Source organism: Acinonyx jubatus, chromosome A1 (assembly GCF_027475565.1).
Source record: "Acinonyx jubatus isolate Ajub_Pintada_27869175 chromosome A1, VMU_Ajub_asm_v1.0, whole genome shotgun sequence".
Lineage (NCBI taxonomy): Eukaryota > Metazoa > Chordata > Mammalia > Carnivora > Felidae > Acinonyx > Acinonyx jubatus.
Window position 1 is genome coordinate 203,776,045 of NC_069380.1, and position 72,089 is coordinate 203,848,133.

At 39.3% G+C, this 72,089-nt stretch overlaps 1 long non-coding RNA gene and 1 pseudogene across 1 annotated transcript; both read left to right on the forward strand.

The window, feature by feature from the left end:
• Positions 1 to 39,076: 39,076 nt before the first annotated feature.
• LOC128311314 (uncharacterized) lies at positions 39,077 to 41,514 on the forward strand. Its single transcript, XR_008289683.1, has 2 exons — positions 39,077 to 39,712; positions 39,940 to 41,514. It is a non-coding gene; the product is annotated as an uncharacterized LOC128311314 (long non-coding RNA).
• A 6,624-nt stretch (positions 41,515 to 48,138) lies between these two features.
• LOC128315801 (52 kDa repressor of the inhibitor of the protein kinase-like) lies at positions 48,139 to 50,696 on the forward strand (annotated as a pseudogene).
• The last annotated feature ends 21,393 nt before the right edge of the window (positions 50,697 to 72,089 follow it).

Sequence of the window (72,089 nt, forward strand, 5' to 3'; positions counted from 1 at the left end):
ACACCCTAACTCGTTTGCTCTCTTATAGCACTGGGACCGTACCTCTTTTGTAGCAGTAACACTGAATTAGAGTTATTTGTTTACATGACTATTCCCCTCTACCCAATTATGGTCTTGTAGAAGGCAAAGATAATGTTTTACATATTGTATCCCTAAAACATTATAGACCCATGTAGTACCTCATAGGGTCTGACATATGGGTCTGACATATGATCATTGGTTAGTGGATGATGGAAACATGGAGATATAGGAAGAAATGCAAACTATTCTTAAATGGATGTATCCTAAACAGCATGTATCTTAAATTAGCTTCTTTCAGTCAAAACAGACAATATGGAAATGTGCTCTTCAGTTTATAGATGAGGAAGTGGGTCATGGGAGAGGTGAAGTGACTTCCTCAAGTGGCACAGCTGACTGAGACACAAAGCCAGGTTCAACATGCACATGTTCCAGTTCTCAGTTCCATGTTCTTTTCAGTCTATCTCAGTGTAATTCACTTTCAAACAGTGGATGAATAGAAGTTATTTTCTGATTATGTGGAGGAAAACATCCAGCAAAATAAGCTTCCTTCATTATGGTGCAAGTTGATTCCTTCTGGCGTATTTGAGACTAATGCAAATGGAGGAACACTCTTAGTCAACATAAGGTTCATGGTATTTTTGGACTTCATAAAGAAGATTAAAGAACTGAATCTTCTCAGTGGAAGAATTTATAAAAATTGTAGGGGTGCCTCAGTGGCTCAGTTGGTTGAGCGTCTGACTTTGGCTCAGGTCATGATCTCAGGGCTCATGAGTTTGAGCCCTGCATTGGGCTCTCTGCTGACAGCTCAGAGCCTGGAGCCTGCTTCGGATTCTGTGTGTGTGTGTCTCTCTCTCTGGCCCTCCCTGCTCATGCTCTGTCTCTCTCTGTCTCTCAAAAGAAATAAACATTAAAACATTTTTAAAAAATTTTCATGTTTTAGTGTTAGTCACATACTGATGACTTCTAACTAAGCTTTATATTTGAGTAATTGTCATACCTGTATTTATACTTCATAACTTTTTGTGAGTTGAATAGTTGAGTAAACTTACATAATATAAATAAAACTGTGTTTGGCCCCTAGTGCAGCAAGTGCTCAATATTTTTGTTCTTCTTTTGCTTTATTTTTGAGAGAGAGAGAATGAGGGAGAGAGCGTGCATAAGTTGGGGAGGGGCAGAGAGAGGGAGACAGAGGATCTGAAGCAGGCTCTTCGCTGACAGCAGAGAGCCCGATTCGGGGCTTGACCTCACGAACTGTGAGGTCATGAACATAGCCGAAGTTGGACACTTACCCAACTGAGCCACCCAGGTGCCCTTCTTCTTTTTCTTAATATAACGTTTTTTTTTAAACATATTTCCAAGCTTATCTGTAGTTCTTTCTTTTTTTAATTTAATTTAATTTAATTTAATTTAATTTAATTTTATTTTATTTTATTTTATTTTATTTGTAAATTTACATCCAAGTTAGTTAGCATATAGTGCAACAATGATTTTAGGAGTAGATTCCTTAATGCCCCTACCCATTTAGCCCATCCCCCCCTTCCATAATCCCTCCAGTAACCCTTTGTTTGTTCTCCATATTTAAGTCTCTTATGTTTTGTCCCCCTCCCTGTTTTTATATTATTTTTGCTTCCCTTCCCTTGTGTTCATTTGTTCTGTATCTTTAATGTAATATTCTTTAACCAGATTTTTTTTTCTGTCCTGAGACATTCAGAAGAAGCTCTGAGAAGCTTTTTTTTTATGGTAGCTAGAAGAAGCAGTTGACAATTTAAAAGAGGTTATTTTGGGCAAAGGGAGGTTCCAGAAGAGACAGTTGACCTAATATACACCAGTCAGTTCATACTCTTGACAGGTTGCCATGTCAGTCTTTGATAATTAGGATTCTACTGGACCTTAGAGGGGGCCAATCCATGAAGTAAATCATTCTCTTTCTTTCTCTCTTTTCCTTTCAAAAGTGGACACTGGAGGAAGCCGGTGGAGGAGGGTCATATGAGAACCAGGCAGTGTCCTGGTTTTCTAAGAACACAAAGGCATTGGGTAGACACCATGAAAGCAAAAAAGACAAAATCAAAACAACAAAAGTAAACTTTGTATCTTCTGAAAACTGGAAAGTGACATCTGAGAATGGTAGAGAAGAGGGACAAAGGGACAGAGCATGGGGGTTTTGAGGGAGCACAGGCCCATAAGTAAAGTCAGTGTTCCACATGGGTTTCTGTCTGGTCTTTCTGCCATGCTTTCCAGCCAGGTGGCCTCCATGTCCTTCGATTTCTCCATTAGTAAAAACAAGATGGATGACAAAAGGTTTTTTGCTGGGTCTTTTGGAATAAAATAAGGGAATGTACCATTAGCTAGGATGTCCATTTAATCTAACCATCACCATAGTCTAGCTTACGGTTTTAATTAGCACTATTTTCTTTGATTATATTTAATTACCCTTATAAGCCCTAAGCATTTTGGCAGGGATGTGGTAGAGAAAGTTATTATAAACCAAATTATGAATTTTATTGCTATAATTGCAGTTGAAACCCATGGCATCAATTAAATCCTCATTTCTTATTTACTTGGTTCATGCGATCATCATTCTAGGTATGTATAAAATCTCCATGTGACATAATTATGTAATTCCTTAAGCAAAGGAGCTCCAGCACATTAGTAATACCCTGCTTAGGAGAGGCAGGAGTCTAAAACCTTGCTGGTAATAAAACTGGGAGCGTTGTGAGAGCCTAAACCATGTCTTTTTCTTTCTTTTCACTCCACATCATGTAGCTCAGATCAAGGAACATAGAAGAAGTTTAATAAGTGGTTCCTATGGAGACACTGATGCTTCATCTCCCCAGTTACCTCCATGTTCAATTGCTTATGGTCTGTCGCAACTTGACAGGTAGGTTTAAGTCTATGTTCAAGTTTCAAATAGCATTGAAGTCCCCAAATCTTCTGCAGAATCAGAGTTCCAAGATATATTATGGTAACTACTCTTAGTTGCCACAACAAATAAAACCTTGAAATCTCCCGGGCTTACCAAATAAATGCTTAGTTCTTACTTATTTCCTATTTTGCTGGTATGGAATTTGGAACGTGTGGTTTTCTGGGGTGGTTGTGGGTGGGAAAATGGAGACAGTTGAGGTGCATTGGCTCTCGCCTGCCTTGGCCTGGATGTGACATGCATCCGCTCAGAGTCCTTGGGCTAGAATTAGTTACATGATCCCAAATGTACTGTGAAATATAGGGGAGTTCATGGAATATTCATTCGATGAGCACTGTCTATGACACATCAGGATTTCTCTAGAGCCCTGGGGATTCTACCTGTAGCTTTAGATATTGACCTCTGAATGCCAAATAATGTAAACATACAGATGAGTTCACCTGTCAGTTCTATGGGAAATTCTTTTTTTTTTTAACTTAAAAAAGTAATTTATTTTTTATCAAAGTGTAATTGACATGTAACAGTATATTAGTTTCAGATGTACACATGATTTGATATTTGTATATGTAGTGAAATGACCACCACAGTAAGTCTAATTAGTATCTGTCATCATAGTTATATTTATTTCCAATGAGAACTTTTAAGATTGCTCGATATGCAATACTGTAATTCTTACTGTAGTCACCATGTTGTACATTATATCCCCATGACTTATTTATTTATAACTGGAAGTTTGTACCTTTTGATGCCTTTCACCCGTTTTGTCTACCCACACCCTCAGCCTCTGGCAACCACCAATTTGTTGTCTGTATCTATAAGTTCAATTTTTTTTTTTTTAGATTCTACATGTAAGTGAGATCATCTAGTATTTGTCTTTCTCTGTTTGACTAGTTTCACTAACATAATGCCCTCAGTGCCTGTCCATGTTGTGGTAAATGGCAAGATTTCATTTTTTAGTGGCTGACTAGTCCTCTGTCTCGTGTGTGTATGTGTATGTGTGTGTGCATGTATATACATTTTCATCATCCATTCATTCATCAGTGGACACTTAGGCTACTTCCATATCTTGGCTATTGTAAATAATGCTACAATGTAATGAAGCTGTATATCCATTTGAGTTATTGTTTTCATTTTCTTTGAGTAATATGCAGAAGTGTAATTGCTAGATCATGTGGTAGTTCTATTTTTAATTTTTTGAGGAACCTCCATACTGTTTTCCACAGTAGCTGCACCTATTTACATTCCCACCAGTAGTGCACAAGGGTTCTCTGCACATCCTTGAACACTTGTTATTTTTGTCTTTTTTTAAATATTTATTTTTGAGAGAGAGAGAGAGAGAGAGAGAGCAAGAGAGAGAGAGAGAGCATGTGCACCCATGTACATGGGGAAGGAGCTGACTGAGGGAGACAGAAAAATCTAAAGTAGGCTCCGCATGGGCAGTACAAAGCCCAACATGGGGCTTGAACCCTGAACCATGACATCATGACCTGAGCCGAAGTTGGACACTCAACACACTGAGCCACCCACGTACCCCCTTGTCTTTTTGATGATAGCCATTCTGACTGGTGTGAGGTGATATTCTCATTGTGGTTTTTTGTTTTTGTTTTGAGAGAGAGAGAGAGAGAGAGAGAGAGAGAAAGAAAGTGCCGGCAAGGGAGGGGCAGAGGGGGAGGGAGAGAATCTTTTTTTTTTTTTTTTTAGGGAATTTCTTTTTTTTATTTTTAAAATTTATTTATTTATTTTGAGAGAGACAGCTAGCATGAGTGGGGGAGGGACAGAGAGAGAGGGACAGAGAGAGAATCCCAAGCAGGCTCTGTGCTGCCTGCTGTGGAGCCCAACTCAGGGCTCAAACCCATGAACCGTGAGATCATGACCTGAGCTGAAATCAAGAGTCAGTCGCTTAACCAACTGAGGCACCCAGGCACCCCTTATTGTGGTTTTGATTTGCATTTTCCTCATGATTAGTGATGTTGAGCATCTTTTCATGCACCTGTTGGCCATTTGTATGTCTTCAATTTTTAAATGGATTTTTTGTTGTTGTTGTTATTGACTTTTTGCTTTTGAGGTCTTTGACCTCTTTGCTTAAATTTATTTCTAGGTATTTTATTCTCGTTGTTGCAGAAATTCTTTTATTAAAATAAGTTAAACATGCAAGATAATTAAAGTCAGGTTATCCTTCTGCCATGCCCTGGTTCTGCAAGATGTTTAACTGGACTCTTCCATGGAAGCCCAACTGAAAAAAATTATACAAGCAAGTTCCATTATAGATTTTCAGTTGCAAATATTCTTTTGTTATATAGTTCTCATCCAACCTGTAGAATATTTTCTTTTTAATTGGTATCTGTATTAGTCTGCTAGGGCTGTCATAACAAAATACTGTAAACCGGGGGCTTAAGTAACAGAGATTTATTATGTCCACAATTTTGGAGGCTGGGAACTCCAAAATCGAGGTGCTGGCCAATTTGGTTCCTATGAAAGCAGACAGCCACCTTCTCACTGTGTCTGCACATGAGAGAGAGAATGAGCTGAACTCTGTTGTTTCTTCTTATAAGGACTCTATTGCTATCAGATCAAGGCCCTACATTTATGATCTCATTTAATCTTCATTACTTCCATAAAGGCCCTTTCTCCAAATATAGTCACATTGAGGGTTAGGCATTCAGCATGTGCATTTTGAGAGGACATAAACATTAAGCCTATAATAGTGTTTAAGGATTTCTTATAAGAGATGAGTTCCTCTTGCCTAAGGGAACAAAAAGAATGCAGGAAACTTTGCCAAAATACCAAGCATCCTCCTTAAACCAAAAGAGAACCAAGGTTTCATATTAAAGATTAATCTGGATTTTTTTGGTTGTTGTTCAGGATATTGAAATAAGCCTTAAGGAAGCTGGTTTAGGTTGTTGTTTTTGCAATTTTTTAAAGCCCATCTGTCAAGAATTTTGTCTCTTTTTTCCTTACTGACCCCAAGAGCTGGTTTCTTGAATGTTGCATGTGGTCACATTTCTGTACAGAATAGTTTGAATTACAGTTGTGTATCTTGCAGCTCTAGGAACCCAAGAAGGGTCCCATGTATTTCTCTAGATTTAGTTTTGAAGTTGTGCTCCTGAGAGACCCATGTTTCCATGTAAATAATTGTTATTTGGGAATCCTTAAAGAAAGTCTTTAAATAATATAAAAAATTAATAGAAAAGTGTTATGTTATTTAACTATTACAACAAATTACAATAAAATAGTAGATGAAACTGGCCACAGTTCTATAGAACAACTCCAGTGTCCATATATAGATGAATGGATAAAGGTGTGGCACACACACACACACACACACACACACACACACACACACACACTGGAATAGTACTCAACCATAAAAAGAATGAAATCTTGCCATTTGCAACAACATGAATGGATGTAGAGGATATAATCGTAAATGAAATAAGTCAGAGAAAGGCAAATACCACATGATTTCATTCATATGTGGAATTTAAGAAACACAACAGGGATGCCTGTGTGGCTCAGTCCGTTAGTCTTCCAACTTTGGCTCTGATCATGATCTCACCACTTGTGGGTTTGAGCCCTGTGTCGGGCTCTGTGCTGACAGCTCAGAGCCTGGAGCCTGCTTCAGATTCTGTGTCACCCTCTCTCCCTGCCCCTCCCCCACTCATGCTCTGTCTCTCTGTCTCTCTCTCTCTCTCAAAAATGAATAAACATTAAAAAAAAGAAAGAAAGAAACAGAACAAAGAAAAAAAAGAGATGTGCAAAAAAACCCCAGACTCTTAAATACAGGGAACTGGTTGTTGCCAGAAGAAATGTGGGTGAAGGGATGAAGAACACATTGTAGAGTCATTATATTGGACACCTGAAACTTTTATAACATTGTATGTTAATTATACTTGAGTAAAAATATATAAAAATAAATTAAAACTAAGAAAGCAATAAACTGTATATTAATATTTTTAAAAGCCAGTACAGAACCAGGGAAGTATTATTTGATCTTCTGAATAATATTCTGAGGTGGCAAAGGGTTGTTTGACAGCAACCTCATGTGTGTTCATTCTTAACTCAGTCTTAGCCAGTGTGAGGTCAGCTATTGTATAATATAGTTCACTGGGATTTCAACTTTTTCCTTACATCATATACCACATTATCATAATTGATGGAAGCCACCTTTTAAAATACTAAATTATATGGCTGAAGGAACATCTTATCTAAACAAGTGCCTTGTGAGCTGCGTGGCTAATAGATGGGAAGATTTCCATTAATTTCCAGCCTTTGTTCTCACTACTTTCTGCTCTGTCCTCCTCATGTTCAGGAGGCTGTACTCCCCAAAATGAGAGTCAGAACCCCCTGTGCTGTCAGGCAAGAGTCAGAATTGCTTTACCCTAAGACACTTTTGCTTCCGTGGGTTAAAAGATATTTAGTATTATATTAAAGCACCAATTAGTTGATAGTTGTAAAGTTCTTTGAAAAGAAAGAGCACCCATTGTATGAATTTAAGGAGATACTATCTTTTTATTATTTATAAAACACCTTGAAGAGTAATTATCCTTGTTTTTAGAAAAACATTTTGTTTGAACTCAACAGGATGTTGTGATTATTGTCTGAATTAGCAAATCTTCTAAGAGCTATAATTAGACTAGAGAAACCACAGGGGGATGGGACAGATTGGAGGCTTGGCTAAGGACTAGAACTTGAGAAGAGGCCCACACGGAAGGACTGGATTGTGAGTGATTGCAATGGCTTTCTTTCTGCCACTGGCTCTGGATGGCAACAATATGGCAGAGAAAAGGAATTTTTCATCACAAATAGCTAACTCTAAAAATTTGTCATAGCTATAGCATTCTCTTGCCTTCAAGTATTATAAAGCACAGTATATAGAAGGAACATGGGCTTTGGCATCAGACAGTTCTGGTTGGAATCTTGACTTTGTTTCTTTTTTAAAAAATATTAAATATTTAATGGGCACATGAGTGGCTCAGTTGGTTAAGCATCCGACTTTAGCTCAAGTCATGATCTCACAGCTTGTGAGTTCAAGCTCCTTGTTGGGCTCTGTGCTGACAGCTCAGAGCCTGGAAACTTCTTCGAATTCTGTGTCTTCTTCTTTCTCTGACTCTTCCTCTGCTCACGCTGTGTCTCTCTCTCCTTCAAAAATAAATAAATATTAAAAAAATATTTTAAATATTTAATATATAAATATTAAACAACACACTACTGCACAAGCAGTGGGCCAAATAAAAAATCAAATGGCAAATCAAAATATGTCTCAAAACAAACAGAAAAAAGAAACCACAATATTCCAAAACGTATGGGATGCAGCAAAACCAAATGTTAGAATGAAGTTTATGCTATAAATGCTTGTATTAAGAAAAAAATTTCAAGTAAACAACTTAACATTACACCACAAGGAACTAGAAAAAGAGAAACTTAGCTGAAATTTATTAGAGGAAAAACATAACAAAGAAATTTCAAAAATAAAAGAGACTAGAAGAAACAATAACATAACATTGAAAGTAATGACCAGGTTTTCCAAAAAATAAACAAAATTGGTAATGTTTTAAACTACATTAACTAAGGAAAAAAAGAGAGAAAACTCAAAAATCAAAATGAGAAATGGAAGAGAAAACAATACAATAGATAACCACAGTAATAGTGTGATAACAGATAACAATAAACAATTATATACTAACAAATCAGATAACTTAGAAAAAAACACAGATAATTCCTAAAAATGCACAAGTTACCAAGATTGAGTCATGAATCTTGTATCCAAGAAATAGGAAATCTTCTTAGACCAATAACAAGAAGGAAAGTTGAATTAGGAATAAAAAAAATATCTAATACAGAAAGGCCCAAAACCATTCATAAATGGTTTCATTGATGAATTGTACAAAACATTAAAAAAATTAATGACAGTCTTTATCAAAATGTTATAAATAATGAAATAGAGGGAACATATTTAAAATCATTCCTTCAGGCTAGTAGTATCCTGATCAAAGCAGGATAAAAACAAGAACAAAAAAGTCTAGTTTGTCTAGTGTAAGTATTGCCACTATGACTTTCTTTTGACATCCATTTGCATAATAAATTTCACTTTAAATTTGCAGGTGTCTTTTGGTCTGAAAGGAGTCTCTTGTAGGCAGCATATAGATGGGTCTTGTTTTTTATCCATTCTGATACCCTATGTCTTTTGATTGGAATGTTTAGTCCATTTACATTCAAAGTAATTATTAATAGATATGTATTTATTGCCATTTTATTACTTGTTTTGTCATTGTTTCTGGGGATTTTCTCCTGATCCTTTCTTATTTTTGTCTCCCCTTTGCCCTAGAAGAGTCCCCTTTAATATTCCTTGTGGGGCTGGTCTAGCGTTCACGAACTCCTTTAGTTTTTGTTTGTTTGGGGAACTCTATCTTTCCTTCTATTCTGAGTGATAGTCTTGCTGGGTAGAGCATTCTTGGCTGCAGATTTTTCCCATTCAGCACTTTGAATATATTACGCCACTTCTTCTGGCTTGACAAGTTTCTGTTGAGAAATCTCCAGCTAGCCTTATGGGTTTTTCCTTGTAAGTTAAGGACTTCTTTTGTCTTACTGCTTTTAAGATTATTCCTTTATCACTATATGTTGCAAACTTAATTATAATATGTCTTGGTGTTGGCCTGCTTTTGTTGATTTTAGTGGGAGTTCTCTGTGCCTCCTGGATCTGGATGTCTGTTTCCTTCCCCAGATTATGGAAACTTTCTGCTATTATTTTTTGAAGTATATTTTCTGCTCCCCTTTCTCTCTCTTCTGGGATCCCTGTAATATGAATGTTACTATGTTTGATGGAGTCACTGAATTCCCTAAGTCTATCCTCTTATTCCATAATACTTCTTTCTCTTTTTTTCAGCTTCATTATTTTCCATTACTTTGTGTTCTATATCACTAATTCATTGTTCTGCTTCTTCCAACCTGCTGTTCATTGCATCAAACCTGTTTCCAATCTCATTTGTTGTATTCTTCATCTCTGACTGATTCTTTTTTAACTCTTTTATCTCTGTGGTAAGGGTCTCTTTGATGTCTTCCATTCTTTTCTCAAGGCCAGTGAGTATTCTTATGACTGTTGCTTTAAATTTTTCATCAGGCATGTTATTTATACCTATTTTGCTTATATCTCTGGCTGTGGCCTTATCTTCTTTCATTTGGGATAAATTCCTCTGTCTTGGCATTTTATCTGAGTCTCTGCCTTCGTCTGTGTGCTATAAAAGCCAAAAATGTCTCCTGCTCCTGAAAGTAATGGTCTTATGAAGAAGAGGTGCTGTAGTGCCCAAGGCCTGGCACTTCAAGGAGTGTCTCCAGGGTGTGCTGTGTGTGCTATGCTGTTGTCTATGCTGCTCTATCCTTCAGGCCAGTCATCTGCAGAGGCTCACCTTGCCTGCTATGGACAGTGTTTGGTCCCAGGCACGATGTAGCAAGTTTTAACCAGGTGTGCTCTGGTCTGCTTGTGAAATGAGACCTGACACCAACTCCACCCGAACTGAGGCTCTGCAGAACTCTCTGGTCAGGAGATATGGTGTGAGTAGGGGTTTGTGCTGGTCTTCTGGGGATTGGGAGGTGCTGCATTAGGACTGAAGCAAGCATGACTGAGAAGGGCAGTTCCACTGAAGTGCAGGAGAAGTGGGGCTTGATGTTAAGCAAGTTAGACAGCCAGCGTTGGTGCTGTGCTGCTTCCCACATAAACACATGTGGCTCTGTGTTTATGCTAAGGGGTGGGGGAAGGAAGTGCTGCTGGCCAGCTCCTTTGTTCTTGGAGAGGAGTCTCCAAGAATGCTGCCTCTCAGGGGTGCACTCAGAGAAGAGTGAATAATCTCCTTGTGTGCCACAGGCCCTCTTCAGATCACTGTTTCCACACTGTCTGTCCTTGATTTGTTTGCCTTCCTTCTCTCCAGGAGCTGGGCAGTGTCCTCCAGGCTCTATCACAGCCAAACCTGCTGACCTTTAAAATTCTAGACTTTAAGCCCCACTAGTTGCAAGAACTTACAAAATTCAGCCCTCTTCTTTTCCAAACCAGTGGCTTTAGGGAAGTGTTCTGTTTGTGCATTCTCCTGTATACTCCTCCCTCTCTCTCTCTCTCACTTGCCCTTCTCCATAACCACAGCTCCCTCCCCTCCTCAGCAGCCACAATCTGTTTCTCCCCTAAACCATGTCCCTGCACTTGCTACTTTCTTTGATGTGGCCTCTTCTCTCCCTTTAGTTGTGAAATTTGTTCTGTCAGTCCTCAGGCTGATTTCTGGGGGGTATTTAGGATGATTTGATAGTTAGCTAGATGTATTTATGGGATGAATAAATAGGGTCCTCCTACTCTGCCATCATCTTGGGGATTCCAACTTTGTTTCTTAGGGGCTGTTTGATCCTGACTGATCACCTAATTTCATTGATCTCAGTTTCCTAATCCATGAAATGGGAAAAGTAGTACATAATATGTGGCAAGTACTAACTACTGGGCCCAATTCATTATGGGTGCTCAATAAATTGTACTGATAATAATGATCATTTTTATTAATATAACATGAGAAAAAGATGAAGAAGTTAAACACAATCACCAATCAACAATGGATTTTTTTTTTTTCTGAGTTGAGCCTTGCATTGGTTTCATCATCTAAAACTTTTGGTTCTAACAGGTTAATTGGTTACTCTTTTAAGAAAACTACTACAGTATTTGTATTTTGAGAGATATTCTGTAGGCATTACAACAATTTAACCCAAAGAATGGGTTTAGTAGGAATTTCAAGCATAGAGTTAGGCTGGTGGAGAAAGATTTAGGGAGTATGACCTACTCTGGACTTTTATATGAGGACAGTTTACATAACAAACAGCCAGTGGCAGTTTACATTATTCAGAGTTTAAGAGTTTGGTGTGTGATATGGGGATTAATGCAGTGGACAGGAAAGGGCATAGTGCATTATAAGTCAATTGTTGCTACATTAAGATAAAGGATGACAATATTAGTCCTTTGTTGACGTATAAAATGGGCTTTTCTGCCTCTATTATTGCACCTCATAGTTTCCAGACTTATGCTATGACTATGCCAAAAAGAATGCAAAAAAAATTTATATGAATATTTCAGACACAATTTGATTGCCCTAGTATACTTATTTTTTAATTACTGAAATAATTCATATTTATTCTAAAAACATCTTAGCAATTCAGAAGTTTATAGAATAAAAATCAAATATTCTTAACCTTAAAGAAGTTTTAACTCTGAAAGTTTTTTGAAAAAATACTTCATCAGGGCACCTGGGCGGCTCAGTCGGTTAAGCGGCTGACTCTTGATCTTGGCTCAGGTCATGATCTCACGGTTCGTGGGTTTGAGCCCCACATCAGGCTCCGCACCGACAGTGTGGAGCCTGCTTAGAATTCTTTCTCTTTCCCTCTCTCTCTGCCCCTCCCCCCCAAATAAATAAATAAAATTAAAAAAAAGAAAAAAATATTTCATCAACATTTCAGTTTTCATTGTCATTTGAAACATGATGAGGGGCCCGGTTTTATTCTGGTAGAGGTTTACAAACTGTAAGCATTTTATGTGAGCACACTGTAGCCTCTTTTATTCACAGTTTCTTTCAGGATGACTCCTAGGCATAGTGGCAAGACAAGAACACAAGCTTCTGGCCTGGGTGCCTCCATACAGGTGTTAGGGGTTTGTCACACATGAATGCATGGCAGAGAGATATAAAATTTCCCTTTAGGAATAACCAACCTTATAACCACTGATTAAAATAATACACCTGACTCAGTTGGTTAAGCTTCTGACCCTTGATTTCAGCTCAGGTCATGATCTCATGGTTCATGAGATCGAGCCGTGCATCAGGCTCCATGCTGACAGTGCAGAGCCTGCTTGGAATTCTGTCTCTCCCCCTCTCTCTCTCTGCCCCTCCTTGACTCATGCTCGCGCTCTCTCTCTCAAAATAAATAAACTTAAAAAAAATACTCCTGTAGAATAAGCCTATGGTCACCGTGTAATGTATTTTGTTGGTGGGAGGAGTGCAGGAGAGGGTCTTATGGTTTCAGTGTCAAAAGGATGACATTAGGCTTTCAAAATGGAGTTTCTGTCTGAGGTTCCATTTCTAGACTTATCAGTATGAGAAGTAGCAAGACTTCTAGGACATAGTGTTGATCATTGCTGAAGTCCTCTGAGGAAATTACTATTGCTAAAAAGCCTTTATAAAAGACCTGTTAAAATTCTTGGTTTCTGACCAGCAGGAGCTTACAAGTTCTCTCTGTTTGGATGGCAGCAGATATTGGGGACATATGTATAGCTGAGAAAGTATTGAATGAATTTATGGATATGCCATTGTATATGGGAAGGAGTAAGTCTGTGCTGGATGGTGGAATAACGGATAATAATTTAGGAACTTCATTTAAAAAATTCTCTTATTTGTTACCCATTCCTTCTTTGTTCAAAGAAAAGATGAGGCCAGCTTTTAGGAATGTGTTTCAGTCATCTACTGCAGCATAACAAACCATTCTGAAACTTAATGGCTTAAAATAAGAATAGCTGTCTATGGACTGAACTCAATTCAGTGGTTCTTCTCCTGGTCTCATCTGGGGTTATGCAGCTTCAGTTATCTGGAGCTGATCTAGGGCTGGAAGTCCAAAGTGGCTTTACTCATATGTCTGGTACCTCAGCTGAGATGTCTGGACCAGATAGGGACTGGCTGGGAATCAATTTCTCTCTCTACACAGTGTCTGCAGCAGAATAGCTGGACCTCTTTGCATTGGTTTAAGGCTCCAAAGAGGATGAAAGCAGAAGAAGCTTCCATACCTCTTATGGCCTAGGCTAGAACTGGCAAAATGTCACTTTCCTCAAATTCCCTTGATTAGAGAGAGTGACAAGACCAGCCTGGATTCCATGTCAAAGGGAAAGACTAATTTCTTGATGAGAAGAAAGCCAAGACTTTAGGTCATCTTCAGTTCACTAATATATAAGATGTACAATAATAATGTCTAAAAATTGCCATTAAACTTTTTGATTGAAGGGCACCTATCAGATATGACGTGTTTACAACAACACAAATGGTCTAATTTCAAGGGCCTTAAAAGGTCAATTTGCCAACTAGTGGGGCCCAAGGTTTAAGATTTTTTTTTTGACCAGAGTCACTCATAAAATTTTACAATATTAGAGTTAGGAGAGAATATGAAGCTTACCTAGCCCAACTGAATGTCTTTTGATAAAAAACAAGATTAGACACATTAATCTGTGGCACATCAGTGTAGCATATGGGCTAGCTAATTTGTTTATATGACTAATTCACTGTGACTTCGATTAAGGACAGGATCTAAGGAGATTGAACATAGGACAAACACATTTTACATGGAAGAGAAAAGGTAGGAAAATGTTAAGAGTATGGGGTGTATCCTTACCCCAGCAAGGCCCTAGGAGTGGAGATGTGCATGATAGTCCTAGATAGCACAAAGTACTTAGAATGGAGGAGGGATCAGAAAATCTGTCAGATGTATTTTACTAAGCTTACAATTTTGCTCCGAGGAGGAACTCTAAAGTGATTTACTACAACCCTCTTCCCATTAGTCAGAGAGAAGACTTCTTGGAAGAAGTGTTTCAACATCATTGGAAATGAGAAGCAGCTTTCTCATGAACTGCTTGGTTAGTATAGAGAAATGCATAATTTTCCTCCCAGAGATTGTAATTTTTTCATATCCTTGTATGAGCTCAAGGTTTATCGAAAGCTAAATCTTGGCTGATTCTCATCTTTGTCTTTTTATAATTCCTCTTCCTTATCTTCTTCGAGGAGGAGGGTGTTCAATCAAGTGACCTGGGATTGTGTTGCTCGCTGGCCTGCTCTGATATTTTCAGAACATATGTTTCTGGTGTGGGCTAGTATCCTAGAGTGTGTGTTTATCCAAATAGAGCTAAGTGAAGCCCGGCCTGCCGGCCTTTGCCCCTGCGCTTATTGAAACACATTTCCATTTCATTTTGTAGTTTTCCTTGCTAGTTGGGCTTAGCAGCTTAGGTCTTCTCATTTTCTCAAAATATGGGGATGCTTTGAGGTGTCAACATGCCTCAACATGTTCTCAAGGAAGCTTTAAGAGGACCTTTACAGTGAAGCTGATACATCTCAGCTGGAAAAGGACAACTCTGTCAAAGAGAAAAATGACAGGCAAGGGATTTCCCCCTGACAGTGGTAAGCCAGGGATTCCCTCCATCCCCCTTTCCCACCCCTGAGCTGGCTGATGGCATTGCTATTTCCTCTTCCCAGCTTCTGGCCTCTGTTTCCTCACTGACCAGCCCCGTGTCCCTAACAGGAGCTGTTCCCGTCTGCACTTTCTGAAAGGGGTAGAACTCCTTTTTGTAACACTTGTGAGGTTCTTTTTGGGTCTGAGTAGGTTTTTTTTTTTTTTTTTTCTCATCAGTATACAAGCACTGCGATTCCTGAACTCTTTCAGAGAGAATCTGTGCATGTAAAAAACCTGATTCAATAAAATATTTTTTTCTTAGACACAGAATAATGTCATATGATTCTGAAGTACTTAAAATGTCTTAGTATTTTGGAACAACATACTCAGGTCCTAGCCTGTTTCTCAACATGAAAGATTTATGGAACTTGGAACTAATTCATACCTCTAGGTTCTGCTTAACTTGGTGCCCTTATGATTGAATTAACTAAAATACTATTTAATGAGTTGAAAAGACAGACTTCCTGGTCCCACATGTAATATTTATAAAAACTTTAGATATCTTTCTTTAAAAAGCTTAAACAGAAATTCTTTCTTTTAAATTACAAAACATTTTTTGTAGCACCTGGGTGGCTCACGGTGATCTCACGGTTCCTGAGTTTGAGCCCTGCATCAGACTGTCTGCTCTCAGCGCAGAGCCTGCTTCAGATCCTCTGTCTCCCTCTTTCTGCCTCTCTCTCTCTCTCAAAAATAAATAAACATTTAAAAATTAAATAAATAAAATTAAATTAAAACTTTTTTTTAGAGAGAAAGAGAGCATGCCTGAGCAGGGGAGGGAGGAGGGGAAGAGAGAGAGAGAGAATCTTAAGCAGGCAGCACACTCAGTGAGGAGCCTGGCACGGGGCTCCATCCAACGACCCTGGGATCATCAAGACCCCAGCTGAAATCAAGAGTCAGATGTTTAACCGACTGAGCCACCCAGGTCCCCTAAACAGAAATTCTATGCAATTAATTCTGTGCAATTAATTTATAGGACTCTTGATTGATCAGGAAGGCTGGCCACTGTTGATGTGTGCCTCTGCTGGAGTATGATTTTTCTTTTGAAACTTCATTAAAGTATAGCAGGGGTAAATCAGTGTCTACTGATTCACAATTTTGTTTTCTCATTTGTTCTGCTGACCTGATGTGATGGCTTCTTGACTCATTTAGCAGTATTAGAAAGACACTTGTGGCTGGAAAGGTCCCTGGCTGTTTGGAGTGCTTACACATTTGTCCTTCTGTCTTTACTCTCCCTTTTCCTGTGTGATTCCTGAAGGACAGGTTTTCTCGGAGACTTTCTAATCTGGTCAATATCAGAATATCTAGGTGGTCATCAGAAAAACAGTGTCTTAGGAGTCTGAGGCTGAGAGAGACGTCAGTGAGTCTAAGACAATTTAGCTGAAGGGGGAAACATCTGCTAAAGTCTGCCTTTCAGGTTCCTTGGGAATCTGTGCTAGCATGGGCCTGCTGTGAGTGTTTTCTGATGTTGCTTCACTTGCAGGAACCTATATAAGGCTTGGAAGGCAGGTGGGTGTGGCATTCATAAAATGACTGGGACCTCCCACACCTTTCCAGGAGGGGAAACTGAGAGAAGAGGTAACCCCCACCTTGGCCTCCAGACCCAGAGTTTCTGCCCCATGTTAGCAGAAATCAGATTTCAGACAGCAGCCATCTTCCCATGGTTATGGAGTCTCTTGAAACAGGCTACAACAAGAAGAGAACAAGCTGTCAACCAATTTTGTGCAAAGTCAGGCTAGTTTAGCCTCAGAGAAAAAGAACAATTTTGCCTGAAGGCATTTCTGGAACTGATCACAGGCTGAGGGGTTCTGAGGGCCATGCAGCTCCTGACTTGGAACAGCTTGTTAGCTTCTGGGTGGTGGTTTGCAGAAGAGGGTGGGTGGTAAGGAGATATGCGATCAATCCTGTAATCAGAGGGCCTAGCTGAAGATACAGATAGGAGAGGAGGAAGGAGAAAGACTTGGGTTACAGAGGTTTTCCAAGGGAGTAGAAGTAGAAGGGATTGGGAGGCCAAAGACAGATCCTTGAGGGACTCCTGTCCCTAATGGCCTCTTTGTCAATCCACCTAGTAAGGTGTTATCTCCATAGGACAATCTGTATAACAGTCTTCCCTTTTTTCAAAGTCATGAGACACATCTAGGTTTCTGGCATGCAGCATATTTTATTTCTTCTTGGAGATTTATTTTTTTGAGTAAACTCCTCAAAAGAATTAGCTGTATTGCCACCTCAACTCCTCATTTCCCAGCCTCTTTTGAACTCACTTCAGTTAGGCTTTCTTCCTTTCCATGCAGGTGAAACTCCTGTCAAGATCTCTAGAGTGCTCCAAACACCCACCCCAACCTCATCATCTACCAGTCTCCCCTCCATCCCACATTGGCCTTACTGTTCTTTCAATACCTGAAGAAATCTTGCACCCCAGGACTTTGTACTTGCTCTTTTCTCCTCTGGAATGCTCCTATTCTAGCTAGACTCAGTTTCATGTTTCATTCTGTTTCTCAGAGAGGCTTCCAAGATTACTCTGTCTTTTCTCTGTTTCCGTGTCTTGCATTCTTCATATTATTGCTCATGACATGACAATATCTACAATATTAGAATTTAAGCTTCATGAAGGCAGGTACTTTGCCATTTGCTGCGTTGTCCTCAGAATCTAGAACAGAGCCTGGGACATAGTTGGTGCTGCTTCATGGATGACAAACCTGGATCAACCAGCTACAGTACCATATGGCATTCACATAGCTCTCAGGATGAGACGGCTTGTTTTCTAATTCTCTTCTTCACGTAAAAAACTGCAGAAAGGCAGAGAACTATCAGACTTGGCATATGATGGCTGCAGCAGAAAATGCAAACACAAACGAACGAACAAAAGAACAACAACAACAGCCCACAACAACCCAGTAAAACTCAGGCTCCTATTGAAAAACAATTCAGTTCAGCTAAATATTGACCATGTGTTTTGATGTAAGAAGTATGATAAGGCATTTGTTTTCATCTGGACTTAAACACAGACTTGTTGCACACTGTGTATAGGTATTTAAATTTTATTTTTACTTTTTATACTTTTTCTGGTTTTATCTTAGTTTTGTCTTCAAGTGTACAGAATTGGACAAACCTCAGTCAATGTCTCATGATACAGTTTTATCATTGGCCTATGTATAGCCTGCATCTATCTATCTATCTATCTATCTATCTATCTATCTATCTATCATCTATCATTAATAATGTAATCATTCGTGAACCCATCACTAAAAAGAAGAGCTAATTCTTGTTAATAACTTACATCAAATTATATGGTTCCCCTCACCCTAGCCACCCCTTGCCTTTCACTTCCTGAAGAAGCATCACCCTTAACGCTGTGGTTTTCTTTTACTTGCTTTCTCACTTCTTTTAATATAGCTTTATTGCATCGATAGCTAAGATTTACCCATATTGGTGCGTATTGCTGTAGTTATTCCATGTTGACTTTAGGATAGTGTTTCATTGTATGGATAGACCACAGGGGTTTCCATCCGTTCTCCTGTTGATGGGCTTTTTAGTTATTCCTAGGTTTTGGCTTTTCTGCTGCTTTAGCCATTCTTGAGCGGGTCTCTTGGAGTAATAGCATAAGGGTTTCTTTTGGGTCTATATGTAGGAGTGAAAAAGAATATGTGAATATTCAACTACATGAGATAGCGCCAAATTATTTTCCAAAGTGATTGAGCCAATTTACACTTTCTTCAGCAGTGAATAAAAGATTCTGTGGATCCACATCCTCTCCAGCACTTGGCTTGGTCAGACTTTTTTTTTTTCTTTTCTTTTCCCAATTCAGTGGGTTTAAGGTGGTATCTCTTGTGGTCGTTCCCTGATTACTAATGATGTTGAGCAGCTCTTCATATTGTTATTGACTATATTTGGTATATCCAGTGAAATACCTGCTTATGTTTGTTTTTCTACTAAGAATTTTAATTCCTCTTCTGTTTGCAAATAATAGTCATTCAACTTACAAAATGCCAGTAACTTCAGAAAGAGGTCAGTAGAAAGCAAAAAAAGCCTTTGTGATAAGCCAATCTAACTTAACATTAGTCATGCAAAACTTTTAGGTTCTTTCTTTTTGGTACATTTCAATAATTGCAAAAGGTATTTGAGGTGGTGATGGTTGACGTCACAACCTCACTACCAGGTTATAAAGAATACTAAGATATGTGTATATCTCAGACGAAGTTCTCCTGTATATTCAAATGCATATTCAACAAACATTCATTAACAATTCATTAGCAGGCACAGAACCATTCACAGGTTTGATCTGTAGCCTCCTTGAAACCTCTGTAATCTGTTCTTTCAGAGCATCAGAGTACATATTGTCAAGCTTTAGTGTCTTCTAGTCAGTCAGATCAATGGCTGGATATCGGATGTATTAGGAATTAGGTTCCATCCCTTAAGGGGACAAGATATTCATATTCCTTGTGTGTGAAAGTGTGGACAGATTTTTAACAATGCTAGACAATCCACATTCTTTGAATGCTTTTAATTGTACCAATGGGAGAACATTTATAGCTTGCATTGTGCAAATAAATAACTTCGTTAGTTTCACCAGTACCATCCATTTTAACATAATATGCTACTTAACAAACAATCAGTTGTCAATCAAGATATGGAGAGTAGAGAGACTTAGAATAATCACCCCTGGAAAGTGACCCTTCCTGATTTAATGCTAGCTGGCATCCCTGGACTATGCATTCTTGAAAGAATGTTGCTGAATACCCTGAGAATTAAAGTTTGAGCTAATCAGTACTTATATAATATCACAATATTGATACAGAAATATTTTAAGTAAAGTAATAGTCACTGTATTCTCTCTTGGTATAAGGGAGAGAATGTGGATCAAATATCCCTTTATTTGAATCCCACCTCTGCCTTTTATGTCTCTGTGACCTTGGGCAGGTTACTTAACTTGTCTAGGCCTCAGTTTTATTGTCTATTAAGTGGGGATATATATTAACAATTACATTGTAGGGTTCTTACAAGAATTAAAGGTGTCTAAAAAAAGAAATAAAGGGGCACCTGGGTGGCTTAGTCAGTTAAACGTCTGACTTCAGCTCAGGTCATGACTTCACGGTTCGGTTTGTGGGTTCGAGCCCCACATCGAGCTCTGTGCTGATATGATAGCTCAGAGCCTGGAGTCTGCTTTAGATTCTGGGTCTCCCTCTCTCTCTGCCCCTCCCCCACTCATGCTCTGTCTCTCTCCTTCAAAAAGTAAAAATAAAACATTAAAAAAATTTTTTTTTATATAATTGAAGGGGTCTAGCACAGTGCTTGACCATACATATACATATATATCCCACAGATTTGCTTCTAAGCCCTGGACGGTTTTCAAGAATCGAGTACCTCTTTAAAAAAAAAAGATACCATGATTTTTATGGAAGAGAATTACAGAATCTGAAGGTTGGAATGAACCTTCTAGATTACTGATTGAAGATTTCCAAAACTATCTATGTGTCAGTATAACTTGAAGAACTTTAGAACATGCACTTTCCCAAACTCTAATGCCAGAAGGTACTGATTTATTGGGTCTAGAGTGGAGAGAAGGAGGTCTAATCTTTAAAAAGTTCCATTGATAATGATGGATACGTGTCATTACACATTTGTCAAAACCCACAGAGAGTACAGTACTGAGGGTTAACTCTATGTGTTGAACTATGGACTTCAGGTGACAGTGATGTTTCAATGTAGGTTCAGTGACTGTAACAAATGTACCAATGTGGTTCAAATTGTTAACAGTAGGGGAGGCTTTGTATATGAGGAGACAAGGAGTATATGGATATTTTCTGTACTTACTGCTCAGTTTTGTGGTGAGCAGTGAATAAAGTCTATTAAAAATAGTTCTGTTGAGGATTCAGATAAACAGTCAGGTTTGGGAACCAGTGGTCTCGCTAGTTCACCATTCGGAGCAGAAAACACCTGCAGCTGCAATGATCTCAGTCATGACTTCCTTCCTGTGCTGCCCCTGGAAGCTCGCTGTTCTCCCAAAGCCACCGTGGTTGGGTGGCACCAGGATTCGAAAGTTCTTCCTTATATGGAACTGACGTCAGCCTGCCTCATTGTTACTTCCAATCATTGTGTGTGATTCCTCCCACCCAAGCTATAGAGACCAAATCTAATGTTTCTCACATGAGGCCATGCAAGTATTTGAAGGCAACACTCCCATTCCTCCTGTCCCCACCCCATCTCATGTGTTCTCCTTTCAAGGCTAAAGATGCCAGAACTCTTCCTTGGATATAATTTCCAGGCAATTCCCTCTCCTGGTTAGTTGCTTTTCTAGGTATTTCCATTTTGAAAATATTAACAATGCATCTGGCAGCAGGTAACACCCAATCAGAGTGGAGACCTGGGTATGCCTCTCATTAACCTTTACGTTGTTGGGGAGGGGCGAGGTCCTGGGAGAAGGGCTGAAATGACCTGGGGGCTCTAAGCAGCAGCTATTCACCAACTGGTACTGAAGCATTTCAGTGTTATAACAGTCACTCTGGCCATCCTGGTGCACACTTGCCAAATATCAGCCTAGTCAACCTCGCTCTTAAAACAACTCCAGAAGCGCCTGGGTGGCTCAGTCGGTTGAGCATCTGACTCTTGATTTTGGCATAAGTCACGACCTCAGGGTTGTGGGATCAAGCCCCACTTTGGGCTCTACACTGAGAAGCCTGCTTAAGATTCCCTCTCTCTCCCTCTGCCTCTCTCCCCTCCTCTCTCTCTCTCTCTCTCTAAAAACAAAAAACCAAAAACCTCTCTAGTTTGGAACATGATGCCGTAGAGGTGGTCTGAGGCACAGAGTTGAGTGGGAAGGTGTCAGCTTGCAGACATCTGCATCACCCAGTAGGCTGTGTGTCTGGTGGTAAAACAAACCTAGGAAATATTTTCAACTGAAGAGCTGTGAAACATTTTTTATGGCACCTGTTTATTGCAATTTTACATTTGACTTCTGAATCTGAATGAAGGTTCATTTGTCATGAGATTTATAGTTTATTTTTTCCTGCATTTTTGGACTCTTGGGCTGGTCAGGCAGCATGTTGTCCTGTCTCATGACTTTGTCCTATCTGCAGTTGATAGCTTTTGACATCATTAAGGACAATAAGGTTGCAGAGGTGGGGCTGAACAGACCATACAGCCACACACCTCTAGAGATCTCTCTGTAGCAGTGTTCAGTCCATTCATTCTGACTGGTTGTAGTTGGAAATTACTGGGAGAATTTTTAAAAAATCAAAATGCCAGACTTTACCTCAGACCTTTTGAGTCATCTCCTCCAGAGTATCGATTTTTACAAAAGCTCCCCAGGTTAAGTGTGACACATGGTCAGGTTTAGGGATTGCCACTTTAATGCTCGCTAGGTATTATTTTTAAACTTTATGAATGCACTTGCTGGATAGGTTTTTAGTACTTTTCGTGAAATTTTTTCAAGCCTAATACCTTTAAAAATCCTCTTTATTCACGACTCCAAAAATAGTATTACAGTTAATATCTTTTCTAACTTGGAGTCATTACTTCCCCTGAGGAAAAATTTTCTCATGATAAAATGGAAGCAGTTACGTGACTGGTTCTCTTTAACATGTTCTAGAATTCCCCCCCCCCCCCCGCCCCGTCTCCCCCCTGCCCTCCTTCACGCTCTCTGTTCACCAGTTTACTTTATTTGGGGATATTCTGAATCCACAGCTTTCTTCTTTGAAAAATTCACTAACATAATCCCCTCCCCCCAAATTGTCTTCAGCATACATTGTCTTCCACTGCTCCAACTGAATGGAGCGGGCTGATAATATATTGATTTTGTTTATCTCATGTAGTTAGCAGAACTTAGAACTTCTCATGTGATAGACATTCTTCTGAGAGGTCTACACATATTCATTTATTTAATTTTTATAACATGTTATGAGGTAATATTATTGTCTTTATTTCTCAGATGAAACTGAAGCAAAAGAGGTGAAGTAATTTGCTGAATGTCATACATCTAGAGAGAACGGACCTGGTTCCAGATTCCATGCCCTTAGCTCTTAGCAAATACAAAAAAGGGTAGCAGTAAATTGCAAGCAGTTTTTAATTTGATGTTTTTCTGCTTTTGGCAGTGGTGGTGGTGGTGGGGAGTTTGATGTAAGTATGACAGGTGTCACATAAATGAACCCACACCAGAAGTGGCAGTGGTTGCCATCTGGACTGTTCGTTTTTCATTTACATAAATTTATGAGTTCTATACATTGAATTCCACGTAGAAAATTCTCTTATTTTTTTAAAAATACCCTAGCTCTATAATGTTGAAAATGTGTTTTGGGGCGCCTGGGTGGCTTAGTCAGTTAAGCATCTGTCTTCAGCTCAGGTCATGATCTCATGGCTTGTGGGTTCAACACCCATGTTGGGCTCTGTGCTGCCAACTCAGAGCTTGGAGCCTGCTTCAGGTTCTGTGGCTCCCGCTCTCTCTCTCTCTCTCTCTCTCTCTCTCAAAATTAGATAAACATTAAAGGGGCTCCTGGGTGGCTCAGTCAGTTAAGCATCTGCCTTTGGCTCAGGTCATGATCTCACGGTTGGTGAATCCTCAAATTGTCTGCCCTCAGCATAGAGCCTGCTTCGGATCCACTGTCCCCCCGCTCTCTCTGTCCTCTCCCACTTGCACTCTCTCTCAGTCTCTCTCAAAATAAATAAATACACTAAAAAAAAAAAAAACCCATAATAAATAAATAAATAAATAAATAAATAAATAAATAAATAAATAATAAAGTGTGTTTTGAAATGAATAAGGGGAATGCAACTGTACAAATTTTGTTCTTTCTGTCTCCAATATAATGAAAAAACAACTGACAATGAATAATGTGGACCTTCAGGATGTAGCCTCTAACTTTGCCCTTAACTATACTGTTCTAGCAGACTTAGGTTCATTTCTTTTATGTCCCTGTGACTTGGCCATTCATTCATTCCTTTGTTAACTCAACAAATATTTTTTGAGAACTAATCATACACCAGATTTTGGGGGAATAATGACCAGAAAAATCTAGGTTCTTATCCTCATGGAGCTTAGACTCTAGTGGAAGAAAAGACATAATCAAACAATCAAAATGTCCTCCATAACTGTACTGTGTATAATTTGTTCCATCCTAGCAATTATCATAGTGAATTATAAACGTGGAGTTAACAGCCTGTCCCTGTTCTGATTCTAATAGGTTTGAGGGAATGCCCTAGGTTTGTTTCTTCTCTGTACTCCCTGTGTTTGCTAATTCACTTTAGTACTTAATTATGTGTTAAATCAATATGTAGATTCATGTTTTTCTAAATATGGATCTGAAATAATTGGCCTATAGTGATTCCAATTTTATCTTTATAGTTCAAAATGTGGAAAGATAATGTCATTTTGGGAGCAGTTCAGGAGCGTTTTAGGGGCTTAGTTAATGAATGGGAAGATGATTTGGCTGACATCTTTGCTGAACCACTATTAGAAATTTCACCATTTTCTTAACATAAAGAATATAGAAGATAGATGAAATTTCTTAATAATCAGTCATTGAAGTATTTGGACTCATAGAGACATTAAAGATCACCTGACTCAACCTCCACATATTGTCAAAGAGGAACTTGAGGGCAGGGGCTAATGAATTTAACCAAGGCCACATAAATGTTAACAGAGCCACAGCTGGACACTGAGCTCTGCACAGTCACCTTTTTTTTTTTTTAACGTTTTTATTTATTTTTGAGACAGAGAGAGACAGAGCATGAACGGGGGAGGGGCGGAGAGAGAGGGAGACACAGAATCGGAAGCAGGCTCCAGGCTCTGAGCCATCAGCCCAGAGCCCGACGCGGGGCTTGAACTCAGATCGTGACCTGAGCTGAAGTCGGACGCTTAACCAACTGAGCCACCCAGGCGCCCCTGCACAGTTATCTTTAAAGCAAAACAAAATGAATACAAGATGGTGCTTGGTTTTTCATTTCATTTCATTTCATTTCATTTCATTTCATTTCATTTCATTTCATTTCATTTATTTAAAAGTAGTTGCCTTTTTTTTTTTTTAATAGAATCAGTTCTCTGTGTGGTTGTATTTATTTTTGAGAGTAAGAGAAAGAGAGAGAGAGAGAACATGAGCTAGGGAGGGGTAGAGAGAGAGGGGGACAGAGGATCCGAAGCAGGTTCTGTTCTGACAACAGAGAGCCTGATGTGGGGCTCAAAGTCACAAACCATGAGATTATGACCTGAGCTGAAATCAAGAGTTGGATGCTTAACCAACTGAGCCACCCAGGTGCCCTGGTTTTTCATTAAAAAAAAAAAGAAGAGTATGTGAATTTATTTTCCCATCACGGTTTACTGAAATTTTAGAATTTATTGATTAATTGACTGAAATGGCCCCATATTGTTATTTACTGACAAAAGCAGATCTTGCTAGAACACACGTTATTCATGAAGATTAATTATCTTGTTCATTCTAGTCTTCCTTTTTTTTTAAAAAAAACTTTTTTTCAATGTTTATTTTTGAGAGAGGGAGAGAGACAGAGTACAAACTGAGGAGAGGCAGAGAGAGAGAGGAAGACGCAGAATCCAAAGCAGGCTCCAGGCTCTGAGCTGTCAGCGCAGAGCCTGACGCAGGGCTTCAGTTTATGAACTGCGAGGTCATGACCTGAGCTGAAGTCAGGCTCTTAACTGACTGAGCTGCCCAGGCACCCCTAGTCTTCCCTCTCGAATGGGTAGTGCAGAAGCTTATAGAGTAAGATATGGAGATTGCGGTCATAGGGAGGTTGCTGGATTCAAAGGCAGCTTGCACAGGGAAATTAAATAGGCAGGTTCAGATCTGCTTAAAAAGGAACAGCAAAATAGCTAACTAACTGACTGGGTTTTCCTAGAAAATACATTGATTGGGATTATACATATGCAAATTCCAAAATACATTTTTCTAGTCAATGGAAAAGTGAAACTAAACCATTCTGTTTCATTTTCTCTAATCTGTAGTTTCTATCTTTGCTGGAAATCCAGACAGGATCCATTCTTAGAACCCTGCAAATAGCGATTTCTATACTTTAAATTGTTTGTAGGATAGTGAAATTATTGAGCCCTGGACTTGGGTGTCTTTTCTTCCAGTTTCCATCTTTTCCATTCATTGATTCATTGATTGATTGATTCATTTTTTATCCAAGAATATTTTAAATCTATGTGTTCCTCTGTATTATGCCTGATCAGAATACAACTGTGAGAATTAAAATTGACAAGACTTACAGTCTATTTGGCTCAGCAGCACCAAGAAGTGTCAAGGCACAGAGCCCTGTTACACTCTCTGATGTCACCCAAAAGCTTATGGCCTCTGCAAACACAATTCTTCTTTAAAACTTACTACAGAAATATCATCTAGTGACTTATGTAAACATTTTGGAAACCATTTCTGTATTTCATTTTGTATTATTTAAGATGTTTATAAATCTTCCAAAAGACTACTGTGTTCTAGATACACGTCTTTCAAGTTTCATGTTTTAATTGTAGTACTTGGATATTAGGCGATGAGATGCGTATTCATTCAATTCAGGGTTTTATAAACTAGGGACAGTGTTTCTCAGATATGTTCTGAGCGTCCTGGGCATGTGCAGGATGGTGGTTGATAGTTCAGAATTATCACAAGGGAGGTGCAATTTCATGTGTGCCCAAACATTGTCTCTGGGAGGATAAATACATAATGTCACACATAAATACACACATACCAAAAATGTGTAGGTAGTGCTGAGATTAATAAAATGCAAGTTAATTAAAAAATGATTCAATTTGTGAATGTTTTTCGTCATAATGTCTTTTCCCAGTCAATAATTATTAAGTGTTTAAACACTATCATGTGTATTCTCAAACTATTTTGGTATTAAAAAAGGTTTTTATACTCAGAAAGACCAGAAGCCACTAACATAACATATGTCCCATAATAGGCTTTGTTTTTTTCTTGGTGAAAAGTTCACATCTTGTTCATTCTCCTGCCATCCACTTCAACACTTTAGTTTCTGTCTTCTATACTTTTTCTAATAGTTTTTTTATGTCTTTCCTTAGACGAGGTCATAGAAATTTCACACATATTTTTTGTCATACAGAGGTGAGATAACAATGTGTTGTTTTGTTTATACCACATTTTCTGATGACACTAAATATTTTCTGGGTTCTCCTGGTGGCACCTACTCACTGGGCCTATATTCTAAGAAAGTGCCTTCCACGGAATGACTTTGTCATTTGAAGCTAAGGGATGATTTCCTGTGATGTCACCTGGCCCAACTGCAGGGTCCTCAGGCCTCCACTCCTGTTCTGGATTCCCCTTGCCTCCCCCACGTAGGGATATCAAACTGGCATCCACATCCTGTCATTCCTTTTCTTTCTTCTTCTTCTTCTTTTTTTTTTTTTTTTTTTTTGTAAGTCAACCTCTCCTTTTATGTTGGCTCTTTCTCCTATTAACACCCTTCAGCTCTCCCATCTTAGAAAATAGAACCTTCTCTATAGCCCCATATCGAATCCCATGGCTCCTCTCTTTTCAGGGTTAGAACAGCACTTCCTGAATTAGTGCTCACCTTCACCCCCGCTTCCTTACCTCCTGTTCATTCCTTAGCCTGCGCTCATCTCTCTGGCTTCTGCCTTCACCTATTCCCTGACACTGTGCAGGCTTAGGTCAAAATGGAACCCCCCCATTTCAAAATCTAGCAGGCACCTTTAGTTCTTATTTCAGTTGCCCTCTCCGGAGCCTGTGAACTACTTACTTTGACTGGGTCATGCTGTCACATTCCTCCAAGGCTTTCCCTCATTTTAGAGTGCTCTTTCTCTTTTCTTTAACTGGCTGACTGCCATGTAGCCTGGAAGATTTCGTGTTAGTGGCACTAATACGGGAGGCTGTCCCCAGTCTTCCTGTCAGCTTCAGACTATTAAGGGCTCCTAGAGCACCCTCTATTTATCTTTTTTTAAATTTTTTATTTGTATTTTTAAAATGGTTTTATTTATTTTTGAAAGAAAGAGAGAGACAGAGAGAGTACGAATGGGGGAGGGGCAGAGAGAGAGGGAGACCCAGAATCCGAAGCAGGCTCCAGGCTCTGAGCTGTGAGCACAGAGCCCGACGTGGGGCTTGAACTCACGAGCCCTGAGATCGTGACCTGAGCCAAAGTCAGATGCTCAACCGACTGAGCTACCCAGGTGCCCCCTATATATATATATATATATATATATATATATATAAAAAATATTTTTATATATTTATATATATTTATATATTTATAAATATAAAATATTGCCATATATATATATATATATATATATATATATATATATATATAAGCGTTTTTCTATTGAGAGAGAGACAAGTCCTGGCAGTGTGGAGCATGCTTCAGATTCTCTCTTTCCCCCTCTGTCTCTGCCACTCCCTAGCTCTCTCTCCCTCTCTCTCTTTCAAAGTAAATAAAAAATAATAAGAAAAAAATGTTCATGTCAGTTTCTCCTTTGGGGAAGTAGTGTGTGTTCATTATATCTAAATTAGAAAATCTGGTGAACATGAAGGAGAGCCTCTAAGAAGCTTGTAACCCAGAGAGAACCACTACTAGTATTTTGAGTTTTATCTTTCCGTTGCACACAAACACACATGTTGATGTAGCCTATTTTTTATTTTTATTTATATTTATGTATTTATTTTTTAATGTTTATTTACTTTTGAGAGAGAGAGAGAGAGAGAGAGAGAGAGAGAGAGCAGAGGAGGGGAAGAGAGGGAAGGAGACACAGAATCGGAAGCAGGCTCCAGGCTCAGCTCAGCACAGAGCCTGATGTGGTGCTCAAACTCACAAGTTATGAAATCATGACCTGAGCCAAAGTCAGACGCTTAACCAACTGGGCCACCCAGGCAATCCTTGATGTAGCCTGTTTTTTAAAAACATAATCATATATCTTGAATATTGTTCCATAATCTGTATCAACATTAAAAAAATTTTTTTTAATGTTTATTTCTTTTTGAGACGCAGAGAGACAGAGTGTGAGCTGGGGAAGGGTCAGAGAGAGGGAGACACAGAATCCGAAGTAGGCTCCAGGCTGTGAGCACGGAGCCCGACGCAGGGCTTGAACTCAAGAACTGCGAGATCGTGACCTGAGCCAGTCAGACGCCCAGCCCACTGAGCCAGGCAGGCGCCCCTGCATCATCATTTTTAAGGCTTCCGTGTATTTGCTTTGATTATATCCTAATTTATTTAAACTGTTCTCTTTTCCCCTCTTTCTCGCTATTGTTTAACATATTGTCTTGTATAGACGTCTTTGAAACTTATTGTAAACTAAGGATACATTTCTAGGAGGGAAGTTGTTGGGGCAAATGGTATTTACAGTTTTAGGAATTTTTTATATGTTCAGCCAAATTAATCTCTAGAAAAATCTTGTTTCAATTGATAAGAGTGGCTGACCACATACCGTTGTAGTTGCTGGCTTATTTGATGTCCCTTCCTAAATTTTTGGTGCTTGACTGTGCTGATGCTGTCTTTCATGGAGATTCCTATCAGAGTGGCAATTATTTGTTGAAGGAATCAATCTATATTGACTTTTTTTTCAAGGAAGCATATTCATGCCTGGCTTTGGGGAAGAGATTTTCAAACACAAGTAAGTTAGGATAGATTTATAAGTGGAGTACATTACAGCCATTGCACATGTTGATGTAGATGTATGGAAATTGTTTATAAATAGGCTGCCATCCAAAAAGAATAGGCTATAAACAGTATATGTAGCATGAATCCCTGTTTGTAATAAACACCTATATTCATAAATTACATTTACAATATTGAAATTGGGGTGTACTATGTTTTATTATCTGTGTTAAAAGAGTGCCCGTGAACCATTCTATAACCTATAAATAAGCAATTTAAGTCATCCATTATACCAGTGCTTTTTCCTCATCATCCTGACTTTTCCCTTACCAAGAGATAACAGTGAAGTTTAGCACCATGTTGTAGGATAGTTCACTCAGCTTTCCTGTGAAACTTTTCTAACCAGTGACTTAGGAGCAATGATGGCCATCTGCATCCTCTTCCAAGGTGTGTTGTGAAATTAGCAAGATTACTTGGTGTTTGGGAGGAAAATTCATGTAGAAATCCTGGGTGTTTCTATTTATTATTAATATGTACCCTTGAGTTTTGAAATGACTCAGGACTTAATGTGGCTTAATGTGTGTAATGGGAGGCTACTTGGGAGGAGGGAAGGAATCTGATGAAATGTAACACAATATTACTAGCAACATAATTACATTTATCACTGTAAGAGACTATAGCATCTTGTTCCTTAGCATCCCTGATGATGTAATGATACATTTGTGTCTTCTGTCCTTTCCTTTCTTCCTTTCTGATAATTTTGCCTGTTGAAAAACTTTTAAGTCATCTGGGTACTGACTCTGTTAAGAGAGAAACTTTGCAAGTTTCAATTTGTGTACATTTGTTTACCATCCTTATGTCAACACTAAAAAAAAAAAAAAAACAAAAAACAAAAAACCCCAAACAACTGCCTGGCAATACTTGAGGTAACACTATTTCTGTTTTTCATTCTATCCACAATAACATTCTTGCCTTTTCTTTGATAAGGTGCCAAAATAGGAAGGATGGAAAATTCTGCTGCAATTGTTAGATAAATCACTTTCCAGACAGAACCCATAATAATTGCTACAGATTGCTGGCCTCAAGGAATATTTCTTTTAATTAAATGTTAAGGAGATGAATTATAATTTTTATTTTATTTTATGCCTTTTAACTTTTTAGGAACTGTCTCATCCATGGCCATAGAAAGGTTAGGGCAATTCTAGCATGAAACCTAATGATAATAATTACTATTAATTATCAAGAGCTTATAGAGTTCTAAAATTATTCAGTGCGCCTCACATGTCTTACTTCGTTTATTATTCTTGCTGTTATTTACTATCAGGTAGTTATTTAATCATTTTATGGGGGCTTCTGGCTAGCTCAGTTGGTAGAGCATGCAACTCTTGATCTTGGGGTTGTGAGTTTGAGCCCACATTGGGAGTAGAGATTACTTAAAAACAGAATCATGAAAACTTGCAACAAAACAAAACAAAATAATTTTATGGACTTTCTAGCTTTCTCATATGCTCCATGCCTTCTAGTCTTATAGGATATGCTATGTAATCTGTCCCTTACTTTGATCAATTTTGGAAAAAATAATAAGTACAATTGTCATTTATGGAGCACTTATTAGTTGCCAGTTGCTGTTCAGACAGTCTTGTTCCTACTTCCCTATTCCTGTCTTTCATATGAGGAGGGTGGAAAGGTTAAAGTTTTTCTCCATGTCCCACAGAGAGTAAATGTTAGAGCTGGAATGAGAATGCTGCTCAGAGTGACTCCAAAAAAACAGGCCACTTTACACTCTGCCACCTGTTCTGTGTGACATATGATGTAAAAAGAAGAACATATTCTGTGAGTTATGTGAGTAATTAAAAAGCAGTAACAATAAGGAGCTCTAAGTGGACGTTAACAATATGAGCCTAAAGTCATACAATTAATTAAGAGGTGCCCTAACTTTTCTTTCTTTCTTTCTTTCTTTCTTTCTTTCTTTCTTTCTTTCTTTCTTTCTTTCTTTCTTTCTTTCTTTCTTTCTTTCTTTCTTTCTTTCTCTCTTCTTTCTTTCTTTCTTTCTTTCTTTCTTTCTTTCTTTCTTTCTTTCTTTCTTTCTTTCTTTCTCTTTCTTTCTTTCTCTCTCTCTTCTTCTCTCTTTCTTCTTTCTTTCTCTTTCTTTCTCTCTCTCTTTCTTCTTTCTTTCTTTCTTTCTTTCTCTTTCTTTCTCTCTCTCTCTCTCTTCTTCTCTCTTTCTTCTTTCTTTCTTTTTCTTTCTTTCTTTCTTTCTTTCTCTCTCTCTCTCTCTTCTTTCTTCTTTCTTTCTTTCTTTCTTTCTTTCTCTTTCTTTCTCTCTCTCTCTTCTTCTCTCTTTCTTCTTTCTTTCTCTTTCTTTCTTTCTTTCTTTCTTTCTTTCTTTCTTTCTTTCTTTCTGTTTGTTTATTTTAAGAGAGAGAGCAAGCAGGTTAAGAGCAGAGAGAGGGGAGAGAGAATCCCAAGCAGGCTCTGCACAGTCAATGTGGAGCCTGACACGAGATCTCATCTTACAAACTGTGAAATCATGACCTGAACCAAAACCAAGTCAGACACTTAACTGACTGAGCCACTCAGGTGCCCCAGAGGTGTCCTAATTTAAAAAATTGACTTATAATTTGGTTTTATTTGCTAAAAAATGAATAAGTCAGGACCTAGAAACATCTGCTCTTATAAAAGCTTTTCTAGGTCATTGGGCAACTGATAGAGCTTCAAGTTCAATTTGCTTAACATCCATGGAGCACCTGCCATGTACTGGGTGCCAGTGTAGAAGTAAAAAATATAAGTAAAGGATGTTGTAGTAGGAAGGGGCCTTAGAAATCACATAGCCCTATTGGTTGTCACTCTGGATTCCACAGGGCCTTTGGGTTCTACCCTGGTTTACCTACAGCCATCGCTGGGCACAGGGAAGAAAGGAAGAGACGGGGAGACAGTAATAGAATTCTGGTTCTCTCCTGTCCCCTTCCACTGGAGCAGCTCCAAACTTTTACCTATTGGCCCTTTTGAAGTTTCTTCCTTTTACAGAGGAAGAAACTTAGGGACAGTCAGCATCTGAGGTGAACAAATGGTGGGTTAAGAAGGCACAAAAATAGGATCCTTCCATTTGCCAAACCAATGAGCTGCATAGTATTCTTTATGCTCTCCATACTCTTTATAGGAGTGAATTTCACTTTCATCATGTTTATGCGATGCTGCAGCCAAGACGGTCATATTGCATTCAGGTGGCCATGTCATAGGCATCAACTAATGGCCACTGTGGTGACTTTGGGGCTTTTAAGAAATTGCAGTCAGTGAGCATGATGCACATTGCTTTGACCTTTATTGGTGTTACCTCCTCTGGGATTGTTGCCCATGATTCCAGTTGAAGTCCTGCCTTTCCAGTCACGGTTTCAAAGTTACATTCTTCTTAGTGATAGACTAAGAATTATCATGCAAACCCAATTCCATATCTTCTTATCAAACACTTTGATAGAGGAGAAGATTCTGGGTTAGGGGAAATGACTCTATTAATGCTATTTGTGCTCTCAGACTATAATTCTGTAGCCTTTGGACATAATATTCAAAGAAAAGATACATCTTATTCTAGGTTTCTAGCAATCCAGCTTCTATTGCTTTTATCCATTAAGATAATTAGAGAGCAAGGAGACTCAAGTATTCTATATCAAGTCAGAGGTAAGAACTGTTTAGCTAGTATTATGAAAATTATATTAAATTATTGGGTATGGGGCGCCTGGGTAGCTCAGTCGGTCACACATTCGACTTCAGCTCAGATCATGATCTCGCAGTTTGTGAGTTCAAGCCCTGCGTCAGGCTCTGTGTTGATAGCTCAGAGCCTGGAGCCTGCTTTGGATTCTGTGTCTTCTTTTCTTCTCCCCTCCCCTGCTCATGTTATCTTTCTCTCTCTCTCTCTCTCCCTCCCTCCCTCCCCCTCAAAAATAAACATTAAAATTTTTTTTAATATTAATTATTGGCTAGAATGACAAAAATGTGTTCTAGTTGAGCTTTAGAGCCCAAGACATGGGCTTTTCTGCTGTTGGACTGGAGGACAGAGGCAAGGAGGCAGACTTGGACTTTAAGACTGGGAGGCCTTTGCTGAAGCGGAGGAGACAGGGGAAGCAACGAAATTCAATTAGTGGCTGGTAGGAGCAGATGACATCTGCAGCTGGAGGAGATCATCTAGCAGCTGTGGCTGGATCATCATGGTGACTGTAACCCAGACAAGAAAAACAGACCGTGGGAGGCAACCTGCCTGCAACTGCCTTATGCCAGTATTAAAACAATGTTAGGGCTTACTGATTTTTTTAATGAAGGAGAAAAAGTAGATGGATTTTTTTAGATGGATATGAATATGACGTCCATTAATAAAAATCTTTCCTTCCTAGACTTTCCAGGTAGTTTCCTTTTTAATTTTGCTTTGAAAGATAATACAGCAATAAGAATCCTTGTTTGCTCATTTCTTAATGGACACATTCCATTTTTTTCCTGAAGATAAAAACCTAGAATATAAATTTCTGTGGTGAAGGGTGTATATATAATTAAGGTTTTGGTAGGTAAACAAATTATCTTTTCAAAAGCTGTTGCACTTTTTAAAATGTTCATCTATTTGTGAGAGAGAGAGAGAGAGAGGGAGAGAGAGAGAGAGAGCATGTGCACAAGTGGGGGAGGGGCAGAGAGATGAGGACAGATTCTGAAGCAGTCTGTGTGCCCACAGCAGTGACCCTGATGGGGGGCTTGAAGTCACAAACCATGAGATTATGACCTGAGCCGAAGTCAGATGCTCAACCGACTTAGCTGCTCAGGCACCCCAAAAGCCGTTGCATTCTTTTGTGGATTTCTTACCATTTGTTGGGGAATCACAGAAATTAAGGATGCATTGTTGCTTCACAGACTCTTGAAGTTAGATAAACTCTCAGGGGCCGGATGGATCATTTTTATTGTATTAGATTTTCTGAGTAATCTCCTTGCCAAAGCCATAACCTCTTCCGAGGTCAGTTCCAGCCTTCTCTTCTGTCCTGTCTGCCTTGTTAATACCCAGGGCCCCTAGCTGGATGAACCACTGAGCCAAACTTGGACACACTTTTTTCTCTTAAGAATTTTAGCCAAAAGGCATAAAGTCTAGGAACTTAGAGAATGTAGCTAGATGTAATAGATCCTGGATCTCTATGGTCATACAGAGTTAAGGAGAAGAGTGGACATATAGCAAACTACATGTTTTGAAAAAAGGTGAAGTAGAAAACTTCTTCTATAGAGGGGATGTAGGGAAAGAAATGGGTGCTGAACATCAGAGACCACGTAGCCTGAGCGAGTCAAAGGTGCAGTCCCTGTGAATCAGTATATTCTGTGGTTCCTTCCATAAGGAGCCTCCTCTGCTTTCTGAAGTTTGATCTATTTCGATCCCCATTCAAGACACCTGACTCCAGGTAAAATGCATAGCATTTACTTCAGAAACATCAGGCTCCAAACATAAACAGAGAACCATATTTTCTGAAATAAAAATTAGAACATGCCTGGCAAAATGACTTTTCAGAATGGTACATTTACATAAAAACTTCTCAGACCAGACCTTGTGGAATTTCATTTACCTAACTTCACCTTGATTTATCTAGTACAATAGTCCTCAAACTTTAGCACACATCACAATTACTTGGGAGGCTTGTTATAACTCAGATTGTGGGACCCCATCCTAAGTTTCTGATTCAGCAGTCCTGGGGTAGGTCCCAAGAATTTATATTTCTGACAAGTTCTCAGGTAATGATGCTTCTAGTCTTGGGGCCACATGTTGAGAACCATTGAGCAAGTAAGAATGTGGGAAAGTCCCTCAGAGAAGAAAATGATACAATTTCTCATGTTCTTACTAGTCACTCTTAGGAGGATCTTCTTAGCATTAACTCTTCCCCTTATCCTCTCCTCCCCTCTACTTCCCTACATCTCCCAACCTCCACCCTGGGAAACCCTTTGTCTCAGCTGCTGTATTCTACCATGGGTGGCAGTTATCACACTGCTTGGCAACTGTTGTATGCCCAATTAACTGCTACATCCTGAGGGCAAGGACCAGTGTCTTTCACTGTGTGTCTTCACTCACTAGCACCATATCTCAACATGACAGGCATGAAATACAAAAGTATTGACTGAATGATAGAATGAATGAGAATTCCTTTCTTTTTGTACTGACTCTTTAGGTCCTTGACAAAGTCCATCTCTGGTGGACTTGACCCCTCCATTTCTCTCTGGTAAAACAGTCTGTTGCTTATCTATTTCTTCACCAGTATTCTTAGGATGTAAGTGGCTTGTCAGGGTGGAATAAAGTAGGGTAAAGGAGAGAGCATGTGTGTATATGCACATGCATGTGTGTTCTGTTTTCCTTTTTTTTATTTTAAAGTAAGCTCTAGGCCCAACATGGGCTTGAACTCATAGCCCTGAGGTCAAGGGTCACATGCTCCACTGACTGAGGCAGCCAGATATCTGTTTTCTTTTTATTTCCTTCTTGTTCATGTACATACAACAGCTGTGTGAATTGGTGGAGTTGGGCATTTCCACCAGACCATGTACCTCTTTGAAGAATGTCCCATTCATAGATCAGAAAGTTTTATTTTTACCTCTTGTGGCTTACAACTCTTGGCTTTGCTTGAGTAGCGATGCATAACCCACAAAACTGGATTGTAATTCGTTCATATAATTTCTTGTGAGTGAAGACATTTTGAGATAGCACAAAAAAGTATTAGACTAAGAATCAGCAATTCTGGATTCTAGTCTTAACTTAACCTTTAATTAGTTACATGCCCTTAGCCGAGTCTCCTAATTTGATTTTTCAATGAAGGCTTTAATAAAAATAATCTAAATATTCTTTCCAAATCTTAACACTCTCAGCATCTGTGAGTTGAGAGGAATGTGTTCTCAAAAGTGTGACATGCTTTAGGCATATATTTATTTTGCATGTTCAGGTGTGGCCCATATGTCCTTTTAGATGGTAAAGAGATCATTTGGTGAAATAAAGACATTCCAAAGGGCTATACATAAAGTTGTGTTGCAGGCAGTCCTGTGTCTTTGGCTATTCTAGGAGTAAATGAAAAAGAGGATAAAGAAAGAGGAACCAATTAGAAGAGATACTTTGCATTTATTCCCATGAAGAAGGAAGCTTGAGTTCTTGCCCAGGTCTGAGTATTTAATTTTTCAGTAAGCAAGAACCAGATCCATCAACACATCCTCCTCTTTGAATATTTATGGTTTGCTCTATATCTTGTCCCTGTGGAATTTCCTGAGCAAAGAGATTGTATGTTTGACTCTTGAAGAAGATAATGTGATCTCAGAAATATGCTATTTGGCATCCGAATAAAGTCCAGATTTAAAGTATCAGCTTGGTCACTTGCTAACTTCTTCCAAATGTCCAGCTGTTATCATTACAATATATCATGTCTTAGTCTTGGGAAGTATAGTTTACAGCCATGTCACAATGGCAGAATAGTTGGTAAGAATGTTTTTTCTGAGTATTTGACTTGTTAAAGAAAAACAATTTGGGGGAAGTGATGGTGAGGGTGGAGAAACATATTTTCATGGTGATGAAGCCACAGCAAATTTCCAGAGGAAGACAAGCTGTCACTTTCTTGACCTTTTGAGATTCCCCATGAAATTTAATTCTCCATCATTTTTCTACTTCATAGGAATTAGATCTGATTTAAAAAACTGGGCTGGTATATTATAAGTACTTCCTTTTATGGGAACTGTGTTGAAGGTGATCCTTAAACTACTTGGTGCAACTGAGATATTAACCTTACCTTCATTCCCAATGTTCTAATTGTCTTTTCTTAAAAAAAAAAAAAAAAAAAAAAGGACAAAAACAAAAAAACCCTAAGTCAACTAGATTGAATTTTGGCTGAGTTGTGCCTCCTTTGAATAACATTTCCATTTGGTCTTACTGGGATACTCAGAAAACCTTAAAATCATTAAAAGGTCATGTTCCCTTTGTAGATGTAGAAAAGTGCTTTTGACTTCCTGGGTCCCTTTAAAAAAACTTTACCAAAATAAGATATACACATATCAGGAAAGTACACATAGCATCAGTGTAAAAAGCATTAAGTTTTCGATACGGAACACAACTGTGTAACCAGCACTTAGATCAAGAAACAAAACACTGGGGCACCTGGGTGGCTCAGTGGGTAAAGCATCTAACTCTTGATTTCGGGTTAGTTCATGACCTCATAGCCATGAGATTGAGTTCTACAGTCGTGAGATTGAGCCCCGCATTGGGCTGTGCACTGAGTGTAGAGCCTGTTTAAGATTCTCTCTCACTCTCCCTCTGCCCGTTTCCCCTGTTTGTTTGCTCTCTCTCTCTCTCTCTCAACTAAAAACAACAACAACATTGTCAGCATCGCATAATCCCCCTTGTGCTCTGTTCAGGCTCCTATCTGCTCTCCCCACCAACGGTAACTGTGATGTTGACTTCAACAGCATAGACTTCTTTTGCCTGTTTGTATACTTTGATCTTGTTTTGGTCATACTAAAGACATTATTTGCCTATCCAAAAGTACTCTTTTGGATAGGACTTATTTCATTCAATATTACGTTAGTGAGAATCATTGGGTTATATGTACATGCCAATCATTCTCATTTCTGAATAATGTGTAAAAATGCAGTATTTATTTATCAGTTTTACTGTTGATGGAATTTGGGCATTTCTGTTTCTGGCCTTTATGAATAGTTTGGCTATGAACATGACAGGACATGTCTTTGTTGAATAGATGTGTATGTGTTTGAGTCGGATATATTCCTAGGCATGGAATTGCTAGGTTATAAGATATGCATAAGTTCAGCTTTACTAGATACTGCCAGCTTTCAAAAGTCATACTAATTTACTGTCTCATCCTTGGGTTCTTTTGACTCGTGTTTGTGGGAGATGCAGGAGAGAAGCACCAAAGGAAAAGGCTTCAAAAGGGAAGGGCTGGAGAGGGTGCAAGGCCTTAGGACATGTTTACACAGCTGAAAGCGGCTGCGGCTGGTAAGGAACACCTTAGAGCCGTTAACGTTCCTCCTTCACACCTGACCCTTCCTAGTGTTCTAGAAATCAATTAATTCGAAATTCAGCCTTGAAATGCTAAACCATTAGACTGATTAACACACTTGCTTAGCTGACTTTATGTAGAGAGTCTTTAGCAATTATCCTAATAAAAAGAAGCTTCATTCTGGCCTCGGTTCGACTTGAGTATGAGGACCTTCACTTAACTGCACTTTGTCTGCAGACTCATCTTTTGCGACTCCGGCCATACTCCCTGCAACAGATGTTCCCGAAGGTGTAAAGGTAAAAGGGTAGTTGAACAAGTGGCTCTGATATTAAAGCTGAATTGTGGTAAGCTTTCATCGCTAAGGTTCTGATCTTTCCCTAACTCTTACTTAATGAAATCATAAAGGCCTATGGCTCTTTTGTTCGACTAAAGGTACAAATAATGTTTTGAGCTTCTGTTATGAGATAGGAGATGGTTTAAAATAATTTTTTAAATTGTCTATACTAAAGAAAAATGTAAATATATGAGTCTTTAAAGATTACTCCTCCCTGACTAGTATCAAAAAATGGCGAATGGAACCCATTTTTAAAAAAAAATTTTGTGGTGTTTATTCAATTTGCTTCCAGCTTCCACTAAACTAAGAAAGACACATTGAAATGTGGAAATGTTGGAACTATCCTTTTTAAAGAAAAAAAAAAAAGCTTTTCAGCAGGGGAAACAACATAACAACTACGAAAATATATGGACATGTCAAAATATTTCTAAAGGAACTAGAATGAATTTGTTATTTAAATTTTTTTTAATGTTTGTGAGAGAGACAGAGCGTGAGTGGGGAGGGACAGAGAGAAAGGAAGACACAGAAGCTGAGCTGTCAGCACAGAGCCTGAAGTGGGACTCGAACCCTCTAACTGCAAGATCATGACCTGAGCTGAAGTTGGACACTTAACTGACTGAGCCACCCAGGCGCCTGTAAAAAATATTTCTAGGGGTGCCTGGGTGGCGCAGTCGGTTAAGCGTCCGACTTCAGCCAGGTCACGATCTCGCGGTCCGTGAGTTCGAGCCCCGCGTCAGGCTCTGGGCTGATGGCTCGGAGCCTGGAGCCTGTTTCCGATTCTGTGTCTCCCTCTCTCTCTGCCCCTCCCCCGTTCATGCTCTGTCTCTCTCTGTCCCAAAAATAAATAAAAAAAAAAACGTTGAAAAAAAATATTTCTAAAGGAACTAGAATGAATTTGAATACTACCGACAATAAGGACATTTACTGTAAAAAGAAAAAGACACCCACTAAGTTTTCTTTGGACAGCTTTCTTAGAGAGACTGGAGCACTCCAAATTACTCAACTGAATATTTCTAAATTCTTAGATAAACATTATTATTATGAATTAAGCAATTATAAACAATGTATAAATTAAAGCATTTCAGTGTTTGTTATAGTCTTCATATTAATTTTAGACAAAATATTATGGACTAGAATGCTCATATGTGCTATATTTGCATCAGTCTCTGAGGTGATCTACAATTACAGTATTTGATCATATTTCGTATTTGACCTGAAGGATAATTTTATTATATCCAGAAGTCCTTAGGATATGTATTTTTAGCTTTATTTTCTCACCTATTACTATGGGCATGTAATTTATTTCATATAAGTTTCTTGGTTCAGAATGAAGTATATAATTAAACATGGGTTCTTTGCAAAAATAAATCATATAGATTCCAGGAATGTATTGTATTATGAATGACAATACCCCATCGAGTGTATATTGTGTGATATGACTCTGTGTACACACACACACACACACACACACACACACACGCATATCAATCCTTGTGGTGTGAAGTAAGGAAAGTTTATTTTTGTAAAAGCAATGCACTATAATATAGCTCAAAGGACCCCTGGGAACTCTGCTCAGATGTTTGGATTTTGTGCAACAAATAATGGTGAGCCAATTAAAGTTTTTCATCAAGGGATGAGATCAGAGGTGTTTTAAGAAGAATGATTCTGGGAGGAATTGGAAGCAGGAAGAAGATTTAGAAGCCCAAACTGGCTCACATCAGAGAACTCTTGAAAGTCCTAATCATCTTTGTAAAACATTATGAACAATTGTTCTATTAAGCTTAAGAATATCATTTCATGCTATAAATACCATCTCAAACCAAATTCTAGTATAGATGAACTACAGATATGTCAACCTTTTAAGGAAAAGGTTTAGAACAAACACATTACACTGAGAAAAATGAATCTGTGAATTCTCCCCACTCCTGAAAGTCGTAAAACAAAGCCACCCAGATTGGATTTAAAAAGCTGTCTCTGTCCGTCTCTTGGAGCCTCAGTGTTCTACAGGAGTAAACCTTGAGAATGGTCCATTCTACTGTTTCTCTTGGCAACGAGGGTTTAAATGGAAAGGAGGCAACAAGAGCAAGAAAATAAGGGCTATTGTGAGGGAGCTGAGGAGTGGTTGGTGGTAAAGGATGGCAGGAGAGGAGCACTAAAACGTTAATAGCTGTCATGTGGAAATCCTTCTCAACAAAACCAAAGCTTCCATTCTGATTTCAGTTTGGTGCTAGATGTTTCTCGTTTGATAATCTTCCTTTTAGCATTCTTTTTGTTTAGGGGTGCCTGGGTGGTTCAGTTGGTTGGGCGTCAGACTCTTGACTTTGGCTCAGGTCACAATCTCACAGTTCATGAGTTCGAGCCCTACATCAGGGTCTGTGCTGACAGTGCAGAGCCTGCTTGGGATTCTCCTTCTTCCTTTCTCTGCCCCTCCCCTGCATATGCTCTCTCTCTCTCTCTCTCTCTCAAAATAAAGAAATAAAACTTAAAAAAATAAAATTTTTTATTTTTTTCAAGCAACTAAGTGTTTAGAGACAGAAACAGAGAAAGTACTCTTAGAAATGATGTTTGTCTTATCTCTCAGTGTTCATGCTAGATTGCTAGTGTTCAGAATCATGGAAGCATATGAATTAGGCTTTTGGAAAAACCAACCTCCTCGCTTAAGACAAAATGTTCTGTAAAGTGTACACTCCACACTCCTGCATGACATTAATAAATAGGTCCTTAATTATGCTTATGTGCCTCTATTCTTGCGAGGCAACCAACTATATACAGCAGAGCTGGAAAATCCCAGGTGGCTTATGGTTAATGACAAAGGAGCATCAGCAGCACTGACTAATGAGGTATTGAAAGAATGATACAGCCTAATTTTTGTTAAGCCACTGCACAGATAAATGACTTGCTTGATAGTTACCCGTTGACCTTAATGATAATTGTGCACAAAACAAATAAAAAAAAAACCCAACAGAAAGTTTTTGGCACAACCTTGGCCAGCATTCTTGAGCACAAAGCCAGCTTAAGAAAAGGGTGGAGCAAACGGTCTTGTAGTGTCTGCAAAGTAGAAGAAAGTAGCACATAAGCTTTGACACAACACAGAAGTTGTAATTTTGTGCACAAGGTATACATTGGAAAAGGACAGAGGCAGTGTGTTTTGATGAGTGAGGAATCAGAGAGACTTTGGTCTGAGTCCTACCAAAGATTGACTCACCTGAGGCAAACCCTTGGTTTTGCTTTCCTCCAAAGTTAACCATGTCAACCATGTCATGGTTTGGAAGTTTTGGGTTTTTTTGAACTTTTTTTTAAATGTTTTTTTTAAAGTTATTTTTGAGAGAGAGAGAGACAGAGCACGAGTGGGAGAGGGGCAGAAAGGGAGGGAGACACAGAATCTGAAGTAGGCTCCAAACTCAGCTTTCAACACAGAGCCTGACATGCGGCTCGAACTCACGAACCTCTAGATCATGACTTGAGCCGAAGTCAAATGCTTAACTGACTGAGCCACCGGGTGCCCTGGTTTGGAAGTTATTGTAACACAGCTTTTAAATATAGCTATTAAAGTTTATCTCCCGACTTTTAAGGGGTTTGTATCTTAAATTCCTTTACCTGATCACGTAAACTTTTGTGGGCATAAGTAGGAGGCAAAAATGCACTGAAAACAAGAATGTTAAATATAACTGAAATATTATTGCTGGAAATGTTGTCATCTCTTGAAACATTGAGCATACCAAGAATTGGTTTTGGTCCACCTCAGAAAGCAGGAGGTTATAACCTTCAAAGGAAACTCTCCTAGGAGAGGTTAGGATAGAAAGGGCCAAGCTATGTGCATAATTATCAATGGGGGCCAGTTTGTTTTATTGAAAGTCTTGCTCTGCAACTCCGAATTCAGTTCCCACACAGCCTGAAACTGCATAAATGATGGTGAAGGTAAAGGAAATAAATATACTCCTCCTTACTTGAGAAAAGTGAATTTAAAATCATATATATGGGGTACAATGGAAGAGTCAGGATGTGCCTCATAGTACGTAACTCTAAGGAAACCATATCTAGAGTTAACATTTTTAGCTTGACCCATAAAGACTTCATGAAAGGGATTGAGGAAAAATAACTTTCGATATTTGTAAGACATAGAGATGAGATTTGAGGCAAGGTTAAAGGGCTTTTTATGTACATATATGTGTGTCATATATATAACCACATACGTATATGTTTGTATATATAAAATATAACACATGCAAAGTTTTATACATAGGTAGGCATGTGTATATGTTTATATATGTGTGCATGTTTATATGGTATAATAAATACATCACAATGACAGTAATCGTATTTGAAAGCAAAATGAGAAAACTGACAGAAATCTTGGGAGTGATTTTTGAGGAACCAGTGACATTTTAAATATATTCATATAGACCTTTAAGTTTTCCTTGAAAACCAGAGTAATCTAAGCAAGACGTCTTTATTTCCCTGTGTGAAATAAAGACAAGCAGTGGTGTCTTAGAAGAGACTCAGTGCACTCTTAACCTCACATTAAACTTGTATTTTAGGATAATTTTTTGAAAGAATACATCAAAGCATGTGAAACTGGTGCCTAATTATATTGTCATTAGTATACAGTAGATAGTGTTATCATTCTGCATAAAGCACTATGAAATGAGTACGTGAAGAATATTTAATTACGTGGGTGAGCGAAATAATAAAGGAAAATTGCTAGTTAATTGCTTTTCTTAGAAATGCTGTTAGGGGTGGTAGTTGCCCAGCAACATGATTCATCCTAAAGAAATATGCTGTTGGGCTGCTTTCTGCAGAATTATTCTGGGGAAACTAGGAGGGAGAACTAGGACTTGTTGGTACAGATTTCATTCTTTATTCTCTGTAATGTGCCACTGCCTCTGGGAAGCCTTCCCTGACTTCAGCTGAAAGAACTTTCTATGAGCCCTGAATACTTTGCCTGTACCTCTATCTAGTATGCTTCTCAGCACATGGTATTTTAATTATTATTCCATGTGTTTCTTTCCCCTTCCAAACTGGGAAATTATTAGACACATGACTGTGTATTATTCTTCCCAAACCCTAGCTCAGGGTCTGGCACAGAATAGATGCTTGATGCAGGTTGTAGGGTTGAAAAGTCTCTTCTCATAGAATCAAAGGCAGTGGCTGGGGAAAGTGGGTGTGAGCCAAAGGTTCTCCCATTTTGTCCTTTCGGGAGCATCTGAAACAGTCTCATTACCTTTAAAAAGAATCTCCTGAAGAAATTCAGTCTGTTGACAAACTTTGCTTCCTTCTTTCCCTTTTTCTTTTTTTTTTTTTTTTCAATATATGAAGTTTATTGTCAAATTGGTTTCCATACAACACCCGGTGCTCATCCCAAAAGGTGCCCTCCTCAATACCCATCACCCACTTTTCCCTCCCTCCCACCCCCCCATCAACCCTCAGTCTGTTCTCAGTTTTTAAGAGTCTCTTATTCTTTGGCTCTCTTCCACTCTAACCCCCCCCTTTTTTTTCCTTCCTCTCCCCCATGGGTTTCTGTTAAGTTTCTCAGGATCCACCTACCCTATGACCCAGCAATAGCACTGCTAGGAATTTACCCAAGGGATACAGGAGTGCTGATGCATAGGGGCACTTGTACCCCAATGTTTATAGCAGCACTCTCAACAATAGCCAAATTATAGAAAGAGCCTAAATGTCCATCAACTGATGAATGGATAAAAAAATTGTGGTTTATAGACACAATGGAGTTCTATGTGGCTTCCTTCTTTTTCTAAATGAAGAAGAGAGCGAGAGAGAGGGAGGGAGGGAGGGTGGGGGGAAGAAATGCATTTTCTCTTCTTTACATTTCATCTCATTAGAAAAACATCACTTGGAGGGTATGACTATTTAGAACGATAGAACCATCTATAATTCGGGATCAGTTGTCTTTTGTGGATGATTTACATTATCTTAAATACTCTAAACATGTCTTTTGATCTTCCCCATTTACTCTAATGTGTTATAGATTTGGGTGTGTGTGACAGGAGGAAAGGAAAGTGTAAGTGTTCTACAAAGTAGTTGAACCTATTGCCTTCTTAATATAAAGTCCTAGGATCCTAAGAAAAAGTATATAAAAACTTTCTCTCGAATCATTTTTCTTGTATGCATTGCAGACTTGGGCACCCATCTATTCTCAAGGGTGCATATCTAATGGGGACATGCCTCATAAAAAAATCTAATTTGGAGTCAACAGGGAAGAGGTAGCCCCACATAATATTTAAGAATGTGAATGTACACATAATGTTTAAGAATGAGAATGAGAGGGGCGTCAGGGTGGCTCAGTTGGTTAAGCATCTGACTTCCGCTCAGGTCATGATCTCATACTTTGTGAGTTCAAGTCCCGCGTTGGGCTCTGTGCTGACGGCTCAGAGCCTGGAGTCTGCTTCAGATTCAGTGTTTTCTTGTCTCTCTGCCCCTCCCCCAATCGTGCTCTCTCTCCTTCTCAAAAATAAACATTTAAAACATTTTTGGAATGAGAAAATGAATTTTATTAAGGAACTCATGCCTTTTATCAGGAAAAAAGCAGAAGGTTGAAAAAAAAAGTCAAAAAAGTAGAACCACAGGTGGTTTATCATTAAAAATAGAGGAAAATAAAAGTTAGATTCTGAAAGTATCTGTTAAGGATCAGTTGCAGATAATAAGAAGTGAAATAGTTGCTTAGAAAACACGTATCAGTCCTTCCCTCTCTGCCTGTCTCTTGCAGACTAAAATGAACACTTGGGGTAACACTTAAGGAGGAAAGTAGGAAAATGAGAGCATATAGCTGACACACATACATGTACACGTGACGAGGCTTTAACGGTAGAGAGGTAATTGTCGATGGATTGCTTTGGAGCTCACCTCTGTTAGAGTTGATCTGGATCCCAGCCTTCCTTCTCTCTCTTTTTTTTTTAAGTAATCTCTACACCCAGTGTGGGGCTCAAACCTACAACCCCTAGATCAAAAGTCACACATTCTACCGACTGAGCCAGCTAGGCACTCCCCTGGCCTTCCCTCTCTAAATCAGTGCCTGGCTCCTTACCCCAGATGTGTGTGTGTGTGTGTGTGTGTGTGTGTGTGTGTGTGTGTGTGTGTGGTTGTGTGTTAACAGAGACAAAAATTGAGATAAAGACAAAGTTAGAAAGTAACAGTGGCATAGAAGATGGGAAGAGATATTTGTTCATTTTTTCCTACCATGTATCGATTATATCCCGGTTGATATTATATGAAAAGGACAAGAAAATGAAATGCCAAATGGTTTAATGTATAAATTCCTAAGCATTTTTTTTAAATTTCAGAGATTTATTTTGAACCAGGCTTAATGTCAAAACTTTTCTAACCACATTTGGCTTTAGACTTGCATTGGGATTTCATGTCATTTTCACTTTTCAGTTTCTTAAAATATATGAAATATCTATAATTTGTAGCTAACAGCTCCTATGGAATACTGTGATAGTCTGGATTAAAACCACTACATTGGAAAAAATAAATTGGCACAACAGTGTGTCAAACGAAGATCCTTCTCTGGGCTTTTCATTCCCCATATATTTGTGTTTTTTTTTTTAATTTTTAATGTTTTATTTAATTTTGAGTGGGGGAGGGGCAGAGAGAGACAACACACACAGAATTTGAAGCAGCCTCCAGGCTCTGAGCTGTCAGCACAGAGACTGACACGGGCTCAAACCCACGAGCCATGAGATCATGACCTGAGCTGAAGTCAGACACTTAACCACTGAGCCACCCAGACACCCCTCCCATGTATTTGTTTTATTTAGTGACCCATATATTTAAGATGTTTCTAAAAAGAACGTAACTTGATATATCAGTATGATAATAAATGAGCATCCTTTGTTTAATTTGGCTTGTTTCCATTCCATCCCTGTAGCACAGACTTTATTTTTTATAATTTTATAGATAAGGAAACCAAGACCCATAAAGTTTAAGCAGCTTTCCTAAAAGCTCACTGCTGGCCACCTCAGTGAATGACCTGTCTCCTTCCACTACAAGGCACTGCTGAGTATCAGTCCTAAGTCATTTGAAGCTTGGATCAGTCCTAAGTCATTTGAAGCTTGGAGTCATGCAGTCCAGGACTTTTGCTAATTCAGCTGATGATGGGAATGGCAATCATGAACAGATACTATTGTTTCCACTTAAGCTGATTATGGCTTTAATTTCATATTTTGTTTTTTTCCCTCTTTAGTACATTCTGATTGCAAATCTGGAAAGTTCTTTCTTAATAAGCTAAATTGCCAGGCTTATGCTCCAAAGTAGTTTTTTAAAGTTTATTTATTTATTTTTGAGAGAGAGAAAGAAAGAGCACACAAGAGAGGATCAGAGAGAGAGGGAGAGAGAGAATCCCAAGCAGGCTCCAAGCTGTCAGCCCAGAGCTTGATGCGGGGCTCAAACTCACGAACCATGAGATCATGACCTGAGCCAAAACCAAGAGTTGGATGCTCAACAGAGTGAGCCATGCAGGTGTCCCTAAAGCAGTTTTTGAATTATTTTGCAGTACATGTATAATTAGTAGGGGTCATTGTTTAACCCACAAATTTGACCCCTTACTTCCTATTTTAAAAGACACGTAATGTCACAAAGATGATTTATGGTGATGAGGGTAGTCGTTGTTCCTAAGCTCCTTCATCTTGGAGTTGAAGCAGTGTTCTGACCCTTACTTCAAAGCTCCTATAGTTTTCCCAGCAGGTTAGTAGAAGAAAATGTTATCTGGGTTTCTTGGCAAAACTTTTAGACCTAAGGCTTCATAGTTTTTTTTAGTTTCCATCTGCAGACATGAAGATGCTCCCACTCCTTGTCTCTTTGTTTCCCCTCTCATCCTTGCCAGATCCCAGCTGGGGATAGTAGACAGTGGCACTTGTTTCTTACTATTGACATTAGAGGCGGTGTCTGTCCATTCAGGAGAGGACCTGTGGACTTAGAGGTAATTCAGTGGGGGATGATCCAATGCCAAAGCCAATAAGCATATTTTCTCTTCAGCTTTGACTCTAGTGTGCAAGACTCAGAATATCGCCATTTACTTACCTGGTAGGATCTCCATTACATGCTTGGCTTCAGAGGTGTCATACATGGGACGGACTCTATTGCTGGCTTACTTCCATGCCAGTGTACCTGGCTCCGGATATAAATCACGTTTGGTTAAAAGCACTTATGACAGTCTTGTTGCTCCTTGCCAGTGACTTGTTTGGATGAGCATATGAACCTGTTCTGGAAAATAATCTTTAGGTAATACACTAGGAAAATCCTATTGTCGTTGAAAACAGGGTGCTGTGATACTTATCTTAGACCTTGAGGAAAAATATTAAATACATACTGAGGATGGTGGAGCAGAAAATTTGAAGGAGCCTGCATCCTGATGACATCATTGAGCCACTGATTCAATGTTGGGATGGCTTTTCTCTGGTCTTTTTGTTAAGTAATGTCCCTGTGGCTTAAGCCCACCAGTCGGGTTTTCTGTTACTTGCAGCTAAAACTACTCCTAAGTGATAGAATATCCTAAAAGGGAATTGTATATTACATTTTGCTTTTCATAACTTAATTTCATGCTACAGAAGTTCTTACACTATAATTAAAAGTACAGTTTAGTTCTCGCCCGCCCCCACCCCCCACCCCCTGCCCCCTTGCTGAGCCAGCCAGCCTGGCCTCTCCCCTGAGGCCAAACTTCTGCACTGTCCCCACTGCACGAGGGAGAGTGCTCAGTGAGACCTGGCTTTCTCCAGGTTCCCGCGGGATGCTTCCAGATGCCAGACGTGGGTGGAGAATTGCAGGACAGCAGACTTAGAAGATAAAACACCCGATCCACTAAATAGACATTATTGATTACGTGCGAAACACTTTGAGACCTCTGTGATCTGTAGAACTGTGCATTTTGCAGAGGCATCGGCAAACTCAGGAATGATTGGGTTATTTTATTTGTCAAAATTAATTGAAGCAGATACTTGTGAAGTCATTGGGAGAGGCCTTACAGGACAGTTCTTTGAGATAATGCGATATCAACAATATTTGATCTTACCAGTCATTTGACCAGTCATTTGATAGTCATTTGTGTCTATCATAGTAGACAGAGAAAATGAATGAAAGAATTGAGTGAAGACTCAATTGGGTCCTGAGACTCTGAAACAGAAAAAAATGGATGAAACTTCTGAACAGGAACAAAAACATAAAAAAATAAACAACAGCAATGCTCAGAACCCCAGTGCAGAAGAAGGGGGTAAAGACCAGGATGAAGACATTTTACCTTTAACCCTTGAAGAGAAAGAAAACAAAGAGTACTTCAAATCTTTATGTGAAATTTTGATTCTTGTAGGAAAACAAGACATACCTGTGGACAGACATGAAACTGATGAGCCCCCAGAGGGTCTCTTTACTCCTGGTAACTTTCAAGCACTGCTGGCATGCGGTGTAAATTCCGGAGAAGAGGTTCAAGAAAGCTCTTTGAGACAACAGCAGTTAATGCATTGTTCTGCTCGAAAACACAGCAGAGGCAGATGCTAGAGGTCTGTGAGAGCTGCGTTCGGGAGGAAACCCTCAGGGAAGTGAGAGACTCCCACTTCTTTCCATCATCACTGATGATGTAGTGGACATAGCAGAGGAAGAACACTTGCCTGTGTTGGTGAGCTTGGTTGAGGAGTCTCATAACCTGAGAGAGGACTCTGTGGCCTTCGTGCCTCACGAAGCTGATCCAGAAAGTTTGGCTGTGAAATTTCACACCGCGGTAATTGAGAAGTGGGGACTGAATGTGGAATGTTGTCATGGCCAGGCTTAACGCTGTGTCCAATGGATTTTCTTCCAAAATGAAAGTTGTTGCTTCTGGACTTTAGAGAAATATCCCCAAGCTGTCTACACACTTTGCTGTGCCTGTCCCTTAAATACATGGTTGGCAAAATCCGTGCCTGTTGTGGGAGTATCTGTTGTATTAGGAATAATTGAGGAAGTCCGTTCTTCCTTCCATCGAACTGTACAACTGCTTTTAGAGCTTGACAGTCTCATTTCTGTCCTCTTCCAGAGCAGTGAGGAAAAAGGTAAAGAAATGAGGGAAATTTGCCATTCTTAGTGGACAGGCAGGCACAATGGTTTTGAAATTTTAAAAGACCTCCTACAAGCACTTGTTTTATGGTATAGTTTAGATGGTATAGTGATACAAACATTAGATGGAATAACTATTTAGCTGGTTGAGCATTTGTACTCTGTAGCACAGTAACAGATTTTGATTTCATTGTTACCATTGTTGTTCTTAAAAATGTTCTATCTTTTACAAGAGCCTTTGGGAAAAATCTCGAGGGCAAACCTCCAATGTCTTCTTTGCCACCGGTAGCTTGGTTGCAGTGCTGTATTCACTAAATGAAGTGATGGAAATATTGAAGTTGATCATGAATTTTGGTCTGCCGAAGCCACAAATTTGGCAACTAAACTTGATATTCAGCTGAAACTCCCTGGGAAGTTCCGCAGAGCCCCCAGCAAGTTAATGTGGAATCGCAGCTAACCTCTGAGAGAGTTACTATAAAGTAACTTTACTTTACTATAAGAAACTCTACATGTCCCAACAGTGGAACGCATTATTCAGGAACTGAAAGGTACATTCTCAGAACAGCACTTCAGAGCTCTTAAATGCTTATCTCTGGTACCCTCTGTCATGGGACAGCTCAAATTTAATACATCGGAGGGGCACCATGCTGACATATACAGGAGTGACTTACCCAACCCCGACACACTCTCAGCTGAGCTGCTTTGTTGGAGAATCAGGTGGAAACACAGAGGGAAAGATATGGAGCTTCCATCCACCATTTATGGAGCCCTGCATCTGCAAGACATCAAGTTTTTTCCTAATGTTTATGCATTGCCAAAAGTCCTATATGTTCTTCCTGTGATGAAGGCTGAGAATGAATGCTATAAAAATGGGCAAAAGCATCTCAAAGCGTACCTGAGGAACATTTTGACCGATCAAATATCAAGTATCTTGGCTTTGCTTAACATAAATTTTGATATAAAACATGACCTGGATTTAATGGTGGACACCTATATCAAACTCTATACAACTAAGTCAGAGCTTCCTACAGATAACTCAGACACCATTGAAAATACCTAGGAGACTTTTAAAGTAGGCTCTCTCTTATGTTTGATATTTGGAAAAATCTGTAAGAAATTTGAAAACATCTTATGAAAAGCTGTCACATGTATGTATGCCACTTAATCACTGAATATCTTGACCCGTCAACCTCTCATTGAGTCCATTAGTCATTGGTGATCTGCCTACTTAAATGGCCCCTGTTGGAACTCTTATGCTTTGGAGACATAACTGTTCTTCCAGAAGATAGCATTGAAAGTGCCACATTACACTTCTGTGTGATCTCTGCTAATCGTGCTTTGGAATTGTTTTAGTGAGGTCATTTTAGACACAACATTTATTATCACTGGATCCAGTTGTCAGGTATTGAGTTATCAGTTCTTGGAAGAAATAGATTTTGAAGAGGTGTGGGAGAAAGGAATACATTGTATAAAATGTTACGATGAAGCTCACAAGTGACCTGGAGTGTGAAGTTTGTTAAAAATCTGTAATGGACAGTTAAGAGAGTTACCAGACAGCCAGAGAGAGATATATATATAGAGAGAATGGAGAACAGGTGAGCTTGCCAAGCAAGAATTTCAGTGTAGATTTTGTCTTTATCAAATGAACCTAAAGGAACAAGTTACAGTTACAGTTTGAATGGGCGAGCCTGCCATTGTTGGTGCACATTAGGTTGTTGCTGTTTGTAGTCCTTTGTTGAGCCTACATCTTCATAAGCTTTTTATCAGGTGTTTGTTGAACACCTCTATTTCATGGTCAAGATCAGAGGCCATGGATACTGACAACTGATTTGTCTGTTTTCCTCCATCTTTTTCACGACTATATCTACTGCCTCATCTTGATTTATAAGAAAACCTGGAAAACGTACAAAAACAAGTGTTTTTTGGTGTATCTAGGAATAATACAGAAAATATTGCTGTTATTTTTGGTGAAGAAAATCAATTTTGTAGAGTTTATTTCAATAAAATGTGAATTTTACTTAAAAAAATAGAAGTACAGTTTGTTCACACGACAAATGGCATAATCTCATAACAAAATCAATAGACAGGGCACTTGAATATTATGTTAAGAAAGTAGGCAAGAAATTAATTTAGCAAATACATAATGCATAAATGTGCCTTATTGGTTCAATGCCAATTATCTTTAATTCATAAAATTATCCAAGCTTAATTATCATCCTCCTATATCATATTAACATCAGTATTTATAATAGCAAATTTTTATATGCCGACATTTGTAGGTCAGTTGAAATATTGATGCATACATAAAGCAAGGCTATAAGTTGAATGTATTTAAAATAATATGGCACCGGTGCAAGCAGATGTGAGGGTTAATTCTGGAAAAGCAGGCCCCAAATTTAACAGATTACTTACAGTGCTAGTGTGGGTGACCCAGGGTATTTTTCCTTTCTCTGCCCAACTTTGCTCTGGTGAAGAGCCAGGGAATCAGAAAATACTTAGAGACCCTAGGATGAGGAGAATTAGGAAAAAATGTGGGAGGATTGAATATGCCATTAACTAGATACTGGTATGTAAGTATTTGAACCTCCACTATATGTATATTTTCTCAAGGTCAGCTCACATATTACTTAGGAATGCCTGGCATCGGTACAGTAAATAGAACATCTAGGTCCCTGATGTTCAAGTGCTGAAACAACAGTTGTTCTTAGGCCAGCACATTCTCATCGTGCACAAAAGCAAACCCAAGTCTTTAAGGGATTATTAGAGGAAGGATATTATTTTCTCAGTGACTCAAAGCCAGCTGTGAGGGCCTTTAGTGCAGTTTATGCGTCTTCTGCCTCCCTCTCTTCCACCTTTGGCATGTCTACAATTGGATGAAGTGCTTTTCCTGCAATGGCAATCACTATTAAATCCATTAGCTGGAAACCAAAATGTTTCCCTAATTGTTTAAAGTCTCATTGCGAAAAGGAAGTTTCTATTGATTGCAGTATGAGGGGAAACAATCCCAAGTTCATCATTTTTTTCCCCTTTTTATAAACACAGCCAGATGAGATGGACATATTCAAAATCATCAGATTTACTTCTCCAAAGATTCTCGTTCACCCCTAGAAGTTTCTAGTCTGGGTTTCTTTGTGCCCATTCTTTATTTTGTATTTGCTGACCACTTTCTCTCAGTTTTCTTTTTGGCCTTATCTTGTGTGCTGTACATCTTTGCCTTGTCTTCAGTTTTGTAATTAATTTACAATTATTTTTAATGGCAGTTCTTTTAAAAAATTAGTTGGCTGGACCGTACTCCTGGAATACGGCACTTTTTCTCTTTTCTTCAACAGACATTTCAGCTACTCTCAAGCACTCACTTTTAGCCATTGCCCAACATTTGGAATCCTGATGATGCCTTTCTTTGGACGTGTCCCTTAGGTACGTATACCCAGTTCTTAGAACAGTGCCTGACACTTAAAGGGTGACGCTTAATTCCTTCTTAATGAATGCAGAAATTCAGGTGTGATTTATTTATTTATTTTTTAATCTCACCAAAAACTCACTTTGACCGAATAAATGGACCCAAAATGAAAGAAAAAAATAAAACAGTCAGCATGAGGACTTCCACTGTGGTCACATAGCATCTTGTTTGGTTTAGATTCTCAGCCTCTTTGACAAAACTTTTCTTCTCTCCTCACTGAACCAGAGATGTTGGACAATTTCTGAGCAAAGAGAAAAAAATGTTGTTCACTTAGAAGTGCTTATAATCTGATTAACCTAAATCCCAATAAATGTGACATTACCAGCCAAAATGCTTTACAACTTTGATATTTGTAAATGGGAGCTACAGACAAATCTTACTAAACCTTTTTAGATTCTGGTTGTATAGATTCTGGCTGTATTATTCCCACTGAATGAAATTTCATCTTGCATATAGAAAACTTAAAAGGCTGCTAGTCCAGAACGTTTCCATAGGGGTAATGAAAATTATGGAATGGCTGAAGACTGGATTTAATTGTATACTTAGCAGGCTAGTATTTAATTTCTCCTGAGGTCATTAATTATATAGCTTATCACATTGAGAGAAATTGCCGTCTTTGATAATATAAAATTGAATTTCATTTGATAATCACGATGAAGTACAGACTATCAAGTGTGCATTCCTTTTCCATGGTGTTGACATTCAGGTGTCGTCAGTTTTCTTAGTGCTTTAAATTATATGGTGGAGTGGCTGCCAAAATACTTGAAAGGAGAATAAATAGATTTACTGACTCAAATTTGGCAGTAATTTTGCAGGAATGAGGATAGGCCGTTACAACATTCTAATCACAAAACTCCAAAGGGTTTCAGTGTAATCTTTATGTTTTAAGTACTGTTTAGTTGTTGGACTAAGATACCGTGTGCTCCTGTGATTGTCTTTGAGCTTTGTGCACTGGGCAATCCTTTAGCATGATCAATCCAGAGGGGTGAAGAGGGATGAATTAGCTATCTTTTTAGCTATTTCCCAGAAACAATCCCTAGAAACTAGAGGAAAAGTTTTCTAAAGGATTGGTGATAGGTAGTTTGGTCCCACCGAGTGGCTATAGTTCCAAAGTTGGTACCTTAAATGACACGTGTGTTCTATTTCCTTGGTGTTAGCTATGAGAATTGCTATACAGAGTTTTCAGACTTGGGACATTGGGAGCAAACAGAACAAAATGGAGAGCCACTTCCTTCGCTTTATTAGATCCGAGTTTTCTGAGGCTGTAGCAATGTATCTTTTTGTTAAATTTGTTTAATTATGCTCTTTGTTTGTAGTGCCTACCCATTGCGTGGCAATTTCCTTAAGGTCAAAGACTGTCTCAATCCATATAACCCATAGCAGAAAACCAGTAGGCTTACCAGGTTCTTACCTGATGTTTTTCTGGATAGGCTGTTATTTTAACTTTCAGTTTGGTAAGTCAAAAGTAAAAAACTAGATGGCAGTGGATTTTAAAGGTGGATTTTAAAATATTATCAATAGTTTCTTCTCAATGCTCCTAGGACAGAGACAGGATTTGGGGCTGACCATTTCTGTGTCCTGGGAGGGATTCTTTTGTGGGCACTCTGAGTCATGCAGGTGTGAATCAAGTCAAACTAAGTCGCATGTATTGATTTCTTATTATGTGCGGCACTTTTCTAAATGGTAGTAACTCATTTAAGCCTCATAACAACCTTGTGATATAGGTACTAAATACTAACTTCATTCTATGAATGAGGAAACTGAGGTACAAGTCATACAGTGTAAGGGGTAGACCTGGGATTTGAGACCAGGAAGTCAGGCTGCAGAGCATATATTTACAGACTGTCACAACTACTTCCTTATATGTCTTGGAATGGTTCCCAACAGTGCCAAAGGAATCCAAAAGCACTTATTTCAGACAAGGATTTTGAATGTTATGTTTTCTAATGTAAAAAGCCATCCTATGGAAGAAGCCATATCTCTTCAGAACCTCTATGTATGTAATGTATGGATGTATGTACATATCTATGTAATCTACTTACTGTGGTAGGCAGAATAGTGCCCACCCAGAGATGTTTATGCCCTAATCTTGAAGGCTGTGGATATGTTATGTTACATGGCAAGGGTGAATTAAGGTTGCAGGTGGAATCAAGATTTCTAATGCGCTGACCTTAACATTCGGAGACTATCCTGAGTTATTTGGGAGGACCCAGTGTGAAAGTGGAATTGGGAGTCAGAAGGGCATTAGAATCATAAAATAGGAGAAAGATTTGACCAGCCATTGCAGTCTTTACAGATGGAAAGAACCACAAGCCTAGAATTGTGACTACCTTTTAGAAGCTGTATAGGCAAAGAAATGGATTCTTCTTCTATAACCTCAAGAAAGAATTGCAGCCCTGCTACATTTTGATTTTAGCTCTGTGAGACCCATGCCAGACTTCTGACCTCCAGAACTATAAGAAAAGAAATTTGTGTTGTTTTAAGACATGAAGTTTGTGGTAATTTTTTATATTGGCAATAGGAAAGTAATATACTTACTTATTTACCATAAGTGAGGAATTGGTAATTTCTTTGGTGGGTTGGGAGATAGGGCTTGGGGGTTTTTGTTAATGATAGGAGACAAAAAAAATCTAAGAATCTCTAGGTCAACTAAGAGCTGACCTCAGAATTTTTTATTCAAAAGTTAACTATAAATTTACTAAGATTAGGTCAGTGTTGTGCAATATTTATGATTTTTCTGAATTCTCAACACATGAACATCGTTCAAGATTGAAAAAGTGTAGAAGAACATAAAACGGTAAGCATGTGTGTGCTTTTCAAAATTTGCTTCTTCAGGGTCCCAGGACAGAAACAGGATTTTACGTTGTTTTTGTCTCATCACCTAGGATTTTACCTTATCGCTAAGCTACCTACCTTCTCTCCTCAGAGGCATCACTAACATCAGTTTCTTCTAGAAATGTTTCATGTCTCTATGAGCATATATTTATGTATAGTCTTTTCCTCTTAAATAACAGTAACATACAGGCCTTTGCATTTATTTCTATCTTAAATTCAGAAAAAAAAATTTATGATAATTAAAAACAAGCAAAACAGAATGTTAACGAAGTTGGTGGGAGGGGAACTGTGCATGATTTTCCACATTTATGTATTCCATGAATTGAAATATATCCAGGAGAGGCAATAGTTGACGGTATATTATGGCTTATGTAAAACAGGTACTCAAAATGTTATATGATGAACTAATGAATACGTATGAGATGACTGGGTAGCCAAGCTAAGATTTCATCCGCAGGCTTCTTGCAGAAATTCCTGGGGAAGAGAACATGAATACCCAGGATATAAGTTCTGACTGAAACGTGACTCTTCTGTCTTAGGGTTTAGATCTTTGAAACCTGAATGGCAAAGGTAGAAGGTGAGGGCAAAAGCAACCTGTCATTTCAAAGCTGCAGGTGTATCTGCATGAGCTGGAGACTCGAACACACCTTCAGCAGAAAGAGTTCTTTAGTTAGGGAAACCACAGGACTGGGGTAGTTGGTTTTATAATTACAGAGCTTTGCTCATAATTAGAACAGTGTATGTTTGACAGCCATAGCTCTCAGTAGCTAAACTGCTCTACGTCACATTGTTGGAAGGTGTTTATGTTCTAGTCAGAGCTGGATCTCTGAAGACACCATGCCCTTTAGGTAATTTCTAAATTTACTGATACAGAAATACTTACTCTTGTGAAAATATTTTGTGTGTACTCATTTTTTCCAAGTGAAGTTAGTAGCTGAGCTTTGGAAAGGTTGGAGATGGGAAGATGACACCCTACCCAGCATCTTGGATTGGCTTAGATGAATGATGGATTTTGTAGGGCTCTGGATATAGCATATTGCTTCCAGCTCCAAGTGATATTGTACAGCCTAAGAGTGGGTGGAGGGCTTTTCATCTCACCTATGGCACAGAGCCCAGGAGCTTTCTGGCATCAAAGGACTACAGACCACATCTTTGGCATGGGCATTCGCATTCTCACGGTGGGCATCATCTGCAGTGGCAGCTAGGGAGTCCTTCAAGAAGCTTTGTAAGCATAGTTACACAAACTCATACACATCATCATACATATGTGTAGGATTCTTTATATTTTGTATAAACCAAAGTGTACTAGACATAACGTTTTGCTCACTTGTACATTGTTTATCTTAAAAGAAGGAATTGTCAGGGTGCCTGGGTGGCTCAGTCGGTTAAGCGTCCAACTTGATTTCAGCTCAGGTCATGATCTCACAGTTTGTGGGATCGAGCCCCACGTCAGGCTCTGCACTGACAGCATGGAGCCTGCTTGGGATTCTCTCTCCTCTCTCTTGGCCCCTCCCCCACTCACTCTCTTTCTCTCTCTCAAAATAAATTAAAAAACTTAAAAAAAAGAAGGAATTGTCAGCCAAAAAAAAAAAAAACCAAGGATTTGAAAGTTGATAATGATTAAAAATGTCAGTAACTCAAATTGCTTGAACAATTACTTTGTACCAGGTACTATGTGCTTTATGTGTCTTTGCTCATTAATCTGCATAGTTGCTCAGCAGAGGTTCATAGGTACCTCACAGAGTAAGGAGCTTCCTGGCTGTAGATGTTTTTAAGCAGATATTGGTGACCATTTGCTCCAAATGTAATAGAGAAGGTTCCTTCTTTGGGGGTAAGTCAGAAGAGGTGATTGCTAGACCCTTTCCAAGTGTCAGTGCTTAGGACTCCACCAGTTAATGATTGAATGCAGGGCGGGGTTATTTGGAGTGCTCAGTAATGTTTGCCAAGGACCAATGAAGACTTGAGTTTCTCTCTTGCCTCTGGGTAATGATTGGTGCAGGTTAGAGGTGATGAGGGCAGTCCCTGCATGCTGCTCTCATTGAACTGAATCCAGTGCAGGGTGGCTCGCTCTGTCTTCTAGACTGAGTGCGTGACCTTGATTAAATCAGGTTATAGAACAAATTGGAGGTCTGTAGAGAAGCTGTCTTATTTTTTCTACGACCTCTGAGGCTTCTTCAAGTAACAGATACGCATCCAGACTTTTATCCTTTACGTGAGCTTCATCGCTGAGCTACAAGGATGGCTTAAAATGGCAAGTTTAGGTCATCCGACTACTCAATTGGTGCTTTCTGAAAAACAGTTCTATCAGAGGAGTAGGCTATTAATTGCTTCATTAATCCATCAGTGATTTCTTTGTCAGGAACCATTCTAAATGCTTGAAAAATAACTTCCTCTTTGGACGGATAATCACATAAAGAAACAGCTGGGTGCTATATTAGCACTGCAATGGAGATGGGGGCAGATGTGGTAACATCAAGGAGGAATGACGTTTAGTGACGGAGGTGTCACGGTGGCAGTCATGCCTCAGCTGGGATGTGAAGGATGAATAGGATTTCACCAGGCAAAGAAGAGAAAGAAGATAATTCTGTTCGGGGAGGTGATAGCTCTGTGGCTTGAAGCTCTGAGAGGGAAGGGCACACTGCCGATGGGGGGATGGTCACAGCTTCAGCAACGTGGGGGTGGGGAAGGTGGGGTGTGTTCATGCTGGAACAGTGTGTGATACTGTGTGCTAGTAGAATAAGAGGTGAAGCTGTGTAACTGAAAAGCTGAACATCGAGAAAGAAGGAGCCTACATAAAAGCCAGGCAGAGAATTAAAACAAAACAAACAAAAAACCCCCACATGTTAAAAAAAATACATCTTGACTCATAATTTTATTTTTTACTTTATAAGTTTTTATTTAAATTCCAGTAGTTCACATATGGTGAATATTAATTTCAGGTGTACAATTTAAGTGATTCAACACTTGCATACAACGCCCAGTGCTCATCACAACGAGTGCACTCTTTAATCGTCATCACTGGGGCTGCCTGGGTGGCTCAGTCGGTAAAGCGTCTGACTTTGGGTCAGGACATGATCTCAGGGTTCAGGAGTTTGAGCCCCGCGTTGGACTCTGTGCTGGCTCAGAGCCTGGAACCTGCTTTGGATTCTGTGTCTCCCTCTGTCATTGCCCCTCCCCTACTCATGCCTTCTCTCTCTCTATCTCTCTCTTTCTCAAAAATTCATTAAATTCTCTCTCATTCTTAAAAAAACATTAAAAAAATTAATTATCATCACCTATTTTACGCATATCCTCACCCACCTCCACTCTGGCAACCATTAGTTTGTTCTCGATAGTTAACAGTCTGTTTCTTGAGGGGCGCCTGGGTGGCTCAGTTGGTTTCATCTGACTCTTGATTTTGGCTCAGGTCATGATCTCACAGTTGGTGGGTTCGAGCCCTACATCAGGCTCTGCACTGACAGTGCGGTGCAGAACCTACGTGGGGTTCTCTCTCCCTCTCTCTCTGTTCCTCCCTCCCCGACCGCCCCCCCCCCCCCGCCCTTGTGCTCTCTCTCTCAAAACAAATAAACTTTTTTTTTAAAGAGGCTGTTTCTCAGTTTGACCCGTAATTTTAAATGATAGACCATGGTTATTGATTTTAGGCATTCCCAGGGGTAAGTAAAGATGGGCCGCAACAGTTGCCTAGAAAATTGACGTTTGAAAAAATCGTTTTAATGTTTATTTATTTTTGAGAGAGAGAGAGAGAGAGAGAGAGAGCTGGGGAGGGGCAGAGAGAGAGGGAGACATGAATCCGAAGTAGGCTCCAAGCTCTGAGTTGTCAGCACAGAGCCCAATGCAGGGTTTGAACTCACGAACCGTGAGACCACAACCTGAGCTAATTTCTGACACTTAACTGAGCCACCCAGGCACCCCCAAAATTGACAGTTTTGTGTGAACAAGTTAGGAGCCCAGCTCAGAATGTGAACTGGAACCCCCAGACATCTGAAACAGCAAGCAATTTTTGCACCTGCAAACCAAATTTCAGTCTTCACATACAGGCAATGAAAAGGAGATTTTTTATATATTTATTTATTTATTTTTGTTAGCCACATCCGCACACACAAGATAGTGATTTCCATCTGTGGTGTTACTTTAAATGAAAATGGAGCTTCCTGCTCAGAGCTCAGAGGTGTGCTTTTGGTGAGCGTCATCTGCCATGCTCTGTGACATCTCACTCACAGAGACTGACCCAAGCTCTGTCAGTGTCTGTGAGTGGTCCAAGCATTTCATTCCCATGCCAGATGGTGAGCACCTTCAGGAGAAGGATCACATCTTAGGGTTCTCTGTAGCTTGAATACATTTGCCTTACATGTTAACTGAATAGCTGAATGAATTCTATTCACAGGCCATCCCGGAGAACCTATGAATAGTCTGATCTTCGGTTTTGCCACTGACCAGAACCACCCTCCTTGTCCAGGCTGACATTGACAGGCCCTAATTTTGCCTCTGTGACCTGTTTTTTTTAATGTTTATTTATTTTTGAGAGAGAGGCAGAACACAAGCAGGGGAGGGACAGAGAGAGAGAGAGAGAGGGAGACACAGAATCCGAAGCAGGCTCCAAGCTCTGAGCTGTCAGCACAGAGCCCAATGCAGGGCTCAAACCCACAAACCACGAGATCATGACCTAAGCTGAAGTCAGATGCTTAACTGACTGAGCCACCTCTGTGGCCCATCAAAAAAAATAAATTCACCTAGAGACTAATGTTCAAAGTTCCCTGTTTCAAGCCATGGAACAGTAGTCATTTGATTAAAAAGCCAGTGGTTAATTAAAGTGCTAAAGACTTTCTTTGGGAAGGCTCATCTCCATTGTAGACCTCTGCAGGGTCCTCCTATCTCTTTCCTGAAGAGCACCCTTTACCTTACCCTTCTCTAGTAGAATCTGCAAACTTTGCATCCCATCTAATTTTACCCATCTCTTTGTCCATTCCCTTAGGGTCTTGCTCTCTGAGTTGGCTAATGGCTAAAGTCATCTGTGCCCAGCGCTAGAGTCTGGAAGTTCAACTTGAATTTTGATAGGGACTTGGCAGAAACAGGGAATTGACTCAAAAGAAAGAGAGAACATTCTGGGACTTTTGACCTTTCTCAGATCAAGTACCCATCCGGACCTGGATTCAGAGGCAGCTCAGAGTAACTCAAACTCTCTTTAGGTGCCTCAAGTGAGAAATAGCCAGATGGTGAGCAATTCTCTGAAACCAGATAGAAACTGAGAACAGTGAAATGATTCTTTCTCCTCCCACTACTGGCTGGGAGTTTATTTAAACACACACACACACACACACACACACACACACACACACACACACACGTAAGAGCAGGAGACTAATTGTGAATGAAATAAAGAACATCAAAAGAATCTTCCTAATTAGCTTAAATACTGATTGTTACCATTAGAAAATGAGTCAGCCTAAAAACACATGTAATTGCAGTCTTCCTGTGTTGTGGGAAGCCTAGAGACTGAAGAACTACATTATTAGCAGGAAAGGACAGGCCATGGTGACATCCATCATAAAGAAGAGATGGTTTTTCCAGCACTGACTGTGGCATGTGACATTTGCTTGACTGAATGCAAAGCATTTGATGCCCAGGAGGCTGGTAGTCGTCCCTACACAGCCAGTACATGAGTGGCAAGCACATATTACCACTCCTGCTTGGCAAATGGGAAACCGAGGAACTGGAAATTGTAATAACTAGAATTGAAGTGAATCATCAAAGTTTAGGGCAAAGTTGTGAGAGAGACTTTGGTGCCCTATTTCTCTTGCTGTGCTCTTTTCCCTCCCTTCTCAATGCTTCTTTCTTATTGCACAGTTCTCCTATTTAAATTTTTCTTGGAGGTGAGCCTGGGTGGCTTAGTCTGTTAAGCATCCAATTCAGCTCAGGTCATGATCTCATGGTTCTTGAGTTCAAGCCCTGCATTGAGCCCTGTGCTGACATTTCAGAGCCTGGAGCCTGCTTCACATTCTGTGTCTCCCTCTCTCTCTCTACCCCTCCCCTTTTCACGCTCTCTCTCTAAAATAAACATATATTTTTTTTTATTTTCCTTGGAGAAACTGTGTGCTTTTTATACCTCTGTGTGAATGTTGATCATCATCCCCCTTGGAGAGGGCACTTGACTATTAACTCTTATCCCTAATAATGATACAAAACTTTTTCAAGGGGCCCTCCTAAACCCTAAATTCATAAAGAAATTACAAGCATCCATAATTAGCATGAATCTGGTAGAGGAGGAAGGTAGAAGAAACAAACTCTTTCCTGGTGCCCCTGACATCCTATCGCAGACCTGCCCTGTGTAAGGTGAGATATCTAGGAACAGGTGGAGTAGCAGAGAACAATTTGATTTCTTCTGATGATGCAAGTGTGAGTGGCTGACTTGCTAAGTTAACGAAAAGAGTATGTATTATGAGAAATTACTTGAGAAGTATGTGATGCCCAGATTGGGGATTATTGATTAGTAGAATTGTCTTAGTTCAATCAAAACACAATAAACAAAACCAATTTGTATGTCATTGCTTCTTCAAATATTTCTAATTATATGGCCCTGGGTAGGTATTTTAATCTTAGTAGTGCTGTGAACTTTTGGGCAGTCTTGTGAAGTCTATGGGCCCCTTTATAGAGTAGTACTTTTTTTTTTTTTGAGAGGGCGAGAGAGAGTGTGCACGTGTACCTGAGCAGAAGGGAGAAGGGCAGAGAGAAAGGGAGAGGGAGAGGATCTTAAGCAGGCTCCATGCCTAGTGTGGAGCTGGTTGCCAAACTCCATCTCATGATCGTGAGATATGACCTGAGCCAAAATCCAGAGATGGATGCTTAACTAACTGAGCCACCCAGGCACCCTGAAAATAGCATTTTTAATACATAAAATCAAACACTTAAAAAACTTCAAAGAAACCAATACTACTGGAAGACATTAATCAAAATTGTTGAAAATTTGTGATATATGTTTTAGTAATGAATTAAAAACAAGATCTAGTGCACAGACATAATGGTTTCATAACTTCATAGTAGTGATGAATACAAATAATATTTTAAGATACCTACAACAACTATGCTGTGATACTAAAATATTTGAGGTTTCTTTGGAGGTGAAGTTACAAATAGCTGAATACCTGTGGCTATTAGTGACTACTGGTCCATATTTATAATGGAATGAAATGCTATATTTAATTCAAGGTTGATAAAAGGTTTGCAGTAGACTTCTTGGCTTGACAGTCTATCTACCTCTTTGAGCTGTGGGTGGTGTTGGAGGGAGAACATGGCCTTTGAATCTCAGCTCTGAGTTCAAGTCTCCATGAAGACTTTATTTCCAGCATGTCTCAGCTATTTTAGTTAACCTTTTGGAATTCAGTTTGCTTTGATTACAGTGGGAAAATAGTGAATTCTGCATGAAGTTATTGAACAGACTAAATGATATAATGTATATTTAACATCTAGCACAACGCCCGTCATGAAGAGGGAGCTCAGCAAGTAACAACTCCGTCTGGACACCTTTTCCCCCACAGCCGAAGGAAAAGCGAAGTAGGTAAGATATTTGTAAAGATAAGTCTCTCACTAACATCCTAGTCCTGGATAATTCGCTGTCTGAGACAGGGTACATACAGTCTTTTAGTTTCAAGAGAATTTGGGAAGGAAGATACTCTGGAAAATATATTCCATTTTATGCATCTCTAAGCCAAGCCATAAATGTAGCTGTCTAAAATTTCAAGTCTGTAAAATTCAAACAAGTTTTCAGGAGTTAATTGTTAAAAGGTAATTAAAATTCCAGTGAAATAAGATACCATTTTAGGATTGGGAATGCTGGCTTCTCTGTTTTATGATGATATTAAGGTTTTGGTAGAGTCCTCATCTTGTCCCATGCAGAACCAAGAGAGGGCTGACCTACCACTGAGTTCTGCAGGATCCATGTGGAAGAGGAGGACAAAACCCTGGTCTGCTCAGGAACCTGAGCTGCTCCCTCAAGCCATAGGTCAGACACAAAGCAGCTAATGGACACAGTGGCCAATTTCAGGTGCTTTGTGGACATCCCTAAACTGAGTTGATCCACAAGGTATTTCCTGAGTAAAAACTTCTTGAATTTTAGCTTCTTAAGCTGTCAAGAAGTTATTGGATTTTTGGAATTTTTATTGTTACATATTCCAAATATCTTAGAATCTAAAAAAATTTATTTGAATTTTAAACGTAAAAAAATAGAACTTACTGTGTGGTATATAAGGCATAAATATTCAATTTAATGAAACTTATTTAAATTTTTGTTTTCAGATTTGGGAAGCTACAATCAAGGTCATTTGGGAAGTAGGACCCAGTGTATTAGCATTACCTATGGGTGTCCACATAGAGATTTATAGACACAGGAAAGGCTAGATAATGAGAATGCCCCGTAAAGAGGCACCACGTTTCACCAGGGAGAAATGCATCCAAGTAACCTCTCAAATGTTAAGAAATATGCCTACTTAATTGTATGGTGCATTTTCCATGGTATTTGCTTTATTCATTTCATGTGCGTTTTGATTAAAAATTTTACATTTTATTATCTCTTATGTTTTTCAATAAATACAAACCAGGACTGATTTTTTCCCCTCTTTTTTTCATTCTTCTCAGAGGTGTGGCGAGCATCGAATAAGACAATAATTTTGCAATGCTTACGTCTTGTCCATTTGGGCTGCTGTAACAAAATACCACACACTGAGTAGCTTATGGATAACAGAAACTTATCTCTCACAGTTCTAGAGGATGGCAGTCCAAAATCACGGTGCCAACGTGTCGGGTGAGGGTTCGCTTTCAGGTTATAACTTCTTATATCCTCTAGTGGCAGAAGGGGCTCCTGGAGCCTTTGTTACAAGGCACTAATCACCTTCCAAAGGCTCCACCTCCTAATACCATCACCTTTGGGGGTAAGAATTCGACATATGAATTTTGGGAGGACACACTCTGTGATACTGTGATTTATAAGAAATAGATAGTTGGCCGTTTAGATGCCCAAAATATACAGTAGTTCCCCCTTTCTGCAGTTTCGCTTTCTGCAGTTCGTTACCTGAGGTCAACCTCGGTCCAGAAGCAGGTGATCCCCCTTCTGACATTATCAGAAGGTCAACGGGAGCCTAAGGCTACATCACAATGCCTACATCCTTCACCTCACCTCATCATGTAGGCATTTTATCATCTCACATCATCCCAAGAATAAAGGTGAGTACAGTACAATAAGAAATTTTGAGAGAGAGAAACTTTCTCTCATTCATGTAACTTTTATGTAACTTTTATCACAGTGTATTGTTATAATTGTTCTATTTTATTATTGTTGCTAATCTCTTTGTGTGCCTATCGTATAAATTAAACTTTATCATAGATATGTATATATAAGAAAAAACATAGTATATATAGGATTCTGTACTATCTGCAGTTTTAGGCATCCACTAGGGATCTTGGAATATATCCTCTCGAATAAAAGAGGACTACTGTATCTCTCCTATATATTTAGTCTTTCTCCGCAGTCCCTGGCTCACAGTTCCCCAAACCCTTGGAATTTCCTAAGTGTTGAGAATGACAAAGGTGTCTTATGTCATGTTAATGAGATGACCTCTGGAAAGCACCTAAGGCTGGGGGGTGCTTTCCTGGAGAACCAACCTTGTGATCCAGTTGGGGAGGGGAGAAGCCCTGGAGGTTGAATTCATCATCAAAGGCCAATGATTTGATCAACCATGCCTATATAATGAAGCCTTCAGGAAAACCACAAGGACAGGGTTTGGAGAGCTTCTGGGTCGGTGAATGCATGGAAGTGCTGGAAGACTGGTGTCTTGGATAGAGCATGGGAGCTCTTTCCCCAAGCCTTGTCCCGTGCAGCTCTTCCGTCTGGTTGTTCTTCAGTTATATCTTCTTATGATAAACAGGAAATCTAGTAAGTAAAATGTTCTTCCGAGTCTGTGAGCTGCTCTAGCAAATTAATCCAACCCAAGGGAGTGAGACTTGGGAACCTGTAATTTACATCTGGTTGGTCAGAAGTACAGATAACAGCCTCAGCTTGCAACTGGCATCTGAAGTTGAGGGTGGCACTCTTGAAGGACTGAACTCTTAACTTGTAGAACCTAATGCTGTCTCTGGCTAGATGGTGTCAGAGAACACCGATGGTGTCCGAGAATTATTTGTTGGTATGAAGGGAATCCCCCTCACACACATTGAAATTGAGTCCAAGAATCCCCAAAGACACTCAGACATAGCAACTTAATAAACAGAATTATCTGATTGCTATTGACATTATGTTATAAATAGGTGTTCTCTCTTAAGAAGATGGCTTATTTAAAAAAAAAAGATGAATTATTTTATTACATGATTTTCCAGCTATGGCATTCAAATTGGTGTTGCTTTGAATGATTCTATAAGATACTCTTTTTGCTTTTTTAAAAACAGATTTCTTATTTTAGAATAATTTTAGTTTTATAAAAATATTGGGAAGATAGTACAGGGAGTACCCATACACCCCATACTCAGTTTCCCATCTTGACATCTTACATTAATATAGTGTATCTGTTATAATTAATGAACTAATATTGATGCATTTTTATTAATTAAAGTTCATAGTTTATTTAAATTTCCTTAGTTTTTATCTTATGTCCTTTTTCTGTACCAGAATCTCATCAAGGATACCACATTGCATTTAGTTGTCATGTTTCCATAGGCAGTACTTGGCTATGACAGCCTCAGCTTTCTTTGTTTTTGAACACCTTGCTAGTTTTTTGGAATACTGGTCAGGTATTTCATAGAATGCCATCTGTTGGATTTGTGTGTTGTTTTTCTTGTGATTAGATTGGAATTGTGGGTTTTGGGAGGAAGGTCACAGAGATAAAACCAATTTTTAAATCATATTATATCAAAGGTCCATACTATCAACATGATTTATCACTACTGATACTGACCTTGATCATCTGGCTGAGGTAATGTAGGTTAGATTTCTCCACTGTAATTTTGGTGCTACTTGTGCTTTTCATTACTGGTGTATTGCTTTTAGGTCTTCTCTGCCAATGGAGTAAGGAAAGATATGCTTATGTGTGTGTGTGTGTGTGTGTGTGTGTGTGTGTGTGTGTGTGTGTGTTTATATTATATATTGTGCATATTTATAACATGTGTAACTATTTCTATGTGTAACCATTATGTGTCTGTATTAAGCTAAACATGAGTGCATGCTGGTATCTCCAATTCTTTTTTTTTCTTTTAATTAATTAATTTAAGAGAGAGAGAGAAAGAGAGAGAGAGAGCACGCACGCAAGTTGGGGAGGGGCAGAGAGAGGAGAAAGAGAGAATCCCAGGCAGGCTTCATGCTGTTAGCAGCCGAGCCTGACTCAGGGCTTGAACTCACCAACGGTGAGATCGTGACCTGAGCCAAGATCAAGAGTCGGACGCTTAACTGACTGAGCCACCCAGGTGCCTCTGGTATCTCCAGTTCTAACCAGTTATTAAATAGATCATTCTAGGCTTTTCCTCTTGCTCTTCCAAAACTTCCCACACCAACATTGGGAAACCTGGTTCCCACTATTCATCCATTTATTTATTGTTCCATTACAGTACACATGTATGGCAGTATCTGAATGATTATCCCTTACTCTTATACTCCTATGGGAAATAACTTTGTCACTTACAGTGCTTATAAGCCATTTGTTTTGCCTTTAGTCTTATAGACTCCACTCATTTCTATATTTACTTAAGTCAGCACTTCTTCCCCTTGACTCCCTTCCAGTGAGGTTGTTTCATACATTTGTAATACAGTTAGATTTTCTTGTCATGGTCTGATTCTTTCCTGATACCTCCAAATCTTCTAAATGATTTTTTAAAAATTTTATATACACTAAAGTTTATTCTTTGTTCTATAAAGTTCTATGGGTTTTGACAAACTCATAATGTCAACATATCTACCGTTACAGTGTTAGAATAGTTTTACTGCCTGACCAGATCCCCAGGTGCATCAATATTCAGTCCTTCTCTTCTCCCTCTGAATACCCTGGCAGCCATTAGCTTTTTACTATTTACTCACCAGAATGTCTCATAGTTGAAATCATATAGTATGACTGTCTCTACTTTTTAAAAATTAGTAAATAAAGGTCCCAAAGCCACACTTTTTTAAAACAGGAGAAAAGGATACATATTGATTTAATACAAGTTTTATACGGCACGGGAGCCTTCCCAAGAAAATGAAGACCTGAAAAAACAGAGTTGAATATTGCTATGGTGGTTTGATGAAGAATGGACAGTTGTGGAGAAATATGATAGGTTAAAGAGTATGAGGTAAGTGTCATACTCTGGGGGAAACTTAGCAAACCTATTTGGATTCCTTTCAGTGTCCCTTTGTCTTCAAAGATAAGGATGCTCCTGTCTTCCAAGTATAGGGAGGCACCTCTCACATGAGGGTTTTAGGACCCGAGTGACCTTCCTGCTTCTGCCATTTTTTTTCAAAATGTCTTCACCTTAAAATATTTAATATGCCAAGGTACCACATTTGGAGTAGCATGTCCTGAACCCCATCAGCTGCCGTAACAAAGTATCACAGCCTTGGTGGTTTAAACAACATAAATGTATTTCCTCACAGTTCTGGAGGCTACAAGTCTGAGATCAAGGTGTCGACAGTGTTGGTTTCTTCTAAAGCCTCTCTGCTTGGCTTGTACGTGGCCGTGTTCTTGCTGTGTCCTCGTATGACTTTTTCTCTGTGCATGTGCATTGTTGATGTCTTTTTGTGTGTCTTAATCTATCTACTCTTTTAGTTATGTACACCAATCAATCATATTGGATTAGGGTCCAGCCTAATGACCTCATTTAACTTAATCACCTCTTTAAGGACCCTATCTCCAGCAGGTGCCTGGGTGGTTCAGTCGGTTAAGCATTGGACCCTTGATTTTGGCTCAGGTTATGATCTTGCAGTCGTGGGATTGATCCCCTCCTCAGACTCTGTGCTGACAGAGTAGAGCCTACTTGGGATTCTCTCTCTCTCTCTCTCTCTCTCTCTCTCTCTTTCTCTCTCTCTCTCCCCACCCCCACTCATGTGCAAGTTTTCTCACCAACCCCCCATAAATAAACTTAAAAAAAAAAAGATTCCAAGACCCTATCTCCAAATACAGTCCCATTCTGAGGTATGAAGGGGTTAGGGCTTCAACATTTGAATTTTATTTATTTTTTTGGTGGGGAGAGGCACAATTCAGCCTGTAACATATGCCTTATACCACCTGGTCAGAATTTCTTCATTAGAGATAATTTCTATTTCTCTTACCTTACTTTAAGCCCTGTCTCACCTTCTGTGGAGATGAAGACTAGAACAGTATTCCCCAAACAGTAACCTTTCATTGGTCTATGTGAGATGATTCCATCTCTTTCTCAGCAAACTGTTTTATTCCTTTCACTTAAAAATAATTTTATTTTATTTGACTGTAGTTGAAACACAATTTTATGTTAGCCTCAGGTACAACATAGTTTCAACGGTTAATATTATGCTGTACTCACAAGTATAGCTACCATGTAACTGGAAACCTGTATCTCCCACTCCCTTTCACGCATTTTGACCATCCTCCCACCTCTCCCCTAACTCTGGCAACCATCCAGTTTATTCTTTGTGCCAAACGCACGCTTTTAAAAATATACCTTCAGGGGCGCCTGGGCGGCTCAGTCAGTTAAGCATCCGACTCTTGATTTCGGCTCAGGTCGTGATCTCACGAGATCCAGCCGTGTTGGGTTCTGTGCTTACAGCACAGAGCCTACTTGGGGTTCTCTGACTCTCTCTCTCTTCCACCCCCCCACCCCTTCCCACGTGTGTGCACACACACGTGCTCCCTCCCTCTCAAAATAAATAAAGTAAAAAATATATATACCTTCAACCACAATTTTCTAAAGAGCATCTTGTCATTTAGAGACACTTGGTGTGAAGAAATATAAACAATTTAAAGCACATTTTATTATAAATTTTTATGAGTCAAGAGAAATAACTAGAATTATATTGCTGATTATTTTCCTTAAAACTGTTGAGATAGGGGTGCCTGGGTGGCTCGGTCGGTTGTGCGTCCGACTTTCCTCAGGTCATGATCTCACAGTAAGTGAGTTCGAGTCCCGCATCGGGCTCTGTGTTGACAGCTGAGATCCTGGACCCTGCTTCGGATTCTGTGTCTCCTTCTCTCTCTGCCCCTACCCCACTTGTGCTCTGTCTCTCTCTCTCTCACAAAAATAAACATTAAAAAACAAAACAAAACAAAACTGGTGAGATAGATTTTTAAGGTTAAATATGTATTTTCTCTAGTTTAGCTTTTCAAACTCTGTTCTCCTTGTCCCCACAGCCCCAAAGCACTGAGGCTTAAGTGGAACTTAAAATTGTGAGTTGTAAAATTGATCCAAGAAAGGATTTCCAGGTTATTTCCAAGTTACCACCAAACACAACAGGAGGTATAATTTCTTGGCAGAGCACAAGCGAGGTGGTCTTGTGCTCTTGGAGTGAAGTGGACAGAGACAAGCATCACTGTCCCTGGTGACACCTGTACTGCCAACTACAGCAGGCAACTTTTTTCTTTTCATCCTCCCTGGTTTCTCAGCAGTGATTGATCAGATGAGCACTCCTCACCTCTGCAAAGCTTTTCCTCTCTTCCCTTCGAGTCCTTATATTGTCCTGTTGTCCTTCTATCTTCCTGCTGCTCCTTTGCTCCTTCGCAAGAGCGTCTTGAGGCCCTTAAAGTTCCATCCTAGGCCGCGCTCTCTTTTGTGGTTGCCCTCTCTCTCTCTCTCTTCCTTTTTTAAAAAACATTCTTTTAAGTTTATTTATTTTGAGAGAGAGAGAAAAGGAGCGAGCAGGGAAGGGGCAGAGAAAGGGAGAGAGAATCCCAAGCAGGCTCCACACCATCAGTGCAGAGCCTGATGCGGGGCTCAAACTCCTAAACGGTGAGATCATGACCTGAGCTGAAATCAAGAGTCCTGACGCTTAAATGACCCAGCCACCCAGGTGCCCCTCTGGTTGTCCTCTCTCGGTGATGTTTTCATTCCCAGTCTTCAAGCCCTACATGCTTGTTACAAGACTCCAGTTTGACCTCTCTCTTAATCTTATCCTCTACATTTCTTAAAGCTTTAGATACTGAATTATTCTGAAAAGTAGAGAGGCCTTATTGCCAAGGGAAGGGGCAAATTTTAAAATCTGTTTTCTTGCAGTGGCCTTTCAAGTGAATTCTTAGACCTCAATTAACTTAGATATTTCCTCTGGGAAATATCTATACAATTGTAAGTTTTTGTCAGGAAGTTATTTCAACTTATCATTGTTTTTCAGCTTCCTTTTTGGGCTATGAATTAGCTTATAAGCATGCTGAAAGGAATAATCTGCAGTTATGCTTCTGGCCAAAAATATTTGTTTTGGCCACTTACAGGAACTCTATCAATAGGTATCAGAAATATTGGTTACTTTGTGTCCTGGACAGGTGGCCTTAAACTGCCTATTAGTTCATGGCATTTAGGTAGCCTTCTACTAGCACAGTATCTCCAACCTTGGCTAGACCCTGTGATTACACAGAAAGCTTTTTTTAAAATTTTATTTATTTTTAACAGTTTTTTTTCAAGTTTTCTTAGTAATCTCTACATCCAATGTGGGGCTCAAACTTACAACCCCAAGATCAAGAGTTGCATGCTCTACTGACTGAGCCAGCCAGGCGACCCCTCCCCCAACCC